General features: G+C 42.3%; 3 protein-coding genes across 3 annotated transcripts; all 3 read right to left on the bottom strand.

Moving 5' to 3' along the window:
* Positions 1-13351: 13351 nt before the first annotated feature.
* On the bottom strand, positions 13352-14909 carry LOC147899273 (uncharacterized). The gene is made up of 3 exons (XM_087377680.1): positions 14861-14909; positions 14679-14776; positions 13352-14371 (listed from the first exon to the last, which is right to left on the bottom strand). The coding sequence occupies exons 1-3, from the start codon at positions 14907-14909 to the stop codon at positions 13352-13354; spliced, it is 1167 nt and encodes a 388-aa protein (XP_087233806.1).
* Positions 14910-33752: 18843 nt separating this feature from the next.
* On the bottom strand, positions 33753-37783 carry LOC147899272 (pentatricopeptide repeat-containing protein At2g39620-like). Its single transcript, XM_087378338.1, has one exon. It carries the CDS (start codon positions 37715-37717, stop codon positions 34880-34882), a length of 2838 nt encoding a protein of 945 aa, XP_087234464.1. The 5' UTR covers positions 37718-37783; the 3' UTR covers positions 33753-34879.
* Positions 37784-48569: 10786 nt separating this feature from the next.
* On the bottom strand, positions 48570-59691 carry LOC147899271 (protein DEHYDRATION-INDUCED 19 homolog 4-like). Its single transcript, XM_087378270.1, has 4 exons — positions 59526-59691; positions 59273-59412; positions 58344-58976; positions 48570-49009 (listed from the first exon to the last, which is right to left on the bottom strand). The coding sequence occupies exons 1-3, from the start codon at positions 59596-59598 to the stop codon at positions 58851-58853; spliced, it is 339 nt and encodes a 112-aa protein (XP_087234396.1). The 5' UTR covers positions 59599-59691; the 3' UTR covers positions 48570-49009; positions 58344-58850.
* Positions 59692-72089: the final 12398 nt, after the last annotated feature.

Below are 72089 nucleotides of genomic sequence, written 5' to 3'. Positions count from 1 at the left end.
ACTGGCCACCCAATGGAAGCAAGTGCATTTGCAATCTTCTTCACCTTCATGTGGTAGTCATTGATGCTCATATTCTCTCTCTACACATTGTGTAACTCCTGCTTGAGCTGCATTTTCCTAGCTTGCGTATTTATGCTATACATTTTTTCAAAAGTATCCCATGCCTCCTTTGGCATACTTGCATCCTGAATATGCACAATCATAGAATCCGAAATACTGATAGACAGCCAGTACATAACTTTTCTGGCTCTCTCATGCCATCCTTTAAATGTCTGCATTTCTTGTTGATTGGGAACATTAGGAAGAACTGGTTCTTCTTCATTTCCTGTAATGAACTCCCAATAGCCTTTTTTCATAAGGAAATTTATCATTCTAAACTTCCATGCTTGGAAGTTAGTCTTGTCAAGCTTTTTAGTGACAATCTATGAAAGAGAATCAGACGCCATTGCAGAACACCGCAAAGTATTCTGTCACTACAAAAACACAGCTTCTGCCTCACAAGGGCAAATCTGCAAAACAAACGAAAGTGGTTTTTGACCACATAGTCACTTCCTAGTGATGATTTTGCATGAACAGGAAATAAGGATGATTCTGTATCTCCCAATATCTCTGCAAAGGCATCCGATGCAATTTGCGGCAACTTTCAACCGACCTGCAGAATAGTGGTTGCACAGCAAAAACGGGGATCAAGACTTTGTGGTAGTTTTCTTTGATAATATCAAGATTTATAGCAAGAGCCAAGAGGAACATGAGAAACACTTGGATCTTGTTTTCTCTCTCTTACGTGAGAACCAACTGTATGCCAACCCGGAGAAAAGTTCTTTTTTCTAGCCTGAAATTGAATATCTTGGACACATTGTTTCAGATAAAGCCATTTGAGTAGATCCCAAGGAGGTAGAAGTGATAGTAAACTAGCCACAACATAAAGATATCCATGAGTTACGATCTTTTCTAGGTCTATGTAGTTTCTATATTAGAAATTTTTCACACAAGGCACATCCATTGACCAAACTACTGCGTAAGACTCGTGCTTTCTCTTGGGGTGAGCAGCACACTTTAGCCTTTCAATGACTTAAGGGTGCAATGACACACACACCAGTTTTGACCATGTCGAACTTTACGAGACCCTTCTTTGTCATGGTTACTGATGCTAGTGGACAGGGTTTTTTTCTGAGTGCTTGTGGAGAGCTTTCGCCTCCAAAACGGTCCCCGAAATGGCCTCGAATCAAAAAAATAAAGTCACCGAGGCTTTGCCCTATCCCGTACCATATATTGCCCTCTCGCCACACCGCGAAGGGGGTCTCAATCTGAGACAGTGCACTCTTGCACTTCTGGCTATGCTACTTGCATAGATTTGCTCCCAAACTCGAAAAAGGAAAGCAACACTGGTCCTCTTACTAGGACACCGCAAACTTCGTTTGCTTTCTTGAGCTCCTTACCACGAACCAGGCTCTGATACCATGTAAAGATAGTGGGAGAGAAAAAGGAAGCTCACTTGCGGCTTTCTCACATACACTATGGGGGAATACACACAAAGGTGGAGGCTGAAAACTGTTTTCCTCTTCTTAGTTGTGAAAGCCAAAAGGACTCTAGTACAAAGAAATAGAAGAACCCTATATGTGGGTCTCAAACCAAACTCAGCTAACTAAGGTGGCATACTAACTGAGCCACGAGCTAGAGTACATAAGGATAGTTGTCATCTAGCTATTATTCGTGGGCGGTGTACCAACTACATCTGTAGCTAACAAGTCAGTGACATAAATGCACAACAGTCACCTTGGCATATCACGAGTGGAGCTCGATATCTTAATAACCATAGCATACATAAGACTCCCAACCACGGATGCATAAGGAACCTTGGCCATCATGGCCCTCCTCATCTGATTTGGGATATTTGTATGACTCGATTTCACATATGGAGGCAATGGAGTACTCACTGCCTTCCCCCCCTCCATATTGAAACGTTGCAATACTTTTGTAACATACTCCTTCTGTGAAAGCCAAAGGAGTTTCATACTCCGATCACGCGTGATGCACATACCAAGAATATGACCTGCAAGTCCCAAATCCTTCATATTAAAGGCCTCATACAACTTGGCCTTTAATGCATCTAGCTCATAAGTATTCTTGCTAGCCAATAGCATATCATCGACATATAGTGCCAGGATTATCAGGCTATTATCCTTAGCCCTTTTTGTGTAGAGGCAGTGATCAATCGCTCCTTCTAAAACCCTAGGACTGAATGAAAGCATCAAACTTATGATACCATTCTCTAGGCACTTACTTAAGACCATAGAGACTCTTCTTTAGCTTGCAAACTAAATGCTCTTTGCCCTTTTCTTCAAAGCCTTTCGGCTGCACCATGTAAATTTCCTCATGTGAATCCCCATGCAAGAAAGTTGTCTTGACATCCATCTGCATAAGCTCCATATCCTCTGCTGCCACTAGTCCAAGCATGCATCTAAGTGTGGTCATCTTCACAACCGGAGAGAATATCTCATCAATGTCCACACCCTTCTCTTGCTTGAACCCTTTAGTGACCAAACAGGCCTTGTACTTAGGCACATCATCACCTTCGATGTTCATCTTATAGACCCATTTACATGGCAATGCTTTCTTTTCATGTGGCAAAGAAACCAAGTCCCAAGTCTTATTCTTCATAAGTGAACTCATCTCTGATTGCATAGCATACTCCCACTTGCATTGATCCTCGCGCATCATAGCCTCTCTGTAGCAAGAAGGCTCCCCGCAATCAGTAAGCATCACATAGTCTACCCCTAGAACAAACCTACCAGGCAGTCTAGACACTCTAGATGATCTTCTCAAGGGCATTTCAACTTGCTGTCCCACCTGCATATCAGCCACATTTGGCTCATCATTTCCACCAATAGATGTTTCATCATCTACCCTTGATTGTATACCTGTGGCAGTATTTGGTGGTACCATTTCTTGCACATTTGGTGCATGGACAGCTTGCTATCTATCAACATATGCAGGTGGATTCACATCCTGGAAAGTGATTCTCCTCATTTCAACATCCCTCATGGGTGCCTTATGCATCTTCTTCTCATTGAAGACTACATCATGGCTGCATATGATCTTCTTTGCTTCTGGATCTAAGAGACAATAGCCCATCTCCCCACTTTCACCATAACCCAGAAAGATGCATTTCCTAGACTTAGGATCTAGCTTCTTTCGAAGCTCTTTTGGCACATGTGCATATGCCTCACACCCAAATATATGCAAATGAGAGTAAGAGGGCTTCTTGTCACTCCATGCCTCTTCAGGAATACCACCATCCAAACTCTTACTAGGTGATCTATTGATCACATGCACTGCACTCTTCATTGCCTTAGCCCAAAAACCACCAGAAAGAATTGCATTGGAAAGCATGCACTGCAACCTTTCTTGAATGGTATGATTCATCTTTTTTGGAACTGGATTTTGCTCTAGAATATGAGGGGATGTGAGCTCCCTCTTAATCTCACGTGTATCACAGAAATGCTAAAAGTCATGAGAGAGATACTCTCCACCATTGTCAGTCTGTAGGCATTTAAGTGTTTTACCTGACTGATTCTCAACCAAGGCCAGCCATTTCTGAAATACCTGGAACACATCACTCTTCCGAGCTATAGCATAAGTCCACACTTTCCTAGTTGCATCATCAATGAATGTCACATAGAATTCAGCCCCGCCTAATAACTGTGTAGGCATGGGACCACATACATCTGAATGCACCAAATCAAGCTTTTCAAACTCTTTCTTCCCCTTCTTTTATGGGCTGATTTAGTCTGCTTCCCATAGAGACAGTGCTCACAAAATTCAAAATCAGAGAAACTCAAATGTGGTACATAACCCAAACGGCATAAGAGTTTCATTCCATTCTGGCTCATGTGCCCCAACGTGCAATGCCACAAAGAAGTGCTTGGCTACTCAGTTATTGCAACAACATGATCAAATACCCCTGATACATGTAAGGGATACAAAGTCCCACACTTGGCACCCCTAGCCAAAAGCATAGAGCCCTTTTGAATTTTCCAACTCTGAAAGCCAAAAGTGGTGTGAAAACCAGCATCATCTAGCTGACCCACTGAAATAAGACTCTTGGTCAACTGAGGCACATGTCTCACAAATGCCGACCCATTTGCAAATTAAAACTGTCACCTAGTCCCACTATGTCACATGCATAGTCATTTCCAAGATGCACACAACCTGTCTTTCCACTGTCATAAGTGGAGAACCATTCCTTATGGGGAGTAACATGGAATGAAGCACCAGAATCCAAAATCCAATCCTGAGAATATGCATCATCTGAAGTGGTAAGCAACTTTGCAGATAAAGTAGACATGAAGAGAACGTCATTATCACTATCATGTGTGACTGCATTGATCTCCTCGATCTTCACTTTTTCTTTGTCCTCCCTTGAACTCTCTTCCTTTTGATTTGCACCCCAATTTGCATTCTTTTTCTTATCCTTTTGCTCTCTTTTTAGCTTGTAGCAATCCTTTTTCATATGGCCCTTCTTGCACAATGGAAACACTCAATGTTCCATGCCCTGGATTTGTTACGATTCTTCCCTCTTTCTTGGGACTTCCCCGTGAACTGTGATCTACCCCTTTGCACATTTAAGGCTGCATCCTGCTTGTTGCCGTCCATAGACTTCCATCTAACCTCCTCAGCCAACAAGCTACCCACAACATCATCAAACTTTAGTACTCCACCAGGTGCAGAGTTACCGACAGCTGTATGAAAGGTATCCCATGAGGATGGCAATGAACATAAGAGAAATATTGCCTTAGTCTCCGCATCAAAATTCATCTTCTAAGCCTGAAGCTGGCTGAAAATAATATTGAATTCATTCAAGTGAGAAGCAATGGAGACCCCTTCCTTCATCTGCAGCTCAAACAACCTCTTCATGAGGTAAACTTTATTAGAGGCAGTTTCCTTCTCATAAGTGGCACACAGTTTCTTCCACAAATCTTTCGTAGTCTGCTGATTTACTACTGTGAAATAAACTGACTCTGCAAGATGAAGTCTAATAGTAGACTTTGCTAATGCATCCAACTCATTCCAATCATCCTCAGACATATTTGCAGGCTTAGCTTCAATGCCTGCCAAGGGTTTAATCTGCTTCTTTTGAATAAGCACATCCCTTATCTGTTCTTTCCACAAAGAAAAGTTTGTCCCATCAAACTTTTTAGTGTTGAAAAACTCCTTTTCAGACATGGAAGAGGATGCCATGATGCAAATAAAGCAAAATCCCAAATGCTAGTGCCTATAAGAGAGAATCACACCAAATACCAGGTGCACCCCAATGTTATGCCACAATAGACTGAAATATCACCAAAACTCAAAGCTCAAAGCATCAAAAGATACAAGTGACTCATGTGCATGTACTATGCATCCATATGAGCAAATCTGTCCCAAAAGAAAATGCCAACTGCAATGGCAATCCAAAATGCCAATAAGTGCCAAATGGCTCAAGCATAAACACCATCCATGGGTATATGCATTACTAATATTTCATCCAAGAGAGCATAACACTATCAATGCATCACCTCCAATGTGTCAAAGCTATCCCTCTGCATAAAATAGCATCCATGTGCAAAGCGTCCATAAAAAATAGCATCCCACAAGGTAATCTGGGCCTATCAACGCATCCAATAAGGATCGCAATGCATCCAAATGGCTTATAAATCATCCACTGCAACCCAATGCACACCACGAATGAGCGCACGTGGCTCAAACTACAACCAAAGTGATCTGCATAAGGTATGCTCAAGAAATCATGGTCCTACAGAAAAGACCGCTACTGAAAATAGAACCTGAGATGCCTCAAAACATGGGCGCCATTGCATAATCGGACTCAGCAAGATCTGCAAATATCTCTCTTCTACTGGAACTCCCAAATCCTAACCAATGAGTGAGAAATGGGAGTCAACACTTATCCATTGCCATGTGGCATAAATCTAAGGTTTCAAAACCTTAGAATGAAAAATGCATAACAGAGAGACGAAATCGAATACACAGAGATCTATAACTCTAAAAATACTCCACCAAATCACGCAAGAATTGACAGGTAGGGGTTTTTGGGCATCCGAAATGCAATGGGACAGATAGTTTTGGAAATTGTGGTCTCAATCGTTGGGTCCAACACACGGACTGAAAAATGTGAGCTGTTTGTAAACTCCATCAGAGTGCGAATGGTGAGCAACATAGAAGTTTTAGGACCTCCTGAGTCCACCGGAACTTACAAATCTGCAAATGGTTGCTCCAAACTTGAGTTCTAACACCCGAGTAGAAAAACGCAGAAACTAACATAGTGAGTCAAAAATCCAATGAAATGATCCCAGATTCAAGAATGAAGGTGTTTCCAAGCTCCTGAAGTGAAGTGGATAGCAAAAGCAAGCAATAGTTGCCTTTACAAGTCAATACGGAGTCTCTGTCATCGATGAAACAAGGAAAAGCTCAAAAAGCGACTTTTTCTTTGAAAACACTTAACAGGCTCTCAAAACCACTTCACAAAGCCAAAGTGACTTTTCCAAAGGTTCCTCCAAGGTCTCTACACACTCAGATGCAAGTAAAGTCACCCACAAAGCTTCCCACAGAGCTTCTCCTTCCTCCCACAGAGCTGCTGAGCTTCCAAGCATTCACACATGCTCAACTAGATCACCCGAGCTCTGATACCACTTGAGATTGCTCTCAATGGAAGCAAGAACGGAAGAGGGAGAGAGAGAAACAGAGAGCCACACCAGTTTGGTGGGTACAAAACACCCTAATCTTCTTTTTCATTCATTTATATATGTGTTTGAGTATTGTACATAACCGGGGTAAAGGCACAGTGACCTTTAACCCCCACACCACTTCTTGTTGCCATCACTCCGTATGCTGTTGAAGCCCTCACCTCTCTTCTATTCTTTGATCCTTAGAGCCACTTGGGCTCTGATACCATGTTAAATTACACGGCGCAGTGGAACAAAAACTGAACAAAGAATAGAGAGAACATAGCAAACTGAAGATAAACAAAATTTTCCTTCAATACTAATGTAGTACAGATGATGGCTCCGTCCACCCGTGCACTCCCACAGTGGAGCTTAGATGGCGATCTAGACAAATACTAGGTGAAGAGCTACTAGCTGGAAGATCTCTGTTGGAAGATCTGATTTGGTACAAGGGACTGGGAAGGTTGCCTCTTTATAGCTATGAGGGCGGTAGTCAAATCAACCTAGTCGGTGGAGCCGACCAGTCAACCTAGTCAGTGGAACCGACTAGTCGTCCATGGAATATTTAGGGAATATTCTCTATACCATCGCAAGAGTAAGGGGCTCCCACACAATCACCTTTCGACCATCAACGGTCTCATTGATAGACCTTATCTAACATACAAGTCAGGATCCATCCAGTGTCCCGAGCTCACACACATGGCTTCTCCTCATATGGGGGCCTTACAACTTGAGCACCTTGGACCACTGGTGGTTACCAAGGGGTGGTGCATTGAGCATATCTAACATATTAGAGTTGAAGAAGAAGACAAACAGGGTATGAAGCCTCTTTGTAATACAATTTGGAATACAAACACCTATTTCTAATAATATTCTTCTATCTAAAGCAAAAAAAATTCATGTATCTATGGCCAAATGGTGAATCTTTTCTTATGTCTATTTTAATTATCTATTGTTTTTAATATTGCATCTTTTTTTATATCAGCTTGCACACAGAAGTTATATCACATTTTGATGTAAGTTACAAGTCAAAAAAATATTGTTTGCCAAGTTTGGCCATTCCAATTACATATGTAGAAGGGATTTGACCATGGCACCAGATTGATTAGATGGAGTATTTAAAAACCAAAATTTGAGATTTTCCTATATAACCTTGTAAAGGATTGATGCATTTCATGATTTTCTACGAAGAAATATAGATTTTGAAGGGGTAGAAGAAGAAATTTGACAACTTTGGCCATTTCAATGTCAATTTTTGGCAAATGTAGGAGGAATTTGACTACGACGGAGAAGAGAAGTTGGTCGGGACATCATGGGGTGTCCAAAAATGCAAAAACCCACCACGGCGTGACTTTGGCCATTTGGAGGGTGTCCAAATGGCCAAATTCATGCCGTGGTGGGTTTTTGCATTTTTGGACACCCCATGACATCCCAACTAGCTTTGTCTTCAGTGCCGCGGTCAAATTCCTTCAACATTTGCCAAAAATGGATATTGGAATGGCCCAAATTGTCAAATTGCTTCATCTAGCTGATTGAAATCCATGTGTCTTTATAGATGCATCAACTTCAACATAGATAAACATGAAAAAGAAAATATTTACAAAGTAACTTAGCAAATGAAGGTTGGTTAATATGACAACTTATGTGCCTTGTAGCACAGCTCTGGTAAGACCCTTAGGCAATATATTTTCTATATAATTTCTTGCGCTTTGGAGGAACCTTGTAGGTTGGCTATGTCGATGTAATTTCTTATTTAATCCAAAAGACTCTGATCTTCCACTACATCACCTTGTAAATTTTCATTTTCTTTATTTATTTTGCCTTTGGAGCCACCTTTTAGGTTGGCTACGTTAATGAAATATTTGATTTCATATCACTAAATCACCTTGAAATAATTTGATGCATTACATGAGAAAATATATATTTTAAAGAGGAATCTAAAATTTTCATTTTCTATGTTTTCTTGATGATGGAGGTTGGCTATGTCCATGTATCCTTTATTTTAATTTTTAGGTTGTCCACTATATCACCTTATAAAGGATTGATGCACTTCATGATTTTCTATGAAGAAATATAGATTTTGAAGGGGTAGATGAAGAAGTTTGACAACTTTGACAATTTCGATGTCCATTTTTGGCAAATGTAGGAGGAATTTAACCACGGCACAGAAGGCAAAGTTGGTCAAGACGTCATGGGGTGTCCAAAAATGCACAAACCCGCATTTAAATGGCCAAATTTGTATTGTGGTGGCTTTGTGCATTTTGGGACACCCCATGATGTCCTGACCAACTTTGCCTTCTGCACTGTGGTCAAATTCCTCCTTTATTTGCCAAAAATGGTCACCAAAATTACCAAACTTGGTCGAGAGTATTAAAATTTTGACTTGGAATATTCATAATATTTTCCTAAATTAATTTTACAAAAATATATATACAAGTAATAGAACTTAATTGCATGGAATATGAAGAGAATAGTAAAATAGCTATAACTTTTGTGCTATAACTCCGATTGCAAATTCTTTTAGTTCAAAATTGAGAGCATGAGTAGCTCTATGATATTTAACTAGAAATTTGGTCCCTCAATGTTCAAATTCAATGTAGAAGACCTTCAAAAATTAGTCACAAGTTGAGGGGGTCATAAATTTGTAATTACTTTGGACACAAATGAAGGAAAAGGGACAAGTTTGCATATAAAAGGTTCAGCTCTCTACACAACAAACTTGGAGGTGGTGTATTCAATACTCTACAATTCAAAGCGACATTACCTTATATTGAATTAACAACACATTCAAAATTTCAACCATGACTGAAATTATTGCTTATCACATGGTATCTTGCAAGGAAGAGAATGTGATAAAATGTACATTTTTGTATTATAATCTCTCCATTCAAATACAAAGAGTCTTCATAGCCTGTACCTCCTCTTTGCTGGCTCTAATGCATAGAAAAAAGAGCTTTTAAAATCCCCTAGTAAGATCCTAATACTAATAACATTAAGGCTCTCCTCTCAGGGTAGCCAAGCACAAAGTTTTTTACACCATTGCCAATGGGATACAATGCAATAGGGGAAGCCATGTGATGTGGATCACAATGATCAAGCTATCAATACTTTGATGCACTTTAGTAGTTAAGTAGGCCATTTTAAAAATTGGATGTGGAAGACTATAACGTATCCTCCTGCTCGACTAATATAGTGCACCAATGAGTAATCTCAAATGCCTCCTGCATCAATTCAACAACCATTACATTAGTAGACCTAACAAAGCACATCACATTATAAGACCATAAAATATAAATCAATACATAGGATGCTTACCATCATGGCATTGTCTCCTTTAATGATGTAAGCAAGGCAAATAGGTATAAACTGTAAACTTTAGACATGAAAACTTTAGGCATGAAAACTTTAGACGTATTACCTGAAAACTTTGAACACGAAACCACACAATAAAAGCATCAAAAGAAAATTCATCAATGTTTTTAATGTCCTCCAAGTCATGAAGAAAACCCATGCAAATTCCAAAATGCCCAACCTACAATTTATGGGCAGCTTGTACTAGTCAAACACATTGTTTGATGTTGCACGAGGGATAAAATAAACATTTTCATGCATTTCTATAGATTCTTTCCTCCTATTTCACCATTTCAAGTAAAGTTGAAGGACTATACATTTCGTTTTCCATGAAAGGTATTCCTGCACATAACTTATAAACAATCCATTGTCAGTTATATCAAAGATTCCACTACTTCCCACTCCTATGTTAAAATAGGATCTTGTAAAGAAGATAGGCAAGGAAAGTACATAGAAATACATCCTTCCTCTTGGGAAGCTTATATGGACCCTTAGCAAAACGTTCCATGACTATCTAGTTAGTCAAATTGTAAGTTTAAGTCATCCAATGCATTTTTCATGTTTTAGAACACACTAGAGCTCACAATATTGTCAACTTCTATCACTTTATTCTTGACCATGCCTTTAGAACACACTAGAGCTCACAATATTGCCAGCTTTGGTCACTTTGGTTACTTTATTCCTGACCATGCCTCTACAACACACTAGAGCTCACAATATTGCCAGCTTGTGTCACTTTCTTCCTGACCATGCCTCCAGAACACACTAGAGCTCACAGCATTGCCACCTTGTGTCACTGTGTTCTAGAGACCATGCCTATTGTGAAAACAATGGCTGTAGGAGAGGAAAGAGCAGTTGTGTCCTATATAAGAAGGAAAAGAGGGAAAAAGAGCCTGTAGGAGGGCAAAGAGTTGTTATAGCAGAAGGAAAAGTGCCTATAGGAGGGGGAAAAGCACCTGTACTAGAAGGAGAAGCGCCCACAGAAGGGAAAGAGAACCTGTAGGATATGGCGGCTAAGCAAAAGGCCATAGAGCAAGAGAGGGCAGATCAAGAGAGGAAAGAGAAGGCAGAGGTAGAGCATGAGGGGATAGAGCAAGAGGACACAAAAACAGTGAGAAGAGCAAGAGAGAGCCAGCTATAGGAGGTACTGCAACCCAAATTTTGAAAAATGGAGGGAGAGAGCAACTGGACTAGAGCAAAGGAGAAGAGAGAGAGAGGGCAGGCCTGCAGTAGGCTAGAGGACAAAAGAAATTCGTCCAAAAGGTCCCACAATGGAGGGAGAGGGCAATTAGGACCAGAGCAGAGGAGCAGAGAAAGGGTGCAGACTTGTAGTAGGCTAGAGGACAAAAGAAATTCATCGAAAAGCTCCCACAATGGAGGGAGAGGGCAGCTAGACCAGAGCAGAGGAGTAGAAAAAGAGGGGGCAGACCTGTGACACACCTAAGGAGAAGAGAAATTTGCCCACAAGGGCCCACAAAGACTTAAATCAGATTTGGGGATGATCTGGGGTGGGGCGCACATGGGAGGGTGGTCAAGCATGCGTAGGGGGGGAAGGATGGTTTGGGTTGTACCCAATGTAAGATAATTAGCCAATAGGGGATCTCTGCATGCCTGCCATCCCTCCACCTCAACATACCATTGCTCCAAACAAAGGAGCACTCTCATTGATACACCTCAAATCCCTTGAAATTAGGAAACACTAATGGTAGCCAAGAAGCCACTTCCATGGCTGAAGCTAGGTGACTTTTTGAAAAATTAGTGGCTAGTGTAGATCCATTATACCCTAAATTCATCTCATGGGACGTGGTTGTAGATAAGTACAAGAGAAACTTAGAAACCCCTCCACCTTGAGATGAAAAGTGCAAGGAAGGGTAGCATGTGAGCAAGCATCCTATTGAAGGTTAAGGTTAGGCTAGCATTAGTGAGGATGGAGTTTTCATCATGACAAGCATTAGCAAACTGATTTGAGATTAGCATGAAATTGGTTAGGGAGGACATAAAATTAGCCATTGGGCTTAGGAGCTTCTTGATTTCAAGAACCTATATTGATGTATTGTGGAAAAAAGTCAAAATGAAGCGAGAGAGAGTCCCAAAATGTTGAATACTGTGTTATTGGTAGTTTCACATGCTTACTAGCTTTAGCACTTGGGCACATAAAATTTGAATGATGGGAATCCAAGACTGAAGAAAGAGAAACCACCCATGTAGTTTTTTAAGTCCAAAAATGTTGAATAGTGTGTTAGTACACATGCTTACAAGCTTTAGAGTTAACACTTGCGCACATAGTATCGATTCATGTAGTTTTTAAAAAAAAGGGTTCGCTTCTATTGTGATTGCTTTTGGCAGTATCTGAAAATTTCCATTGTTACTCGTGCTTATCAAAATTCCGTTCTGAGTGCAAAATTGATCAGTAAAGTGGTTGCGCAAAGCAGCATCAGTTCCTAATAAAATTTATTCCCATGGATTGATAATTTCTGCTATTAAACAAAAACCAAGGTCTAATTTGACACACACCATTGTTCAATTAACTAAGATGTTGAGAAGCCAGGGAATTTCAATGCAAATGCACTACCGCGGTCATACTTAGCAAAACGTGATGTTTACATTTCAAAGTTTACAACTCACAGTTTGAAGACATGGTGCCGACGACCTCTTCATGAAATTAGAAGAAGAGATACCTGATAAGAAACAAATCAACAGAAGCGAGGCCGAGGCAGTGGCAATTGCCAATCATCACTGGTCGAGAACAAGAAAATTAATGAGTCATGTGTTGGCTTCTACAATGTCGAACTTTACAGAAACAAAACCAAGGCAATGATGCAGTGCCGAGGAAATGGCAATTGCCAATTATCATTTGGTCATGAACCAGAAAATTATGAGTTATATGTTTGGCCTCTGCAGCAGTGTAAGAATGAACTTGACAGAAACAAAACCTAGCCAACAATGCAGTGCCGAGGCAGTGGCAATTGCCGATAATCACTGGTAGTGAACAAGACAATTTAATGAGTTATGTGTTAGCTTCTACAGAAGTGTAAGAATGAACTTGAAACCTATACTAGGCAATGATGCAGTTTCTGCATTTGCCAACCGCCACAGACGCAGTCGTTCAAGACAATATTGTTACGAGTTTCTTGAAAATAGTTCTTGAGTTAAGAAATAACCTGGCGAAGGGAAAACCTAGTTTCTGCGATTACCAATCAGCACCAGAAAAGTGTTAAGCATCCGGAAAGCTGGGATACTTTACGACCGTAAACAGCAACTCGACACGCCTCTGCCAATCACCAAAGCCGTCGTCCAAAGACCAAAGAAGCAACAAGAACCTGTGGCAGAAGCGTCGCAACCTCACAACTAGCTGGTGTCCACGAAGCTTGTAATCCGCCGACCGTAGGAACAATTCCCCCGCTCTGATTGGGAATCGGGATATTTGAACAATTCGGCAGCGATCCTTCTGTATTTCTGAAGTCAAATTGAGCAGACATGGTCTGGCCAATCAATGTGCTATCCTGATCAGAATGCATGCCGAATGGCGGAGCGTCGCACCGTGCTCGACCTGGATCCGGCATTGTTACTTGAGGGACATGCGGAAGTATCGAGGGAGGCATGGTATCATAATCAGGACTCGCAGTCTCATCTGGTTTGCTCCCTGTCGTTGTTGGAGTTTCCCGCGGGTCGAGAAGAGCACTAGCTGGGACTGGAGGGGGAGGGGGTTTTCTGAAGGGACGTTGCAAGCCAAAGGCAGGGGCATCAAAGACATGATCAACTCCATGAACGATGACGTTTTCGTCGGTGTAGATGTCAGGATTTGCAATCGGGACATCATCGATTGAGAAGATGCTGGTGGCGTCCGGAGAACTGGTGACGAGCAGCCGGTTTGGGGGGAGAAGAGTCTCAAGAGTGGTGCCGGTAGGGAGGCGCTTGAGATCCTCGTACGACAATCTCACCGTTGCGGTGTGGTAACGAAGGATTGCTCCAGCGATGGGAGATGCAAGCTGCACAGAAGCGAGAGCAGCGTCGCTTGCAGCGAATATGGTAGCATTGCGAAGAAGAGGCAGCAATTGGACCTGCGAAAGCTCTAGCGTGGCTGCCAGAATGGTGTACCCTGAGAGCTGCAAGGCGAGCAGTACCTTCTTCCCCAATTCCTGCCGAAGAAGCTCATCTGCTTTAGCTATCTCGATCTGCATGATCGTGCAGCTCATGAGAGTCACTACCAATGCAATCGCGCGCGAAAAGGCAGCAGACTTCTTCATTCTGCTGATTCGACGTAATGCAAATTTTCCTCTCCTTCCAGCTGCACTCTCCTGCAAGAAATTAGTTCTGTGCATCAGCAATCACGGATTCGCAACGAGCTTTGGCGAAATTTTGTGGTCGGATTCGTGATTGCAGCCTCCTTTGCAAGCAATCTTTCATACATTCGGGCTCGTCGCTGTACTTACGTAAGAAAATTCCCTGAAAACTGACGACGGGAAGAGACATAATCTCGTTTGCAAGCAACTAATTTCATGCATTCGGGCTCGATGCTTCGTAAGAAGTTCTTGAAAACTTAGGGATAGGAAGAGACATACGGCTCGATTTTCCATAAGTATTTTCGAGGAGAAGCAGACTTACTTGAGCGATGGACAGAACTTGGAACCTGCTCAATTTATCACGATAGCTCCTAGTGGCATTCACATTCCAGAGATCTTGCAGAAAGAGATCAATCTTATCTTCTCAGCATCCAAATCAAACAGATGTCCGCTATTTTCTGCGAAATCTAGCAGTTCCTGGTTATTAACATATTTCACCCTCACTGGACAAGCTTATGCAATCGCTTCTGCGAAATCCTTCGCGTTCTTTCATAAGAGCATTACTTAATACCTTCAATCAAGCCACGAGTTAAGTCCTCACACAGCTGGATGATCAAAATGCTGATGATCGTCCTCCAAGAAGATAATTCTAGGCCCGGGAAACTTTCTCAGATCACTTCCTGTCGAGCAGAAGAAGAACGGCAGAGCGATAAGCGAATCAAAGCCAAGGATCGTCCGAAGAGAAAAATCACAGTACGCAAACGCTTTCAAACAGCAAGCAAACGGATTTTAGAAAGGTATGCACGTTTCGCCGCCAAATTGGCAAACCGTACGCCATTTTGGCAAAAACGCCACGCCAACTTTGATAGTTAAAAGAATGACGACTTAGTCGTTCGTTCCTATTCAGTAAAGCGTTCCCTACATCCTAACAATATTAGTGAGCACATTTTGTAAATGAGGCCACCACTGTTTTATACTAGCTTCTAGCCTTCTTTCTTCTACTTTCTGTTGATCTCACATGCCGAGAGATTGTAAAAGTGATCTAGCCATAAGGAAACATCTTCTTCAAGCATACTTGAGAACGGTTTAGGTCTGACACTAGAGTCATGTCCCAAACTCGATGCTTGTCTTGATGTCAGATGCACGGTCAAGTTTGCTACATGCATATTTGACTGAACAAGTTCTAAAAGCAGATTAGCCAAAACGGAGACGTCTTCTCTAAAGCTTCATACTCCATCTTGATCGGCGTCTCCACCAATTACATAACGTGTAGACAAAGCAATGACAAATGTAGAAAGTGAGATAGAGAGTACGGGACAAGAGAGCCAAGAAGATTTGAGAGCATCAAGCTTCAGCTAGAACTGCTCAGCATCCCTCATTGCATTGTATTTATCTTGCTCGTACAACAACTATGTCCAAAGCAATAACATTAGCCAAACGGCCTGTTCATGCCACTTTGTTTTCCCCGGCAAAAAGATAGTAAAGAGACCAAGACAAAAGTAAGATAGACTCCCTCCTCAGGCTTTAAGGCCTTGTGGCTTGTCGCGCCACTTGCCTGGTTTGCAAACTAGCCCGTCTCTGTCACTCGATACTCGAAAATCAATTTTGGGATTGGCCCCTACTCGAGAGCAGGGGCCCGAGGAGCAACCAGGTCTGCAAGCACCTGCTGTAGAGCAGGTGATTTTGACTCATACCTCAGCTTACATTCACACATGTGCCCAAACAAGGTGAATTATATTCATGAGGCCTGCCATGTTTGTGATGGAGTATCAAAGTTGTTGGAGTGGTGGAGCTTCGTCGAGTGTTGTGTGGCCAACGAGTGGTCACACCAGTAGATATAATTGGTTCCATGCTTGAAGTTTGGTTGGACGTTGTTGTTGACCCAGATGTGGTCCAACACGGACCCGTGTACTGTTGTAGGGCTTGTTATTAGATGATGCATGTTTTGCTGCAACAATTTGAGAGTCTTACTGGGTTTGTTGTTGTAGCAAATGTTGAAATCGCCAATGATGTATATGGTGCACTGAGGTTTTACTTGCCAAAGTACTTCTCGCAAACTAAGGAAGAGGTTTGCAACAGTGGATTTAGGTGATCGGTAGATGTTGATGATTGCTATTTCTGCGAGCATGGAGTTGTGAAAATGCATGAACAAACACTTGACACTATCATTGTAGTATCTTTTCTTATTGAGTAAAGTAATGTTGTCTTTGTAGTACATTGCAATGCCAAGCCCTTCTGTACTGATTAAAACCTAGTATGGATGTAGAATGTTTGTCTTTCGTGTGCATCTCTTGCAAGCATAAAATGGTTGCGGCTAGGATGCTATGAACTACTGTAATGTCTTCTTTGTGTCCAATGAGTGATCTTATGTTGAGAGATTGCAATGACGAAGTGTTTTCGCTGATGTTGTTGAAGTCTAGTTGCAGCGTTCGCCATGGGCTTGAGTTCCTTAGTCACTCAAGTTCTTGCAAGACAGTCTGGTCGATTTTGATATTCTTATCTTGTAGAGGTTGCAAAAGGTAGAAGTTGGCAGGATCACATGCACTTGTGATAGAGCTATGTAGGTCAGACCATGCATTTTAATTCCATAGGGATCGAATGCAACAATAGGCATGGAAAGACCTTGCAAACAATGAATCGTGCATGCTGTAGCTACCTGAACTGGAAACTAGTGTCTACAAACGCTGTTTAGGTGGTTTTTGCTAATTTGGAACTCGTGCGCTATTTGGAAGATTGGAGTCCATGATGTTGGTACTTCTTGATGGTACAAGTAGTGGTGTAACTTGCGGGCTTGTTTCCCCATGCTTGGATTGGAAAATTCCACCCAAACTATCAGTGGGTTTGCTTGACATAGAGACTCGTGTTTGAACATGGCATCTGCTCCATTAACAAGGCCGTCGCAAATGTCAAGATTTCTGGAACAAACTTCGACTATCATTTCATGCTTAAGGCATAGTATGGCATGCAAACCTCCTGTCACCTTGGCATCTGTTGGGATTGCAACTGTTTTGCTACATGTCCTATACTTGGTATCTATATCTTTGATATGGTGCATTGTTGTTTGCCACCTTTCAAAGATGGTGTTATTGTGGGCATCTTTTGATACATTTGTGTAGAAGAGGTGGGGTACCTCCTCGGGAGCTATTGGTTGTCGACAATATAGTGTGTTAAGCATGCTAATGTCACCAGTAGTGTGTGAATCTATTCGTAGCCGATTTTGTTGTGAAATGAACTCTTTGTTTTGTTGTTGCATTTGCATTTCAAGCTCGTGGTACACAACATTGTCTCTCCAAAGTCTTTGTACTCCCAATAAAAAAACCTCAAGTTTGAAACCTGAGTCTTTTACAAAGTCACATTAACTTTTACACTTTTAAAAGTGAATTTATGGAATGACAAGAAAAAATAATGCTTTGAAGAATGCAAACAATGTAGCATAAAAGTCTTTGTATTCATAATGATGGAAGTATACAACTATAACCTTGTTATCATTTGTTACACGTATGTACTCAAATGTACATTGTAGTATACAATTGTATCTCTACAAGTATATTCAATTCTTATCCTCTTTTTTTGCTTCTTCTAGCCTACGTTGAACTGAAGCTTGTCTTTGAGTTGGTAAGATAATTGGACTTGCAAAGCTTTGAGTGAGTAGTGGAGCATTAATAACATCAATTGCCACGCCAACTCTTGCAAGTGCCAAAATCCTTCCAGAGACCCTTTGCCCAAAACGTCCAAGCACTACCTTGACGCACCAAGATTGCTTTATTTACATGTGATAACAGTGCAAAGGATGTCAATTTTTATAGTACCCTATACTTTATTAGCTCCTCTTTTCTATGGGGTGTGTACTTCGCATGCATGCATACAATTGTGTGCCTTTGAAAAAGCCCCATGTATTGGGCAAGAGAGGCATCTTTTCCAAAGCGTTTCCTTGTGCCTTCCTTCCACAGTCCAACATCGTTGGCCTCAATTGCAGCTTGAGAAATCCAACAAAACATTTTGATTAGATTTTTTTATCTATGAATTGAAATTAAAAACTAAAATATACATAAAATTATAAGTACTAGCACTTGTGCATTTGCCTTCTCAAGACCTTTCCTATGTATGAAGTTTAATAGAGCTCTTCGTCCGATCAATTGTCGAAGGTCCAATAGACAAAGAAGCCTCTCTAGATGATTCGCCTTGATGCCATTTTGTAGCTTGGCTTCTCTCAACCACCACAGCTTGGGCTTGCTGATATTCTTCTTCTGTGACATAGCTTTGTTCAGCCAAGTTGCATTGAGTGCACCCTCCAAAGATTCCACCTTTGCTAGATTTATGCTGCTAGGTAGTCCTTCCTTCCTTGAAAAGGGGAAAAAGATTGCATGATGACTCACTATGCAAATTTCTCTTGTTTGTGTTGTTTTGAGTTTGTAGATTTTCCCATCGTTTTGTGGTTTTTTGTCGAATCTCATAGAGCTATGGAAATCGGGATATGAGGTTGCTACATCTGTGTTGAGGCTTCCTCTAAGTCATTTCATGCATCTTATCTCTTTCTTGACATTTCCTTCTAATTTGGCAAGAAACCTTTAAATTGTCAAGAATGAAACAATTGAACATTTTGATAATTTTAATAGAGGAAAACATATTATTATCTTGAATGGTTCCCTCTCAAGAAAAGTACTTCCCTCAGGGAAGATTAGAAAGGTGTGTTTTTGCAGTAATATATTCCATGACCACTTTCTATCTCTACTGAAGTCTGATTCTTTGTTTCAGCTATTGCATTCTGTTGAGGAGTATCTGCCAGGTGAATTGCCTTCAAATGTTATTATTTCTGCAAAAGTTCATATATGATAAAGACATCTATTCATCTCCTTTCTCTGATCTCATAACTTTGATCTTTCTTCTTGTCTGGTTCGCTACCATGGCTTTGAATTTTGAAATCTGGAAAGACTTCAAATTTCTCGTTCACAAAATTGACCCAAAAATGTATGCTATAGTCACAATGAAATTCAAGTAGTAGAGTGAACCATTGATGTTGTGAGTCTGTGCATAACCCCATACATGTGTATGTATCAAATCAAGAATACCTCTTTCTCGAGAGGTGCTTCTCCCAAACTTGGTTCTCTTTTGTTTACTAAAGCAACATGCTTCACAAACTTTTCCAAGAAACTATAGCATAGGAGTCAAGTGCCATATTTTGATTTCTCAATTGCATCAAGCCTTTGAAATTGACATGACCATATATCTTATACCGTACTACGAGAAGTGGCATCGGTTGTTGTTGAGCTAACATGGCATACAAGTCTGGTACTAAAGCTAGCATCCTGAACAAGTGTCCTTCCTTGACTGCTTTTCCCACTGGCTAATATCCTCTGATATATGTATCCTTGATTGTACATTCATCTCCATCGCAGATGACTCGATAGTTGTGTTCCATCATTTGCCCAACTGACAAGAGGTTCTTGCTAAGCTTTGGAACCTAGAGTACATCTTTCACCAATCCTTGTGTACCAGCAAAACTGTTCATAGCGACAATATCCCAATCCTTTTGTACTAGCAAAACTATTCATAGGAACAATGCCTTTCCCTTGTTGAAATAGATTCGGCACGTTATCTATAGTGTAGATAACTCTCTTGGGTCCCTTTAATGGTTTCATCTCTGTAAACCATTCTTCATTCTTTGTTATGTGAGATGATCAATACACCACTATCTATGTACCAAGGATCTTGATCTATATAGTCAACTCATTTCCCCTTAGATTCACAATCAATGTCAATTTAGTGATGTGCAACTTAAATTTGTTATATTTTATCGTAAGAAATAAATAATATATAATTATTTATTTAATTAGTTAGGAATATGGTGCAAAGAAGAAAGGAGAGTAGATGGTAGTGTGAGAGATGCTAGCTATTGCACTAGTGTGAGTATAAGGAGAGTAGATGGTGATCACACACACACACACATAAGTTTCACAACTTATAAGCCACATACTCTCTCTCTCTCTCTCTCTCTCTCTCTCTCTCTCACACACACACACACACACACACACACACAATGCACGTGCATGTGCATGCGCGTGCACACATGGACATGCACACGCATGCATGCACATGCATGCACGCGCACACACACACACACGCACACACATGCACATATGAGAGATCTCAACAATGGAAGTAGAATGGAAGAAGGTGAGAGAGAGGGAGAGACAGAATAGAGAGATTACAAGTTTTGGTGCATGCAAAACACCCTAATCTTTCATGTAATTCATATATATATGTGTTTGATTATTGTACATAACCGAGATTAAAGTATAGTGGCGTTTAACACCCACAACCTCCCACTTAAAGGCCAATGTGCCTTTAAGGGAGAACAGCTAGTGAGCATACTATCCAATGCCTATCAATACATGACAATACTCAAACCGCTAACTAGGTAGACTCTTCGTCAGCATATATGTAGGGTAATCCTCTGTATGAACCTTGACAAGCTCAAGCTCTATGCGCTTTTCCTCAAGTACCTCCCTAATAAAATGGTATTTGACCTCAATGTGTTTGGTCTTTGCATGAAAGACCGGATTCTATGCTAGATGAATAGCACTCATGGAATCATTATGCAATGTCCGGGGGGTACACATGTATTGAAATCCCAAGTCTCCCACTAGATGATCAAGCCATATAGCCTCCTTGCAACCCTCTGTGACTACAACATACTCGGCCTATGTGGTAGAAAAAGCAACACACTCTTGTGCGTGAGACATCCACGACACTATACCACCTGCAAAGGTAAACACATAACCAAAAGTGAATCTCCTACTATCCACATGCTCTACATAGTCTGAATCTGTGTACCCAAGTACACGTATCTCTCCTCTGCCAAAGCATATACACATCTCCTTGGTACCCTTCATGTACCTCATGATGCACTTAACTACCTCCCAATGCCTCTTTCCTGGATTACTCATATATCGGCTAACAAATCCCACTACAAATGCAATGTCCAGTCTAGTAGCTATACTCACAACCCCTGATGCATAAGGAACCTTGGCCACCATGGCCCATTGCTCATCTAATTTGGGGCTATTTGCTTGCTCTTTGCTTGACTCATCTTCACATATGGAGGCAATGGAGTACCCCTCCATATTGAAACATTGCAACACTTTTGTAACATACTCCTTCTATGAAAACTAAAGGAGGTCCGATCACACGTGATGCGCATACCAAGAATATGACCTTCAGGTCCCAAATCCTTCATGTTAAAGGCCTCATGAAACTTCACCTTCAATGCATCTACCTCATAAGTGTTCTTACTAGCCAATAGCATATCATCCACATAAAGTGATAGGAGTATCAGGCTATTATCCTTAGCCCTTTTAGTGTAGAGGCATTAACACCATAGAGACTCTTTTTCAGCTTGCAAACCAAATGCTCTTTCCCTTTTCTTCAAAGCCTTCCAGCTATACCATGTAAATTTCCTCATTCAGATCCCCATGCAAGAAAGTTGTCTTTACATCCATCTGCATAAGCTCCATAACCTCTACTGCCACAAGTCCAAGTACACATCTAAGTGTGGTCATCTTGACCACTGGAGAGAAGGTCTCATCAAAGTCCACACCCTTCTCTTGCTTGAACCCTTTAGCAACCAAATGGGCCTTGTACTTAGGCACATCATCACTTGCTATGACCTTCATCTTGTAGACCCATTTACATGGCAATGCTTTCTTTCCATGTGGCAAAGAAAACAACTTCCCAAGTCTTATTCTTTATGATTTAACTCATCTCTAATTGCATAGCATACTCCCACTTTTGCTGATCCTCGTGCATCATAGCCTCTCTATAGCAAGAAGGCTTTCCACAATCAGTAAGCAACACATAGGCTACCCTTGGAACAAATCTCTTAGGCAGTCTAGACACTCTAGATGATCTTTTCAAGGGCATTTTAGCTTGTTGTCCTGCCTACATATCAGCCACATTCGGCTGATCATTTCCACCAATAGATGATCCATCATCTGCCCTTAATTGTGTACTTGTGGGAGTACCTGGTGGCACCATTTCTTACACATTTGGTGCATGGACAGCTTGATGTCTATTAACATATTCAGGTGGACTAACATCCTAGAAAGTGATTCTCCTCATTTCCACATCCCACATGGGTGTCTTATGCATCTTCTTCTCATTAAAGACCACATCATGGCTTTGTATGATCTTCTTTGCTTCTGGATCCTAGAGACGATACCCCATTTCTCCACTTTCACCATAACTCAAAATCAAAAAGATGCATTTCCTAGACTTAGAATCTAGCTTCTTCCGAAGCTCTTTTGGCACATATGCATATGCCTCACACCCAAATATATGCAAATGAGAGTAAGAGGGCTTCTTTCCACTCCATGCCTCTTTAGGAATACCACCATCCAAACTCTTACTAGGTGATCTATTGATCACATGCACTGCAATCTTCATTGCCTCAGCCCAAAAACCACTAGAAAGACTTGCATTGGAAAGCATACATTGCAACCTTTCTTGAATGGTGTGGTTCATCTGTTCTGCAATTGAATTTTGTTCAGGAGTACGAGGGGACGTGAGCTCCCTCTTAGTCCCATGTGTATCACAAAAATGCTGAAAGTCATGAGAGAGATACTCTCCACCATTATCAGTCCGTAGGCATTTAAGCGTTCTACCTGACTGATTTTCAACCAAAGACCACCATTTCTGAAATACCTAAAACACATCGCTCTTTCGAGCTATAGCAATAAGTACACACTTTCCTAGTTGCATCATCAATGAATGTCACATAGTATTCAGCCTCGCCTATTGACCGTGTAGGCATGGGACCATGTACGTCTGAATGCACCAAATCAAGCCTTTCAAGCTCTTTCTTTCCCCTTCTTTTATGGGCTGATCTAGTATGCTTCCCATAGAGATAGTGCTCACAAAATTCAAAATCAAAAAACCTCAAATGTAGTACATAACCCAAACGGCATAAGAGTTTCATTCCATCCTGGCTCATGTGCCCCAACCTGCAATGCCACAAAGAAGTACTTGGCTGCTCGGTTATTGCAACAACATGACCAAACACCCCTGATAGATGTAAGAGATACAATGTCCCATAATTTTGGCACCCCTTGCCCAAACCATAGAGCCCTTCAAAAGTTTCCAAATCTGAAAGCCAAAAGTGGTCTAAAAACTAGTGTCATCTAGTTGACCCATTGAAATAAGACTCTTGGTCAGCTTAGGCACATGTATCACATTTTTCAAAACAAATGCAGACCGATTTGCAAAATAAAACTTTATATCTCACCTGCTCCCACTATGTCACATGCATAGTTATTTCCAAGATGCACACAACCTACCTTTCCACTATCATAAGTGGAGAACCATTCCCTATGGGGAGTAACATGGAATGAAGCACCAAAATCCAGAATCCAATCTTGGGAATATGCATTATCTGAAGTGGTAAGCAAGTTTGCAAGTAGACTAGACATGAAGAGAATGTCATTGTCATTATTATCAATGACTGCATTGATCTCCTCAATCTTCATTTTTCCTTTGTCCTCCCTTAGTCTCTCTTCCTTCTAATTTGCACTCCGATTTTTGTTCTTTTTCTTATCCTTTTTCTCTCTTTTCAACTTGTAGCAACCCTTTTTCAAGTGGCCCTTCTTGCCACAATGGTAACACTCAATGTTCTGTGCCCTGGATTTGCTACGAGACTTCCCTCTTTCTTGGGACTTCCCCCTGAACTATGATCTGCCCCTTTGCACATTTAAGGCTACATCCTTCTTTTTGCTTTCCATAGACTTTCATCTAATCTCCTTGGTCAACAAGCTACCCACAACATCATCAAACTTCAGTACTCCACTAGATGCAGAGTTACTGACAGCTGTAGGAAAGGTGTCCCATGAGGATGGCAATGAACACGAGAAATATTAACTCTATCTCTGCATCAAAATTTATCTTCTGAGCTTAAAGCTGGCTGAAAATAATATTGAATTCATTCAGGTGAGAAGCAATGGAGACCCCTTCCTTCATTTGCAACTCAAACAACCTCTACATGAGCTAATCTTTATTAGAGGCAGTTTCCATCTCATAAGTGGCACATAATTTCTTCCACAAATCTTCCGTAGTCTGGTCATTTACTACTGTAAAATAAATTGACTCTCCAAAATGAAGTCTAACAGTAGAATTTGATAATGTATCCAACTCATTCCAATCATCCCCAGACATATATGTAGGCTTAGCTCCAATCCTTGCCAAGGGTTTAATCTACTTCTTTTGAATAAGAACATCCCTTATCTATTCTTTCCACAAAGAAAATTTTGTCCCATCAAACTTTTTAATGCTGAAAAACTCCTTTTCAGACATGGAAGAGGATGCCATAATGCAAATGAAACAAAATTCCAAATGCTAGTACCTGCAAGAGAGAAATCACACCAAATACCAGGTGCACCCAAATGTGTATGCTAAAATGGACAATAGTATCACCAAACCTCAAAGGTTCAAAGCATCAAAATGCATGTGACTCATGTGCATATACTATGCATCCATATGAGCAAATGTGGTCCAAAAGAAAATCCCAATTGCAATGGCAAAACAATGGCAATCCCAATGCCAATAAGTGCCAAAATGCCTCAAGCATAAATGTTTTCCATGAGCATATGCATCAACAAAATCTCATCCAAGAGATCATAGCACAACATGTGCATCCACTGCAATATATCAAAGTTGTCCCTCAACATAAAATAGCATATGTGTGCTACACGTCCATCAATAAAGCATCCCACAAGGCAATCTAGGCCTATCAATGCATCCAACAAGGATCACAATGCATCCAAATGGCTTGTAAAGCATCCAATGCAACCCAATGCAAACAACAAATGAGCACACATGTCTCAGGCTACAACCAAAGTGATTTGCATAAGGCATATCCAAAAATCACGGCCCCACGGCAATGATTGCTAGTGAAAATAGAACCTAGGATGCCTCAAAACACAGGCATCACTGCATAATCACACTAAGCACAATTTGCAGACAACCCTTGCAATTGACCTATAATCCAAAAATCAAAGGTTTGAATCTTTGAATGGATTTTTGATAGAGAAACAGACGATTTGGCAACTCAAAGAGATGGAACTTCTCCAAATCTCCATGGAATCGTGTAAGAGCTGGCAGGTAGGGGTTTTTCAGCCTCCAAAATGCAATGGACCAGACAATTTAGAGAGGGAGAGCCAGAAGAGAGAGCCATACAAGTTTTGCTGGGTGCAGAACACCCTAATCTTCTATGTAATTCATATATATATGTGTTTGAGTATTGTACATAACCGGGGTTAAGGTATAGTGGCCTTTAACCCTCCCCCCCCACACACACACAATTTTCATAACTTGCAAGCCACGCACAAAGACAAAAATGCATTTCTTAATGCTCAATCACACACGGTGGCACAAACCCACACACACGCTACACACATAAAGAAAAATAAACACTTTCATAATACGTGCGTACACACACAACATAAATATTTGAATAAACACTTAAAATGTGAAGGACGAGCTTGATTTGAAGGATCCAATTGCATGTCATGAACCATGTATACGTGTTGGACTTGGTGTTCAAGAACCTAATGATATGACCTTTCCAATGCTTCTGTTTGTTGGCTATGTTCTTCCTAGGAACCTTGTGTGGACCTATTGCAGATGGTTGCATTGTAACCCAAGACATGATCTTGAACTCTTGAGGAGTCTAGGCACCATTAGCATCCTTCAAGGTGTGGCAAATACAATATTGAAGAGATATCGTTGGTTTAGGAGATGGGGAATGCTTCACCATGTTGGAGAGGATACCAAGAGGAGAAGAGACCGTTTAGACCTCACTTTGGAAGAAGAGGAAGAGCGTGGAATTGGTTTGGGAGAGCATTTGAGGAGTTTTGGTAATTTGGATAAGTTTCCCAAAAAGCCAAATTTTAGGAGGGGAAAAGTGACGTGGTTGGCCAAGAGAAGGGAGTAATTGACCAAGAGAGGGGGGTGGAAGTGGGGCACAAAAGGACAAATGAGATGGGGCACAAAAGGACAAGTGAGGCATGTGGGGGGGGGGGGGGGAGGGACAAGAGGGGGCCTAGTGGCAATGTGTGGCAGCCAAGGGAGGTCTCTCAACCGATGAGAGGCATTTTTGGTTTCTTACAACAAATATTAAATGTTGAGCCTCCTCATTGGTAGATTGCTATTTTTTTAATTAGAGCTCTCATTAGCTCCTTAAGTAAAAGGCCCTTTTTGACCCCAAATCTGCCCTAATGGTTAGGTATGTAGCAATACTCAAGTTGGCTTTGTTGGTGGGCTGGCAAGGAAACTTTCCTTGGGATACAATGGTTTATTGGCCTTAAATGGACAATAGGCCTGGCATGTTTGGTCATTGCACCTATTGTGTTGTGACTTGTGTTACAGTGTTGTAATGTGTTGTGACTTATGATGCACGAGTGTGCTTCAAGCTTGGCGGGATTTCCCATGTGCACACCCTTGAAGCTTGCAAACGATGTTGTTGAAAAAGGAACTGGATCTCAATGTAGACTTTGCATCCTTCTTCAATTGCTGAAAGTCTCGAAAGGACTCTGCTCCAACATGGGACTTTCTTGGCTTATATGTACCATGTGCAAGTTGAATTCCTACATCCACTACACCAGTGTTCTTTGGATGACTAGAGTGGAGCCTGGTGATCAACATAACATATAGATTTAATGAAATTATGATAAAACTTTTAAACACGGTAGACCACCCGAATGCTTCACGCTTGGCTGCATTGTAGTTTCATTGGCGATCAACATAAAATATGAACATATTCTCATGAAAATGATGACAAAAGTTTTAAACATTGTAGACCACCAAAATGCTTCATGCTTGGTTGTATTGTAGTAGTTGCATTCTAGGGGGGCCGTCATGTGGCTTGCATAGTAGATTGAATAATCCAATCGGCCATCATGTTGCACTCGAATAATGCCTATGGCATAGCTTGAGGCACTGACATGCATATGGAAAATTAGATCCCACCAAGATTGATGCAAGATGGGCGGTCCTTACTAATCACTTTTTGAGTGTTTGGAATGCCTATGATAGGTTTTCATTGCATTAATAGTTTATCTTCTTTTTGGTAAGTTTGTGTAGTAGTGTTCCAGTCTTAGAAAAGTATTTAATGGATCTCCGATAAAAATTAATCAGGGAATGCAACTAGGTTAGGTTCTTAGGTTATAGCATTCTCTCTATGGCATCTATCTTGGACTGCTTGGTTCTAATTACCCCCTTAGAAATAACATGGTTCCAAGAAAAATGTCATCCCTTACATAGAATATAGGCTTTGAACCTAGCTAGATTTAAGGATATACCTACTTCTTGTCATTTTTCAAGACCTTTTTCTAATCAAGAGAGGTGCCATATTTTTGTCGCACACACATAAGTCATCCAGAAAAATGGCAAGAAATTATGTCTGGTACTCCCTAAACATTTCTACCATGAATCATTGGAATGTTGTTGGAATGTTCCTCAGTCCAAATGTTTAGGTCCTCCCTGAACATTTCCATAATGAATAATTGCTATGTTAATGGTCCCAATGGCATCACCTTACATGCATAATCTTATTATTCAATGGACGAAGACTCTCTTCTTCTGGTCCTCCACTGTATCCATCAATGAATGAGTACAGCTCAAGGCAACTACTTGGTCCAAGATGCTATGATGGGATTTGGAAATAGACCTGGCATGGTTTGGGGTTTTGAACCACACATAACCGAAGCTTCCCATCCTATTTTAGGACCACCATGATTGGGAACATCTAATTACTTTTGTTAATGGAATAAATGAATCCTACCTTGATGAGTTGGTCCAACTCAGCCTTAACCTTCAGCATTTGGTCAAAGACTCTCTTCTTCTGGTCCTCCACTGCTATTGAGATATGATTGTAACCATTGTATCCATCAATGAATGAGTATAGCTCATGGCAACTACTTGGTCAACAATGCTGTGATGGGAATTGGAAATAGACCCGGCATTGTTTGGGGTTTTGGACCACACATAACCGAAGCTTCCCATCCTATTTTAGGACCACCATGATTTGGAACATCTAGTTACGTTTGTCAATGGAATAAATGAATCCCACCTGGATGAGTTGGTCCAACTTAGCCCTACCTTCAGCATAGTTTGGGTTCATTTTGTACCTTTGTTGGCATACTCAATTGGAAACAAACACCAAGGTAATCTTGTGTTGGTAGATCTCGAGGAGTACACCCCTCAAATTAGTGTAGCTCTAAGAAAAGATGTTGTTGAATACTATGAGCAAAGCATTTATTTCATAGATCTAGGCAGCCATCACCTTTTGATTTATCTTTATTTCATGTGGCAATTTCTCTATTCCTAAGTTCAAGTCTTAAGTGGCCTTGAGGAATAATTATTCCATGCTGAGTCACCTTATCATACTTGTTGAGGCTCGGCCAACTGTTTTTCATCTATTACATCTTCTAAGTAGCTCTTGAGATAGAGGTTCTTTGTGATTGCTATGTGCTTGGGAATCCTTCGTTTGGTTCTTCTTGCGCTTATTATGACTTTTCATATTCTTTAGCTCTTTGCATAGCACCTATGCTTCTCTTAGTTGCTTCATTGGACTCATGGAAGTCTACTACTTGCTCCTCTATTTCCTTTGCTATTTTGGCAGGATTTTGGCTTGCCACTCCTCTTTAAAGGACACTCATAATACTCCTAGAGTTTCATTTCCTCTTCTAATCACCTTGCCTTGTATTCAACAACCCCTAATGGCTAGAATTTCTCCAATGTATGGCACATGAGGATAATTTGATTGAAAAATCAGAATACCAAAGACATCAGAGTACTTTGTGAGCTCCCCTTGTGTGCAAGTGGTTACATCGATTCAAGATGCAGGGGGCATTAAGACTTCATGTAGTAGCCATTGCTCAACAAGGAACATCATTGATGGTCTTTCTTTTATGGCTCCGGCTACTGCTAGTCACTACTTGGCCTACTTCTACTTTGTGGCTTGGCCATTTTGGGCTCTGTTGGCCCTTTCCCTTTCTCATTGGGCTTTGATTGCTCAGGTGCCCCTTATACAGTTGGGACATCTTTTGTTCCTGGATACTTGTTACTTGGTTTGGTTGATGAGCTGGCTATTTGCTCATCTCATTTTGGTGACTTGGCAAATAGCTCCTTTAGGATATTTGTTGGTAGGTTTTGGTAGGTCGCTTTAGATTTTCTTCATTGCTACATCCCAAAAGATAAAGATGGAGCCCCCACTCCCATGCCACTTGCCTTTATCTTCAACTTTGTGTCTTGATTGTTTATTTGGTATTTCATCAACTTTGCTCAATTGAATTTGTCTCCCCTCGCCACCTTTAGGGCCTTTTGTACTAGTATTCATGGTGCATATGTGTCTAGTATTTTGCTCAGGCAAGAGTTGAAAAATTGTTTGGACAGTTGAGTCCAGTCGTGTAGCATTGCTCTTGCAACCACACATCTTTTTTGAATAGTGCATCATAGCTGGTTGCGTGGCATGTTTGGTAGAGTCATTGGGGAGCTTGAGTACTTTGTCCACCTTTTCGTGGATGATGGTCATTGTTTTTCCCTTTTCTAAAAAGGTCTTAATTTGGACATGAATGACCTTGATATCTAAGTCTTGGTTGGAGGCCTCATTCTATGGAAGTTCATAGAAGTCATTGAGTATGGTGAGATGTAGATAGCTGAGGGCAAATGATGGGAACTAGCCAAATGGTGGCATTTTGATTTGGGTTTTCTAACTTTTTTTCCTTAGGGTTATCCACTTAAATTTTTTGACATTTTGCTTTGGTGAATAATTAGATGCCGTCTGCTTGGTCTAATTGTTGGAGGATAGAGATTTTGAATGCGGTTTTGGAGGCTATGGAGGCAAGATAGTGTTATTTGCCCAAGCCTTTAATGCATTTTCCAAAGGGTTTATATATGTGAGCATTTAGGGTTCACCAACTACATCAACGTGGAGAGATTTTCTTATTCTTCCTCTCTTTGGTTCTAATACTACCCTACACATGTGCCTACACAAAGACTCGAGCAACTGTCGCTCGACCACACTTAGCCGCAACAAAAAAAAACTACTATATCAAAGCATGTTTAATGCTCATGTGATAGACAATAGTTGCAAATAATGCAACAACAAGACATCAAGGCACTCAACAGAAGCTAATAGCAGCCTCAGCAACAATGATGCTCAACAAACCTAGTAAAAGGCAGCACATAATGACATAGGGGCGAAGCAAACGCCAGGTGACAAAGCTTCAACTAAGCAAGACAATAGATAGCACCGCCAAACAACAAGTACACTATAGTAGCAAAGCACACAAAGACAACAAAACACGCAACTCGATGCAACACAGATAAAAGCAAACAAAGCAACCAATAGCTAACCTGCTGGACTTGACAAGCAAAAGCTTCACACAATGAAGTATATGAGTCTTACCATGACAGATCACACAAACACAATCGAGATGCAACCAAGACAACCTTCATCCTCTGTGGATGTTGTGCCATCGCAGTTTTTCAAGCTTCGAACCCACTTCAAAGTTCTTACCTTGGGCCATGTGGCATACTTATGTGGTAGTTAGGGTTATTCTACCCTAGGGTGAAGAAAGTGCCACATGGCACCCACATCATCCCAACAACTATGTCATCAATTGAGTCACCACGTTACCACATCAGAAGTGTAGTGGCCAATCGTGTACTTTTGTATGCCTCATCATCATGTTTTACCACTCCTTGGCCAAAGTTTGGCACATATTTTGATCCTTAAGGAATTTTCTAGTGGTGTAAAAAGAAAAAGTGATCAGTAGAGCATGCTATACATAGTGAGCATAATAGATTTTCATTAATAGTCAAAATCATTTAATCGTCGTCATCAAAACCACCTCTTGATTTGTTGCAACCTCCTAACACATAAAATGAAAGAAATAAAATTTATTTTGCCATATTTTACAATCAATGTGTAGTTTGGCTAAGACTAGCACATCCTTAGAGGAGATTCAACTCCACCAATCCAAGTAAGCTAGTGCCCATATTACCGTAGTTCCCACTGCTATCAGCCCCCTTGGATTTATCCTCCATGCATACATTTGGATTACCATTCGGGTCCTTGGCAATTGGAACTTCAGATTCTGACACTTGGTAGAGATCTTCTTTACATTTAGGCCAGTTGCATAATCTTGCACATATGCATGCCACCTATGTATAGTCATGTTTCTTGATTATTTTTGGCATTGGTTCTAGCACACACACATCAGCCTTATATAGTCTCTTGGATATCCGGACACATTGTTATCATCTTTTTGTAGGCTTGATATTTGGCATACACAATTGTTCATACATCTTCACATCATAGTCATGATATACTAGTCATGACTCCTTAATGAGATCCATGAGTGGAAAGAGAACTACTTTGACCATTCCGTGCTAAAGGGTATGTAGTTCAATTTACAAGGCGAATCAGACCTCATTGGTCTTGAGAGATCATATACAAATATCTTATATGCTGGCATGGATCAAACCACTATTTTTTTATCATGCACATTTGACTAAGTCCTCAGCACGAGGCACTCCCATCTACATCAGCACAGGTTGATTGTGATCTACATCCATCACATGTACACATGGATACAAATCCATCTCTTGCTACCTCAGATGACATAGATACTCAACAATAGTTCGCCAGTAATGATGCAAACTTTACACTAGTAAGTCCTCAATATAAGGCTTTACATGCCTCAGTGCATCCATCTCCTTAAGTGAAGTCATTTCAAGCATCCACCATTGATGCTTTCACCCTTGAGACGGAGCATATCATATCCGCGGACTCAATTCCTTGCCAATGCCAAACCCAATAGAGGAGGTTTATGAGGCAGTGTTGCTGCCAACCACCATTCCGCTCTTTGATAAGCACCTAATTGTCATCCCAAGGTAAGAGAGTTGGGAAGGCGAATACCGAACCCTATCAACTAAGGTAAGACCTTCCTCATCCACTCCCATGTACCCATAAGTGATCCAGTCTCATTCAATCTGAGTGCGTGTCGTTCTGCGAAGGACCAGTAGAGAAATGGAGGCCGCACACAAACAAGTGCAACTCAAGATCATGCACAAAGGCATCATCCACCTAGATGTGGTACATGTCATAGAGCAATGCAAAGAGGAATTGCAACTCTTCCCAAAAGTGCCAGTTGACGGTATACTCTTGTCTACCTCCGATGACGCTATAGTCGTTTGTCCAAAGCATGTCCTTTAAACCATGGTAATTGTATCTTTTGGATTATAGGCTCAAGCTCTTTTGATCCTCATGGTGTTTAGTTTTGTTTCCATTTTATGCCATTAAGGAAATTTTGGACTAAAAAAGAGCCTCATAAGGAGTGGATTAGCAAAATGGATTAAGTCTTGATTGTTTTCTTTCGACTCAAGTTGTGAGCATTGCCATTTCAATGTTAATGTGTTTGGACCCCATGATTTGATCCGCATGGTCGGTTAGATCAATGGGGATCTAATTCACGTTTTATCTGATGATAGGATCACTGATACCTTTATTGATGCCTCCCTTGTGTACAGACACTACATCGAATGATTCCCAATAGCCACCAATAGTGGTCAATCTTGCACATGGTACTTCAGAGACCTGGGGAAGAGATGGTCTCACATCTTTGTGTGACGATTTAGGAATAATCACAAGAGCTGTCATTCAACGTTATGAGATTGATGGGTTGACGATTTGTTAGGAATGGATTGATTCTATAGCAAGAGCTCTCGTCCAGATATTGATTTTTTGAATCACGTAATCACTTTCAATATAATGAAAAGCTTTATGCTCTTCATGCTGATAATGCTAAATTTATTGGGTATTATTTGGAGAGCTGTGTACATAAAATTGGACACTCAGCTGAGCATGAGTTCAGCTCATCATCAGAATGATAAACTGAGACGGTCGTCGCAGTCACCAACATGGCAACGCATGCTTGTACAAAACTCCTTGCTCACGAAGAGCTCAGTACCTTTGTCCTGGCCTCAAGCCAGTAGAGTCGTCGTCATGTAGGTCGATTGGTCTGACATGCGCAACTGCAGGTATCGTGGCGTAGTGTAGATGTCCACAGTCGGTTGATGGAGTTCATTGCAAACCTACAACAAGATTGATAGATATGAGCAGGTAGTCAGCATCTTGGTCTGTGTCATGTGCTTAGTTCTGGATAATGTAAAGAGATACTGGACATTCCAAAGTGTCGCAACAATTCCCTGCTATTTGTACTTTATTTGTGATTATTCGCATCTCTGGAATCCATATCATATGTGAGATTAATCATCTTAGTTTGAAATATTTCGAGTGAATCATCGAGTTGTATGAATAAGAATCTAACAAAAGTTGGCATGGTTCAAGATACTTTGCAGATTGCATAGGAAAGGCATAAAAAGTGCTCAGGATAGAACACAGTATATGCCAACCAGAAGCAATCACCTCAAGTTTTTTCAGAGGGCTAGTGGGCTTACTTGAAGATCCCTATAAATTCTCACACTTTTGTGATCCTTTCTTGACGCTTAGAGTTTTCAATGAAGCGGCTTACAAGTTGTGTTTACCTGATGGGGTTTAGTACACCCAGTCTTTCATGTCGGCGACTGATGGGTACAAAAGATTATCTTTGGAGATGAACACGTATGACTCGAGGATCCAACCACTTATGTGCCCCATGAACCGGAGTATCTTCTACATAATAGGGACCAACAGCTTAGAAACACGGTTCTTTCACAGCTGAAAGTTAAATGGAAAGATCGCTTGGAGTACTTGGGAAGGTATTGATTCTCTTCAACGTCAATTCCCAGAGTTTGCCTCAGTCCTTCTCTGACTGAAGGAAGGAGAATGTTATGTCCATGTGGGGCATTCTTGGGAGTGGGGTCTCTTGAGAATACCTGGAAAAGAAGAAGCCCGTCCAAGCCAATGATTCCCTAACAACATCTGTGCTCAGATGGGGCTGTGTGGTATGAGATGCTTAGTGTTAACAGTTACCTGGGAGATCACTAGTCCAAGGTTTGCCCAACCTCAAGCTCAAAGGTGATCCTTGTGAGGATCTACAGTCGGGTGATGACACACTAGCCTAAAACCACGTGTGTCCATGTCTGTATTCAAACCTCGGGTGGTGCTCGCAGGTAGCTCGTGGATAGAGGATTGCATAGAACCCATAGGTTAGTTGTGGCTAACCTGTAAGGGATGTTTGTATGATCTTCTTTCCTTGGTAAAGGCAGACAAATTACTTACAAGTATAAAGCAAGAGGCTCAGAGAAACCAGAGCACGTCCTGCGTATTGGTGGGCACATAAACAGGGAACGGTTCTCTGCTGCCTGCCAAAAGAGCAGTTAAAAGCCTCAAAGCCAAACACTCTTGTGTGAATGAAACACCCCCCCCAAAACTCCCCCTTTCACAAAAAGCTCCACTTCAAGTCAAGAGCCGACAGTCACCTTAGAAGGGCAATCGGGCAATCATCTAGAAAGCTTGGCTACTTTCCCTCAATCCTCCCCTCTTCCTGCAGAGCCATAAATCTTGAGCAGAACTAAGTACGGCATTGAACTCTCTGGATCTAGTTCAGCCATATGGCTTGCGGTACCTTCTGCTCGTTTCACATCAGCCTGAAATCTGCAGGCATCAAGCACTGCCATAAAGGATGCAACAGTTGGTTGAAAGGGCATGTGGTTAAGAAGGTAATCTGCCTCAAGCAACCGCCCTGCCCTGCCAAATAGGTCACTTATACAAATATAATGTTCCAAAAGTGGTGAGATGCCATGATCTTGGACCATAGAAATAAAGTAGCGGTGACCTTCTTCAACCAAACCAGCATGGCTACATGCAGTATATATGTTGACAAAAGTGACCTTGTCTGGCATCACCCTTTCTTGCTGCATTAAATGAAAGAGCTGGAATGCCTCCTTTGCCTCTCCATGATGTGAATATACTGCAATCATGGCATTCCACAGAATCAGAGTCTGTCCAGACAACTTATCAAATATACAGCGTGCGTTCTCCAAGCTGCCACACCTGCCATACATGTTCACAAGAGCAGTCCCAACAGTGTCATCTGTCTCAACTCCACAATTCACAATACAGGCATGCATCTGCTCACCCTGAGCTAGTGCAGCAGAGATAGAACAAGCATCCAAAATGCAGATGCAGGTAACCTTGTCTGGCTTGACTCCGTCAAATTTCATTCTCCCAAAAAGATGAAGGGCTTTATGACCCTGGCCATGCTGAGCATAGACTGCAATCAAGGCTGTCCATGAAACCACATTACGCTCTGGCATTCTGTCAAACACTATCTGTGCATCTTCCAAGCTCCCACACTTGCCATACATATTCACAAGCACATTTCCTACAATAAGATCTCGTTCAAACCCCCTGCTGATAATGGAGGCATGCATTTGCTTGCCCTCCACTAGTGCAAAACAGCCGGCACATGCATCCAACAGAGAGACAAATGTGACCGTATTTGGGTTTACACCTTCCCACTGCATTTGATCAAAAAGTTGAAGGGCCTCTTTGACCTGTTCATGCTGAGCATGCACAGCAACCAAGGCATTCCAAGATATGACATTTTTCTCGGGAATATTTTCAAACTCTCTCTGTGCCACTTTCAAGCTCCCACACTTACCGTACATGTGAACAAGAGCAGTCCCCACCACCACATCTGAAACAAATCCATTTCCCAAGAAGCGTGCGTACATCCGTTTACCTTCAGCTAGTGCTACACAGCTTGCACATGCATCAAAAATACTTATGAAGGTGACCTTATGAGGCTTTACGGCTTCCTGCAGCATCTGGTCAAAGAGTTGGAGAGCTTTTCTGCCATGCCCTTGCTGGGAATACGCTGCAATCATGGCTGTCCATAAAACCACATCCCGCAGGGACATGCTGTTGAACAATCTGTGAGCCTCCTTCAATCTACCACACTTGCCATACATATTTACAAGTGAAGTCCCTAGAATAATGTCTTCCTCAAAGCCACTGTGCAGGATACAAGCATGGACCCGTTTGCCTTCCGATAGTGTTGTGCAACGTGCAAAGGCATCAAAAATGCAGACTAAGGAAACCTTGTCCACGGTAACCCCTTCTTGATGCATTTGGTTGAAGATTTGAATTGCCTTCTTGACTTTTCCATTCTGAGCATAAGCAGCGATCATGGCATTCCATAATATCACATCTGGATAGTGAATCCTGTCAAACGTCCTCCTTGCACCCTCTGTGCTGCCACACTTCCCATACATCTTGACAAGTGCTGCCCCTATAAAAGCATCGGGTTCAAACCCACTGTCCAAAATGTAGGCATGAATCCGTTCACATTCAGCGAGTGTGGCAAAACTGCTAACAGCAACCAAAACGCAAACAAAGGTGACTCTGTTTGGTTTGACAGCTCCCTTCTGCATATCCTCGAAGAGTTGGAAGGCCTCTTTACCCTGTCCATGCTGAGCATATACACCAATCATGGCAGTCCAAGCAATCACATCAGGCTGAAGCAATTTGTCGAACACCCTTCGAGCATCCTCCACTTTGCCGCACTTCCCATACATATTGACAAGTGCAGTAGCCACAACAACGTCCAGGTCAAATCCTTTGTCCCGAGCACAGGCATGTATCCTCATGCCTTCACGTAGGGCTCCCTGGGAGGCACATGCAGTAAGTACACGCACAAACGTGGATTTATCTGGCATCACTTCTCCTATCTTCTGCATTTGATCGAACAATTTAACAGCTTCCTGGACTGGCTTTCGCTGAGCATATGCTCGGATGATAACATTCCATAAATACTTATTTTGCTGACGAATGCTCGTAAATAATGCCAATGCATCCTCCAAAGCTCCACACTTTAGATACATTTGTATCAGAAGACCTACAAAAAACGTACCCCTGTCCAGCCCACGTCTGAAAATGTTTTCATGGACACGTTTGCCTTCCAACAAGGCCTTTGTGTTGCCACACCACCTCAAAAGAATACTATAGGTGGCAGAATCCGCCTGAATGCTGTCTCGGTCGAGCTGGGCAAGAGTCTCGTCGCATGCCTCATGACTGCACTGGTTTAGAAACGTGCCTTCCAGCGAGGGGGACGGTTGGCCAGTAAGCTTTGAAGAGGAATGGTCCAATTCCTGCTCCGTCTGTCCTGCGACGAATGGCCAATCATTGAGACAGCCTGCGGTGTTGCATGAGTTCCGATCGTTGATAAGCTCGGTGGTCTGATCGCCCAGAATGAGCCACCGCCCTTGTTGATGCTGGGGGTTGGAGCCGGAGGTGAGATGATGAGAGGAAAGTGAGCGCAGGAGCTTGTGGCGAAGCTGACCAAAGAGAGGGCTAAGGACCATGAAGATGATGAGAAGGAGAAGATGTCCATTTGCTGCAGGCGTCAAGACAACAAAATAGGCCTTAACAACAAGATGGGTTTTAGATGCTTCAATGTTCAAAAAGAGGTAATGATTCAGTCCATGGAGAACGAAATAGAATCATCACCGAGTTATTGAGTATTTCACCACCTGGAGTAGAAGGTCACACACAAATCTTTCGTGCCCGTGTCCGAGCCCGTCCCTTCTCTTGGGCCAACTAGGAGAGCAGCCCTTCACACCACATTTTGGAGGATGGCAAGCGCGTGGTCTAAATCCCGTCTTAGGCCCTCCCCTAGATTAGCATACACACTACCCGTAGAGTCATCGAAGGAGCAGCATCTCAGGCATTTATCCACCTGATCCAGTTGCCCAAGTTCGATTCCCTTCTGGAAAGACCCTTGCTACACGGGCAATTGTGCCCCTCGTACATGGCCGTCTCTCTCTCTCTCTCTCTCTCTCTCTCTCTCTCTCTCTCTCTCTCTGGGTGCTAGTGCTGCTTTATAGTGAGCTTGCAAGCAATTTTATCATGCATAGGTGCATGAAAGTGTTTGCATATTTTTGAATAGGCCATTTTCCAACCCAATAGTGAAATGGGAGTTCTCATGCTTACGATGTACCAAATGGGAGGAGTCAAGGACATGCACGATCGGATATCAAGTGGTGGATGTGAAGGCTGAGTTTCTAGATTCTAGCTTATCTTGTAAAGGCTTTCGTTTTGTTCACTGATTTAGTGTTCCTCCCTTTTAGCCTTATCAAGGACTAATAAAACATGAAGATAGTTTTTGCTCATATGACTCCTATGATGTAGTTATGAATTTGATAAACTTGGATTCTTCATTGGACTTTGATGAAATTGGATTCTTCATTCTTTTATAGTTTGAAAGAAGGACAAAAGGAAGAATATGAATTATATCTTCATGTTTTAGGTCTTTGAGAGAAGGGAGGGTCAAAGGGTATGGATTTCCTATTCATACATGAGTTTTTTGAGAGAATTGGCATTTTGGAGAGGGTGGAAACGTGACTTTGATTGTCTCTTGGAGTTAAGGATTTGCAGGGTTAGTTTAGAATTAGAACTTTGTACTCAAGCTATGCTAGTAAGAAAGCTAAATGCAATGATGCATGGAGTCATGTTGCCATAAAGGCTAACGTGGTAGTGATTATTTGTTGAGTTATATGATTTACAAATGATAATTACATAAGCCCGTATTTAATGGAGGAAGAATACACTATATATTAATGTGTCTTTCTTCTTTCTTTGGTACATATTCAACATGGATAAAAAACCTACTACTTATGAAACAACCTTGAATGGATTGGAGGTCCCTTTTACAAAAGAGCGAGCATGGCTACTCATGTCATCATAATGGATCCTCCATCTAGGATTAGTAGGACTACATGGTTGCTTGTTAATAAGGATGTATTGCAAGAACGAAATCTAAAGTGACCACCCGGTAGTGATGAAGCCCTTGAGCCTTCATAAGCTTTTCTACAAATCCAATAGCATGTATCTATATCAAAAAGATTATTCAACATCATTCATGGAAGGCAAATGAGGGGAGCACATTACATGAGACAACTTCAACAACCTAGATGGAAATGGGTAGCTTTCAACTTCCCATTAAACCCAACAAGGGCAATCAGAGCCTATATGACATGGAAAATACATGCATCTCTATCACTCTAGTAAAATGTTCAATAGTTATTGCATATTATTTAAAGTTTATAGGTATGTGTTTTGATGTTGTTTTATGCATCCCCAGATCCTGTTGGACTTTTCCAGAGATGATTGGGTGGACAACATGCATAAATATGCCTTCAAGCACATAGGGATTTTAATTTGCACGATGTATATCAAAGGAAAACTCCCCAGCATCGCATAATTGGAGCCTCTTAGAGAAGGAGATCCAAAAAGAAAGAAGACAGAGACAATGTTTGAGAGAGAGGACTATGCAAAATTACCACAAGCTCCATGCACTGCAATCCTCACCGCAAGTATGTTTAAGTTCCTTGACGCACTCGATGAGGAGTTGCGAGACCTTCAGTGAGGCATATTATACAACAACATTTTGTTGAAGTCTATGAAGAAACTTATGCTCCAATAGCCAAAATGGATTCTATTAGATATTGCAACAACCTTATGGATATGTTTAAACCAAACAAGCAAATCAAGTATGCAACCTAAAGAAGAGTCTCTATGGTTTGGAACAAGCATTAAAACCTTTTAAGAGGAGTATTGACAAATATTTTGCTAATCGTAGATATACACAATCTTATGGAAATCATATATTCTACTACAGAGTTAAAGGGGAAGATACCACTATGGCACTATTATATGTGGATGACTCGATAGTCATTGGAAGTAATGAGAACTTCATCAAAAAGCTAATATAGGTACACATGTTGGAGTCGTTATATTTGACAGCATGATTTCGAGTGATCCATGGTCTTTAGAAGAGTTGACATGCTTCCTTAACCTTATCCTCTTTGTGAAAATCTATACTGAATTTGTTTTCATAAGAAACCCCACACACCTCACAAACACTCACATAAGTGGGGCATGCCATATTGAAAAAGACTTATAGAGCTATTTTGCCACATGGATCATGATTACATTGTGGATGTGTTTGATGGTCGCATTGTGATCAAGCAAACAAATCTTTCAAAGAGGTATTGCATTTTTCTTGTTGCCACGGATGAGAAGGTGGATATATTGGACCCAACATGCATGGAAATGATAGATAGAAATAAGTACTTGCAACAATGGGTAGGCTTGGACACAAGCCCATGTGGAAGGAGAAAACCCCCAATGGATGTTCCATTAACTAAGAGCCATCTAAATTCAGACACAAAATTAGATCCTCCGGAACCTATTATAGGATAAAACCTCTAGGCCGTGGTGGATGATTGGGAATGAAGAAAGCATCATCTTTAGCTAATCCATCAAGTACTATGATTTTGGAAATAGAGTTTGGAGATAGAAATTTGTTTTATATTGGGTACAACAGTAGAGAGAGCGATGACAAAACTAGAATTTGTGAGGCCAAAAGTAATAGATGAAGCACCATGTAGACATTCCAATTGATACGAGGATTGGAGAATTGGAACTTCAACCTCTCAATTGGTAGTTCACAATCGTTGAAATCCCTTGGTGGTGCATACAAGGGTCGAAAACAAGGTATTCATCTCCGAAAGTAACAGAGAAATATAGAAGGAATTGGGATATGTTTTGTTAAATGAGTATGAATCAAACCAATAAAACATCTAGTAATTGAGATTTGCATAGAGATATAGATCTATCTTTCTACTTGTGACTATGTGAGTACAAAGTGCCATTCTTATTTGTGACTCACTGATACAACATGCCATTCTTATTTTTCTTACCCATTGCAATCACTTACTTTGCATAACATTTATTTTTCCCCCAGTTTGCAATCACTTTCTCTAAAAGTTTTGACAAATTTTGTCACATTACAAAAGAGGATAGTCTATAGAAGCACATGGTCTACAAACAATTCGATACACAAAATATTCAAGGAAAAAAATGGTTCTAGATTTCAATGGGCGTCTCCAATGCAAATCAAGTGAAAAGAAATCTTCAAATGACATAGAGAATGATATTGGAAAGAAACAATTGTTCCATAGAAAGGATGCATTCAACTCTAAGAAATTGTGTGTACAGGCTTGAATGTGGGAATATGTTCATCGTAAAGAGAGTACAACATAATGCTAGAAATTGACTTGCTCTAACAAGTCTCCATCCTTATGTGTGGAAATATCCCTTGCGCTTTAGGCATGATACACTTGGCATCAAAGCAATGTTCAAACCATTAGAAAATGTTTGGAATGCATTGGAGGATCGTGCAATGATAGGAGTACAATCTTGATAGACAATAGCCTATATAAGGGATGTATGAACTATCCTACAAATTGTATATTTTTAAAGGCATTTTCATTTGGAGATTCAAATAATGATGACTTAAACCTTGAGCCAGTAGGAAATAGCCTATGGTATAGAAGGACACTCCCTATTTCAAGATATTATAAATATATTTCAAAACACTGCAAGAAATTATATATGCATTATAAGAGCCTTTTTTGAATCTATTTATTTCTCCATGCATGTAGCCAATGCCACAAAACCAAGGTGAAGATGAAGGTAAAGGTAGCAAGAGAAATGCAATGTCTCAAATGGAAGCAATTCTGTGTGGAAAGTGGTAATGTGGCAAGCTACATAAACAACTCAAAATATTGTGAAAACAAAACGAGTGTATTTTGGGAATATATTCGTGAGTTACCCCCATGAAAGGACGATGACCACCATGTAACCATAGATGACTATGATTTAAGCTACAAAGGACATCAATGTAGGAGATGATGTTTTCATGGATTATGACTTCTAGTAGACAAGTAATGTAGACAATCCATTTCTAATTCATATTTTTAATTCTCAAAACAATGAATTTTTCTATTAAGACACAAGGTCATTAATTTCTATTGTACAAATGCATAAACTTTGCAAAAAAGTTAATCAATGTTTTACTTTCATCTAATTATGTAGGTACATACTAGCTCTAATTTGTAAGATCCCCTTTATGGGTAGTATGGATGTCCAATAGGTCCCAGTTTAGACACTAGATGGAGGCCAAGCTTGGCCTAATGGTCACAGTTACAAGCATTAGCTGGGGTCCTAGGTAGTGCCCTGGCTGGGGGTCGTAGGGGGGCCAAAGGACCCCCTAGTGGAGGTCCAAATGTAAGATCCTTGACCCGATGGTATAGCTTCATGAGTAAGGGATGTTGATTTATGCAGTGATTGACCAAAGTTGGTCGACTCTACAGTTGACATGAGAGCCCATGCAAGCCATCATAATAATTCACTTTCTATTGCCCTTGTATTCACCCAGTATATAGACTCCATCCTTTACTATTTCAAGCATGCAGTCAAAGCTTCTTCACCAAAGCACATGATGGGAAGCGATGGCTACCATCTATTATAACGGTTTGCGTCAATACATTTTAATTCTCTCTCTCTCTCTCTCTCTCTCTCTCTCTCTCTCTCTCTCTCTCTCTCTCTCCATCTCCATCTCCACCTCTACCTCCACCTCCACCTCCACCTCCATCTCCATCTCCACCTCTCTCTCTCTCTCTCTCTCTCTCTCTCTCTCTCTCTCTCTCTCTCTCTCTCTCTCTCTCTCTCTCTCTCTCTCTTTGCCTCTGCCTCTATCTCTATCTCTCTCTATCTGTATCTATCTATCTATCTCTCTCATTTATAGAAAGTTTGTTGTTTGTGTTACATGTAGAAGTATTTTCTTACAAGGGAATGTAGCATAAGACACAAGGTCGTTAATTTCCATTGTACAAATGCATAAACTTTGCAAAAAGTTTAATCAATGTTTTACTTTCATCTAATTATGTAGGTACATACTAGCTCTAATTTGTAAGATCCCCTTTATGGGTAGTATGGATGTCCAATAGGTCCCAGTTTAGACACTAGATGGAGGCCAAGCTTGGCCTAATGGTCACAGTTACAAGCATTAGCTGGGGTCCTAGGTAGTGCCCTGGCTGGGGGTCGTAGGGGGGCCAAAGGACCCCCTAGTGGAGGTCCAACTGTAAGATCCTTGACCCGATGGTATGGCTTCATGAGTAAGGGATGTTGATTTACGCAGTGATTGACCAAAGTTGGTCGACTCTACAGTTGACTTGTAGTACCAATCAACTTGAGCACCAACCCTGACCTGACAATAGGTGCTATATAATGAGAGCCCATGCAAGCCATCATAATAATTCACTTTCTATTGCCCTTGTATTCATCCAGTATATAGACTCCATCCTTTACTATTTCAAGCATGCAATCAAAGCTTCTTCACCAAAGCACATGATGGGAAGCGATGGCTACCATCTATTATAACGGTTTGCGTCAATACATTTTAATTCTCTCTCTCTCTCTCTCTCTCTCTCTCTCTCTCTCTCTCTTTGCCTCTGCCTCTATCTCTCTCTCTCTCTCTCTCTCTCTCTCTCTCTCTCTCTCTCTCTCTCTCTCTCTCTCTCTCTCTCTCTTGCCTCTACCTCTATCTCTATCTCTCTCTCTATCTCTATCTCTCTCTATCTCTATCTATCTATCTATCTCTCTCATTTATAGAAACTTTGTTGTTTGTGTTACATGTAGAAGTATTTTCTTACAAGGGAATGTAGCACCAACAATATAATTGGAAGGAACAATGGATCAGTGCAACACTCAATCAAAACAAGACAATGGAAACAATCAAAATGTGTAGCACTCAATCATATCCACCTTGCAGCTTCTCCAATTGATGTGAACGTTGTTCATGAGGAGCTTGGCAATCGTTCAATCTTGCTCCCTGTGAGGTCTTAATTGCCTTTTGGACAATCTCTCTCAGGAACTGAAAATTATTGGCATGTCCATTTCCATTGCTAGCATTGGCCTTGCAACAAAGATACTCGAGGAAACGCTAGTCACACTTTGCTCCTGATGGCTTTAGCAAGTTATCGTTGGTCGGGAGCCGGACCATGGCCACTACCTGGGCTTTGTTCGACATAATTTTCTTGCTAGCCACTCTAAATGACTTTATGCATGCATCGTAGGTGCGGAAACTTCCTTGCTTCTAGGGCAATTCTTGGAATACCTTCAACCTTGTTTGCTCCAACAAGGCAAACGGATGTCACTCACTTGCTTTAGTCATGAGGAGGTTGTATGTCAAATCCCTGTGGCTTCTCTACTATATTCAATTTCTTTGAAGCATGTGATGAATCCATCTTCTTGTACTTTTTTCTTACTTATATGGCACAACCATGATGAATGGTAGCACTACCATGCATGGATCAAGCCTACATGTTAAGATCGTGCTTGAAGATATAAGATCACCAAAATCTCACCTATAGCACTTTCTTACTCATCAATAAGTGAAAACCCCAACAATCTCAAACTATCAGCAGGATGAGGCAACATGCATTGTCACAAGATTGAATCTCCAAACATTTTATGGAGCATACATCCTATCTAAGTATATGCTTCAATTACCAATCTCTTTTGTTGAGCCTTAGTGAGTGCAATTAGTATCTTTTCCATGGACAAATACTTTAAAATCACAAACTACCACTCACATAACATCTGCATACAAATAAGAATGGATTGCAAAATCATCAGGCACACTTTTTTCAAGGCCATCATCTTGGATGTAAGATAAGTGATCTATCAAGCGATGTACCTTCCCTTGCTTCAACACTATCCAAAACTGAAAGGCTTGAAAGAGAAATCGCCATCTCTAATATGTCTGGCAAAACAAGGGAAAATATTTTACCCATAGCCTCTTGCTTGATGGTGGTTGAATAATTCTTTTTTGCAAAAATCAATTTACGTACTCACATAATTGATTGGGTAATCTTTACCATCAATATTCGCTCCACTTGCATAGGCATTAGGTAAACACATGTACTTGCTGGCAAAGGAAGCTCTAGAGCTCAAAAAAGATACTACTATCCTAGGGGAATTTATTTAGTAACAGGTATTCAGTTAGAAGCTATCTAGAATGCTATTGTCAATTTATATTAGTAACAGGTATTTAGAATGCTATTGTCAATCTCAAGGGATAGTACCCAAAGCTAAATACATTGACCAAACAATTAGTGGCCCTCCAAAAAGAATTATGTCCTATTACATATATTATGTAGATATATATATGTATTTCATACATATATATATATATATATATATACATACATATTTAAAAATAATGCATATATACGTATTATATAATATATATATAATATACATATTTAAAAATTATATATATATATATATATATATGTGTGTGTGTGTTTTTGTGTGTATGCGTACAACACATCCGTGCGCATGTGTGCGCACATGTGCGCATGTGTGTGTGTGTGAGTGGAGTTAGTAAATGTGGCTTTACACACTATGAGAGAGAGAGAGAGAGAGAGAGAGAGATCCATTGGAGCGCATCTCTAACTCGTCGTAGTCAGGTCCTGGTACTCATCTTTCTTCCCATGAATCATGCAAGGGTGTATTTCTAACCTATGTATGTATCTTTGATGGACATGATGCTTTGCAACTTTAAGAAGGATCAAGTACAAAGCAACAAACCGATTGAGAATTCAAAAACAAGCTCAAGCAGAAAGAAGGCTCAAGTAATTCAAAAATCACTTATCTCACACCCCCCCCCCCCCCCAAAAAAAAAATCCGAGACAAAGAAGGCTCAAAAACAATTGAGAATTCAAACTCATCCATCTTGACAATGTTGAGGATAGTGTAGATTATGCTCGTCCAAAGAGAAGTACAAACAATTCATGGGACAAACCATAACCTAACCCTAAGGAGTTTATGCGTGAATCTTATTTGTCCTCCCTAGTAGTTAGAGTTAGCTATCTCTTGGTGCTCTCTCTCTCTCTCTCTCTCTCTCTCTCTCTCTCTCTCAACCAACATGGTTTAAGAGCCTATAGCATTGAGCCTACCTCAAGGCATGTTTGATTGATCTAATGGGTGTGCTCCCTTTTATTAAATGTTTAACATCTCAAAATTCTAAGTCCATCATTGCCTTGCCTTTGGAGAGTGGGAATCAAAATTGATGTTCCCAACATGAGGAATTAGTGGGTTGATAGCCGAGCATGATAGCTTGACTTGCGAAAATGTACAATCAATGAGAGTTTGCAAAAACCACCTCAATGTCTTAGCTCCCATTTGTGAAATCATGCGTTCCACCAAAGCCAATTAGCAAAGCTTAGACTTTAGTAGAAACACATGTACAATCAATCCCCACAAGCAAAAATCGATCATGAAAACAAACCAACCATGTGTTAGAAGAATTAAGGAGAGACATCGAAAGAGAAGTGCACACAAGGTAGCTAACTATGTACATTACTTTAGATACTTTAGAGGAGAACTGCACACAATGTAGCTCTTCTATGTACTCTAAATTTATATTATGAACAAAAGAATGAACATAACATGCCACACATGCACATAAAAGAATGTACTCTCTCTCTCTCTCTCTCTCTCTCTCTCTCTCTCACACACACACACACACACTCACGCACGCACGCACGCACGCACAGAAGTGTAAATAAACAATTAAAGGCTTGTGCAACTAGTCAAGAGTTAAACAATATATTGGTGGCAATAGTTAAAGTGTGGGGATGATTGCGAGGAGTTGACAAGGAGTGGTAGGATGCATAGAGCTTGACACTATTCCATGGTTACAATCCATGCAATAAAATGTAAAAAGTTATCGATATCCATTAAGCCATGCAAACATGCATATAATATAAGAACACCCATCATGAAAAAAGGTCCATCCACCAAATACACAATGTGGCACTCATAAATATGAAACCTACATGCCATAAACCATGAACTTTGATTGAGACAATAGATATCATCAAAATTCATAAAAGCATATGCATACCATGAAAGATGACATTCAAATTATAACACCCAATCTACATAAGCAAATCGTAATACGCTAGTCTCTTGAGACCACTCTAATGGTAGATGGCCCATTGAAACATGTGAGGGTGACTACCCCTGCTCATATCATTTACAAACGAGAATTGCTTTGCATTGGTAATAGATAAACAACTCTTCACATGCAGCCATTTAGATGCAACAATGATTAAATATCAACCTACATGATGAGATACACAATCTACTTGGTGGTAGTATCGATACTCCAATTCTCAACTTGCCATGGGTCTACCGTCTATAATAGACATGCTTGGAGTGATTCCTGATCCGTGACACCCATACTTTTCCTTGTATGTGTACTACATATATAACTAGCAATCTCCTTGGTGGTGGTATCGATACTCCAATTCTCAACTCGCCATGGATCTTCCATCTATATACGTGTGCTTGGATCGATTCATGGTCCATGACACCCCTATTTTTCCTGTATGTAGACATACTACAAATATAACTAGCAAGTTTATGCCACTCACCCCGTATGCATGTCTAACCGAAAAAACATAAGAGTCACTACATGACACAAGCATCCTGCAACATATACAAAACATCACGTATATAAAACGCAGGGTGTTATCATGCATACACCCAATGACTAAAGTAATCCCTCTCCATAAGAAAATAGCCATGCGTTCCGTCTTCACAGTTTTCTACCTTAGTTAAATAGAGGGTAGTCTATAAGAGTCTTTGCAAAAGCTGGAGTATTAATCACACGATATAATTGTAGTCCACTGTAAACATGTCTATGAGACTGCAATAAAATGTATCCACTGCAAAAATATCTCTATGAGACTGCAATAGCATGCCTCCAAAGAGACACACAGCCTTCATTTCGGCCTTGGTTGTGTCCTCGTAAGGATTTGAACCATGATCCCTAGGGTAGTGATCAGCATATTTTCAAACGAATGCCCCGGGAATGCCATACTCTTTTTCCAAAGCATTAAAAAATCAACAATACAAAAAGTAAATGTCGATACCATGGGAGGTCAACTACAATTGCCTCTAGGAGCACATGGGCATATACCTATATGTATTCATGCTTCGCAAAGGCAAAATAACTGGGTAAATATTACTCCCCCCCACCCACCCACACACACAAAAAAAGGAAGCCACCAACCTAGGTCCAAAGAGCCCTAGTTGTGCAGAGAGGAACAGAAATGGCAACACATGAGTCGAGTACAATAAGTTCTGTAATAAGCATGTGATTTAAAACAGGTAATTTTTACATGGGCCTTGCTAAGTTGCTATCTGCTTGCAGCTATTGCCACTACCCATAGCAAGGTGGATTAACGCTAGGAACTGGCTCATTTGTTGTTCTTATCAGAAACCTAATGCAGCATCCACTTTTTCCAAAGCATGTGGAGCCTGTACGGCTGTTTCATCTGTTTCTGAAACTATTTGCCCAGAAGAAGGTTTGAATTCCGGCTCTTAAATACATCCAGTCACTCAGACCGTTCCTGTTTGAACTTAAAATAGGGTTTTTCCAAAAGCCAGACAACTGGCAGATCATTACAAGATTTAAAGAAAGTCCATCCCAAGTACCCAATGCGACTGACAATATTCCCCTGAACTTGAATGTAGCAAAATGTTGGACTGCATCTTGAAATGTGAAATATTATGCGTGACTTCACAGCAACCCTTATCGCCAGCATATGTACACCAAATTGATCTAGCTATCCTCCAAAAGAGTGGAGAGCACCAGCTGTTGAACAAACTTTGCACGCAAAGCTGCTTGCTCCACTTTTTCCTCACGCTCTCCAGCTGAGAGAGGGAGGTCATAGCTGCAAGAAACCCACATTATATAAGCGAGCTCACAAATAGAAAATGTTTTAATTTAGCAAAGGAAATGTCCCGGGGAAACCCAAAGAAATTTTGAGAGAAAGCATACAATCAATCACTTGCTACAGTTCTAATTAGCCATAAGCACACATGATATGATAAGAACCAAGCTTTTCTCCAACAAGATCAGGAAAGCAGCGGAACCATAAACATACATACAATCACTCACATCAGCTCTAACTAGCGTGTCATGTACATTTCTTTGCTGTAACATCAACACAAACGATTTATATCTCTAAAAACTAGCCTTAAGCTCGTTTACCTTCATACCTTCTGCAATCTAAAATTTCTTCTAAGAAGCTACCATCACTTTCAAGGGCCTATTAAAAGACTGGAAATGCAGAGAGAAATCAAATAGAATGAAATGCCTTTATTACCATCTAGCAGAAGCTTTGGGACAGTCAAACTTCCTAGGTTCAAAAATTCAGAGGTAGTTCATTAGTCCCCAAAAAAGATAAACTGTAATGCCTTACCTTGACCACACAAAACAAGTGTAAGTCTCATCCACGTCGAATATTTCCACTTCTTAATACTTAGAATTTTGGAAGATGGACAAACCTAGCACTATGAGCTTGTCTCATAGGCTGTTTACCCTTTGCTAAGTAAGGGGCCTTACCACCCTCAAGCTGATTAGGGTAATCTGTGAGAGTGAAAGCGCGGAAGCATGCAGCACAGAGAGAGAAAGAGAGAGAGAGAGAGAGAGAGAGAGAGAGAGAGAGAGAGAGAGTGAGAATCTACACTGACAAAGGCAATGAAAACTGTGTATATAGCAGGGGGAGAACACCCAAAAGAGAGGCAAACTGCTCACAGGAGATTATCAAATGAGGGGAGAGGCTGGCCCTATAAATAGGGCAGCAGGCCAGCCAACCAGTAGGGACCGACTCACAGCCAGCCCTAGAGCCGACCCAGGGCCAGCCCAGCCCTATAAAAGTGCTGCTAGGCGCCTGGGTAGCCAGCAAAAGGTTGGCCCACCAGCCCATAAACATGGGCCTATGGGGCCATGGAGATGCCCCAAACTCTTAACACCCTCTCTGCAGCTCATGGTGTACAAATGACCTGAAGCAGCTGGCCAATGAAGATTCCACCATGAACACTCCCGGATGAAAGTGTCCCCATCGTGTGATGCTCCACCGCTAAAGACCACCACAGGTACTGTCGAAGAAGCCCCCTTGTGCCACGAACCGCCTCAGCATGATCACTGGAAACTTGGAACTGTTGCTCCTAGGCCACAGGGGCTAGGTACACTCCGGTCTGGTAATGGTACATTGGGTCAACTGGAACAACAATCCAACTGTTGGTACTGGTACATGACTCCAATAGAGGATCCTGGAACAATAATCCAGCTGATATTGCCTGCGGTACAAGGAGGTTTGCTTCCCTGGATGAGCACCCGTATCATAGAGCTAGATAGCCCCCTCTCAAATCCAAACTCATACACTGTTGCCAGATCGATAAACTTTAGTGCTCCAATGGCAACCGGCATAGAACACCTCACAAGGATCAATCAACTGTGTCTAAGTTCCCGCACTGGCAATCAACTGACCCATCCGGATCTCCAACAGACAATAGCTGCAACAGAACACTAGGAGACCCCCTCTGAATCTGCCAAGTCATTACGTCAAACAAAATAGAAATTGGTAACAAACTGCCACCTGAGTCAGCAAGAACTACTCCTCGTGGCTCGAGGTCCACCTGAAAAGCTTGCCTCGATAAATGAATCCCTGCTCGGTGCACCTGATCAACAAGTCCTACTGCCACAAACAAGCAAGCAATCCTCCATCTTGATCCGAAAAGCTTGCTGGCAGCACTTGCCTCGTGCTACTAGAAGGCTAGAGTATACGTAGTCGCAATAGTAACACTATTGGCCATTTGGTTACTGGACCCCTCTACTTTCCGTTGGGGACACTAACAGCAATAATGACCTTTCTGGCCACATAGGTTACACGTATGGGATGCCTTGAGAGCTTCTCGTTCCTCAGCTGTCAACTGCTTTCTGCATTTCTAATCAATTGTCAAAGCCTCAGGCTGACTGTCATAGGTACGGTCGACGAAGCGCTCCTCCTAGTCAAGCACCATGGGGACTAATTCCTCCCAAGTCAACGCATTCACCCTACACTGGTGATCAAGGATGAATAGAAGGCCCCATACAGAGAGGATGACTGGGATAGTAGAGTAATAGACATGTCCTCTGATTAGGTCTGCTTCTGTGCCTGGAGGATCTCCTGTTGAAATTCTTGTAACTTGTTGATATGGTCCTGCATCGATGAAGACTTCATGGGATCCAACAACCTCATCTGGACCTCCAGTGAGACCCTCTTCATGGGAGAGGTTCGGTTATACATGGACACCAAATGCTCCCATATACTTTTGGCCGCTGTCATGTGCTTCACGTGATTAATCACTTGAGGAGTATAATTAAGAAATATAAATGATCTTACCCTAGCATTAATAAGGTCCCAAAGCTGAGACACGATCTCGACCTCCTTTTCTCTGCAGAATACCAAGGTCTTCCACCAAGGGGTTTGGTCAGGCAACACCTATCAAGATGAAATTTGGCAGGTCGTATGACTGTAACACAGACTCCATCATTACTCGCCAGACACCGTAATTGAGCCCATCCAACTGCCGGTCAACCGGGAACCTGGTCAACACTGGAATTCTAGTCTTGTTCTCTGCCATCTCGGACAAAGTCGCCATGTCGGAGTGAAGAGGATCATGAACTGAAAGAGAAGATGTCCATATATTCTGTCTCAACAACCTTTGGCATTTTAGCTCTTAGATCCTTTGTTGGTGACTAAGGGTGGAAGAAAGAAGAAGGCAGAAGAAAAGGATGAAGGGGCTGACAGCCCAATGTACCTTCACACCTCACTTTCCGTCCCTTGGAAACTCCTCCTCTCCGATCTGAAAACACCCTTCAAAGTCACCACTTTGCTGGTCACCCGACCAGTCCACTCCTTGAACACGCTCCTCCTCAAAGACACCTCCGAACAGCACCCTAATCCTCCTCTCTCTCTGTTGGCTCAACACTCCCTCCGCTCCTCAGGTCTCAAGCCAACCGTGGCTCCGATACCATGTGAGAAATGCAGCGGAAATGAACGGAAGAGAGAGACAGAGAGAGAGAGAGAGCATGCCTCACGCGCACACACACACTGAGAAGGAGAGAGAGGAGAGAGGCACAAGAGAACTGCAAGTGATCTCTGGAGAAAGCCCCGCTACAACTGGGGGAAAACCTGGGAAACAACGGGCTGCTCGAGAGCTCGGAACACACAGCTCAACAGCCAAGTGAACTAGGAGCACGAGGGAGTGGATGAACTACTCCGAACAGCACCCTAATCCTCCTCTCTGTGTGTTGGCTCAACACTCCCTCCACTCCTCAGGTCTCAAGCCAACCGTGGCTCTGATACCATGTGAGAAGTGCAGCGGAAATGAACGGAAGAGAGAGAGAGAGAGAGAGAGAGAGAGAGAGAGACTCACGCGCGCGCACACACACACACACTGAGAAGGAGAGAGAGGAGAGAGGCACAAGAGAACTGCAAGTGATCTCTGGAGAAAACCCCGCTACAACTGGGGGAAAACCTGGGAAACAACGGGCTGCTCGAGAGCTCGGAACACACAGCTCGACAGCCAAGTGAACTAGGAGCACGAGGGAGTCGATGAACTACTCCACTACCCTGCTCCTCAAGTGATGCTGTGGACTGGCTCTGCACCTCTGCCAGGCTCCACTAGATAGTGGACTGAACTGCTCCACTGGCTGCTCTGCTGGAAGAACTGCTCCAGCTCCAGAAGACGCTCTAACAAGGAGTGAGGGGGGGCCTATATAAAGCCCCTCACCCTGCTCCAGTCGGCTGCAGCATGTAGGCCGACTGACTCAAGCTCATAGGGCTCGGCACACAGCCCTATAAAAGGGCACATAGGGGGCCGACCAGGCCAGGTGGGCCGACCCACCTAAAGGGCTGCCTGCTGCCCTGTAAGGAGGGCTCAAGCCCCACAGCTAATGGCCAGCAAGGTGGCCGAACCCAACCTCTGCTCCACAGCCCAGACAAGAGGCCCATAAGAGGCGCCTAAGAGCAGCAAACTGAGGCACAACTGCCCACACAGCCCTGCACCCGTCGTGGGAACCTCAGTGGCCTACGTGGCAACACATGTGGCGCTGGAAAGCCAGACTAACCTACAATCACGGGGTGGGCACACCCAAAAAAGAGGCCCTCACTCTCTACCCTAGCCTCACTCACTGGGCACGCACACCCACAATCAAGGCCCTCTCTCTCTAGGTGACATCAGGAGATGCTGACCTCCAACAGGAACACCCATAAGAGAGGAAAACTGCTCACAGGAGATGATCAAATAAGGGGAGAGGCTGGCCCTATAAATAGGGCTGCAGGCCAGCCCTGAGTCAACCCCAGCCAGTAGGAACCAACCCCCAGCCAGCCCTAGAGCCGACTAGAAGGTTGGCTGACCCAGGGCCAGCCCCAGCCCTATAAAAGGGTTGCTAGGTGCCTGGGTAGCCAGCCAAAAGGCTGGCCCACCTGCCCACAAACCTGGGCCTATCCGGCCCTGCCTCTAGCCTATAAGGAGGCCTCGACCCTCTCCCTAACCTAGCCTGAAAGGGGGCAGGCACACCCACAGAAAAGCCCTCTATCTACATGAGATGCCTCAAACTCCAACATAATCTGCATACACAAAACGTTTGTTAAGTCTCATCCACATCGAATATTTCCTCATCTTTATACTTGGAATTTTGGAAGATGGGCAAACCTAGCACTATGAGCTTGTCCCATAGGCTGTTTACCCTTTGCTAAGGGACCTTACCAACCTGATTAGGGTAATCTGCAAATATATAATCCCTACAGACCATTTAAAACACAGCCGCTCTTTCATTGCCTTTGAAGCTGTCTGAAGACAGAGGAGACCGTTTACCTCCAATGTCCTGTACTTTTAAAGGAACTGCTCAGTTTTCTTTTCCTTTTCCAAAGTGACCACGATGAACGGTTGGGTTTTCAAAAAAAGATTAAGATCTTGCCACAGAATCACATATCTTGGCAGGTCTGATAATAGTCTTCCAACGTTTTGTGAGCATTTCTAGAATCTATGAAACTCGACCTTAAAATCTGTGTTAAGGCCTCGTACAAACCCCCCAATCTTATTGAAACTCATTGAGGTTCTCCAACCTCAAGCCAATGTTTGTAATTATGTGACGTTGCCTGTATCAGAATTCCCCTAAACCTCACCATGGAGAACAAAAGGACCCAAAATATCACCAATCTCAAGAACGAGATCCTCAACACAATGACGAAAAAGTTTATGAAACATGTGGACAAGATCAAAATCAGAAGTTGAAGAGGAGGTGACACCTGAGAACAGCCAAAAGAAGAAATATACGCAAAGGATGAAGATCCAATGCATTTGACTCATTCAAAGATGATATTCAAGAAGATTCTCTAGGATTGGCACAACTCTTCAAAACCATTACGAGAAGTTAGTTTGAAACAAGTCCAAGGAGGAGCAATCTTGAAAAGTAAATTCAGCCAAGAACCAGGAGCACAAGCAAAAGACTTACTAGAAGGACGGATGAGACAACCCAGTCTTGTTGGATTTAGACGTGTTGAAAAAATATTGAAAGAGGAGTCAAAGGAAGAAAAAGGAGAGGAGTTCGAAGAAAGAGAGGCACCCAAGGGAGGAAAAGGGAAACAGCGCAGAAGAAGGTAAAGATCAAAGTCTCCTACTTCAACATTGTCTTGGGAATCTTATGCACATAACCGATGTCATAAATGAGGCAAAAAGATTAAAATGTCTTAATCACAAAGTATAATGGAGACCACAAGCAAGAGGTTTTAGTTACTTGGATCTGGAACCTAGATAGTCACAACAAGAGCCATTTTTATTTTATTTTTAAACAAATCTGAAATGTACAACTTACTGGAGGGTTCAACCACCTTAACTTCTCTGCATTCAGAAAACCCCGTACTGTAATAGAACAAAAATCATTCAAGTACTTTTTCAACGGGGATATCCTTGATGAACTCCACACAACTACCTCAGGTACTGAATGGTAAAGCTCTATGTGCCACTTGTGCCAACAAGTGACAACTTCACTTGTCAAGTGAATAGAAGCTAAGACGCATCCTGGGTATGCATAATGCAAAAATAACTATCAAATTGGTTGAGCCAAGACAAGAGAACTAGCAGCTCTATCTTTCCAGAATCCATCGTATTTGCTTAAGTCCACCTTCCCTATAAAAGAAGAGGTGGAACTAGTCTACTCTACTAGTTTGGCCTAGAGCAGTGGCAATAGCAATGCTAGATCCCATTCGTCCCTTGCTTCTCGAGCTGCTCGGAACGTTCTTCTCTACATTTTCGCATTTTGCATTGGTATGGATGCTCGTTTAGCAGCTCCACTACAACAGCTTGTTGTATCAGGATTTTCAGAGTCTCACAGACCCATCAGTCTCCCGAAGACTTTAATAAACTTTCTTTCTTTCTTCCTTTCTGGCTTCTAGGCAGCTTCCTTGGCTTCTTCGGCATCCGCAAAGCGTTCTTCTCTAACCTCCTGGGCTGTCTGATCACGGTTATCCCTCAGCTCTTGAAGTTGTAACAAGGAGCGAGGAGGTTTTCTGATTGCTAAGCCTGCATCGCGTCAACCATGGCTGATGGGGATACGTGTGCCTCTAGTGGTGAAGATATTGCTGGCGAGGTTATAGAGGCAGGGCTTCCTCCTGAGTTGAAGCCTCCTTTTCCTCCATGCCGGGGGTTGGACTGTTAGTCCGAGACTCGTCATCATCTTGCTAGTGTTGTCACTGTGCACTAACTGTGCTACATGGATCTTGTGGATCTCCAGCTAAGACTGAAGGATGGAGCAAAGTCATGGAGAGGCTACGAGAGGTGGAAGACACCTTGGATGTTCTACTTCCACTCCCTACTCCCCGGGAAAAGCTCTGCTACCGATGTAACAGGCAAGGTCGTTGGTCCATCTTAACTACTGAGTGAGGAAGCATCAAATGCTATCTAGAGAGAGAGAGAGAGAGAGAGAGAGAGAGAGAGATGATATGATATGGTTGTAAGTCGACTGACGATCACTATCAAGTAGTAGTGATCCCTTATATCCAGTGATAAAGAAAATATTCCTTTACGTATTGAGTACATGTTTGGGCTAGCTGGTGTCTAGTCCCAGTACCTCGTTACGATGTTCCAAGACCTCCTTCAAGTAGCTCCCTAACTTTATGGCTAGTTGCTCCAACAGATTCTTCAAACTGTCTCTGCTGCCTTCATACCCTTCTCTGATGTGAGCATAGAGGAGTGAGCGTAGAGGAGTACATGCTGCTCATCTTCTACCTCCCCTGTTGAACAGATTTTGCCAGGTCTGTTTCTCTCTAACCTCCCACAGAGAGAAAGAGAGAGAGAGAGAGAGAGGTCATGCAAAGACATCATGGATATGCTGACTACTATCTCTACTCTTTGTGTTGGTGTCAAGCAATCACTAGAACTACCCCTTGTACAACTGTTGACAGTTGTGTTGGCAATAAAGATCAATTCTAGTGCATGCAGTCTCTTATATATTGTTTGAAATGCAAGTGAATTCTACATGCAGTAGGAAATACATAAAATGTCGTGAATGATAATTCAGAGCTTTACAACAACATATGTTCACTGCTTGCAACATTCACATGTGCTAGGAAAGTTGACGCAATGTAAGAAAACCTTGTTCTATTACACTATTAACTCGACAATAAGTATAAGACAGACTGCCTCAAACCTACGGGGCTTGTTGCCTTATAAAACGGATAAAGACTCTAGCAAGCTGTGCTTGCTCCTACATAAGCATCTTCCCCGCATGAAGATACTAGAAGCAGGGCGACCTGAGCACGACCCTCATCGAACCTGTCATGGACAAAAAGACCAACTTCCTCTACTCTCTTGCACTTTGTAGAAGCATCTCGCCGCCTTATTTCCCACCGCCAAGCGTCGCCTCTGCTCAGCACGCATTGGAGCACTCGTTTCCTCGTTGCATGGACCAATCAGAAGCAACCCACAAGATTTGCCACCCAACCACGTCAACTAACCAATGGTTCCATCATCAAGGCTCCCCAAGAGGCTTAACGCTAACATGTTGGTCCCTCAATGAAGAAGGTGTACATATTGGTCCTCACTAAAGGCTAGGCTGAGACTAGCTGTCTATGACAGGCTATGTTGGCTGCTCTGGGTCAGGGAACTGTGCCCATAAGAGGATAGTGCATGGAAAGCTAGGACCGCTGTAACGGCTGCTGGCTGTCCGGGCTGCTGCTGCGGCAGTACTGGCTGGGACAGGAGATGGTCCTGAATGAGGGGAAAGGCCTCCTTTTATAGCCTTGAAGGCTCCTGTAACTTTCATCTCACAGACTGGTTCATACCTGCTATTCACAGACTGTTCTGTAACTGCCATTTCCACCGACTGGTTTGTGCCTGCCATTTTCACAGACTGGTCTGTAAGTTTACAAACTGGATCTGAGCCCATAGAAGGCTGCTGCAGGTCCCATGTTGGTTCTGGGCCTACAGGAGACTGCCCCGGCCTAACTGTCTTCACACTGACCTGCCACATCCACATCTGCACCTCCTTGTGCCTGCTCTGCCTGTCTGCGGATGATTTCAGCAAGCCATACAGTCTGTGCAGTTGCTGTCCTTGACCTGTACTGCTACTCTACCACTCTGGGGGCTGCAGTGTGCTGCAGAACTGCCAGCAAGGTAGCCGTGCTATGGGCTGCAGATTCCACGACACTATATGACTTCCTCTAGTAAGTTTATGCTATGCGAAACAGTTTTTTTGCATTAAGTTTTGAAAAGCTACTTTCATGGGCGATAGACTTCCAGGTTGTTAAGAGGCCTTGGATTATGATGGCATCTCCAAGATGAAGAATAACATATGCTTTCATAAGACTAGAATATATCCAATCTTACAAATAGACAAATAGAACAAGCGGACAAACAAAGAAAAGAAGGGAGTTTGCAAGCAAATTTAGAATCCATCGTACACTTAAAACGAAAGCAGTATACTAGACAACAAGCCGGACAACCCCATGATCGCAGATTCTCTCTACAATAGAAAAAATCAACCCACAAGGGATAACACCCTCCTGCTTTTAACTCAGCGACCAAAAGAATACTATAATAAGTCGGTTAAAAAAAACTGGCTCGACAAATAGCGTTCGCTCAATATATTCCATAAACAGTGTCCAGATCATGTAGCTGAAATTGTGACAACCAGTACACCACCAAACACTTTTCAAACCAAAATAGAGGTACTACCTGATTTTGCGTTGAGGAACAGGGCAGTTGCTCTTCGCAGATGCTTTATCGGCCGGGACGCTCTGCTTAGGGGAATCCTCTGATCCTGGGATGGGCAGACTATCTACAAGACTAGAAAGTAAAGAGTCCGCAGGATTGCTTGATGAATTGCCGCTGCTTCTGAAAGCACCACTCCCTAGAAGAACCTGCAGTTGTGCCTCTCGAAGCTCCTTACCAAGAAAAGATAAAGAGCCATTGGACGCACCAGAACCCCTCCTGAACCTCCGCCTCCGCTGAAAGTGAGAATGTCAAGGGAACATCCCGTGCAATGATACTAGAAAACTTTTATCAATATTTGCGTTGCTAGGCGGCATAGACAAGCAAAGACCCCACAGGTTGAGAGCGCACAAGCAACATCGGAACACAGCTAAACAAAAGAAGGGTAGAACTGATGAAAGAAAACTGCGCATGAAATCTGAAATTCACTTAAACGGTACAGCGTTAATGCGCAAATTTGACATAGACTCACTACAAGCGTACAGTGTTAAAGACATTAGACGAAGCATTGATGGATATCCGGAAGAGATGGCCGTGTTGAAACGTGATATGACCAACGATGTCCTTCACCACCTTTGAAGCACAAACTGGGCAAACCTGCGCGAGCCTCAAAACAACGTTAAAAAAGGTAAAGAAAGGTAGACAGTATGCTATGTCTGCTCAACGTTGCCAAAGAGAAATAAATCTTTCGGATGCAGCACGCCCCTAAGAGTGTCTCATTTGGGGATTTCCAGAATGATAACACTGATATGTACACATACAATGTTGAGCTACGCATGTCTTCATACAGACCATGACCAGCAGGCTGGATGCAAAAACTACAGGTTTAAGACCCCAATTCTGACGGATTCAAGAAGAGAACCATTAAACACGATCTTTTAGATTATACTCACCACGCCCTTGGATTCGAAGGGGTGTTCCTCCTCAACATGAGAGCAAAGGGTTGAAATGTCGAATTCCTCGAAACAATAGGGGCAAGGAAACTCGGGGCACAAATCTTCGTCAACGTCGAGGTCATCAATGCTGTGGCGATCTGCAAGGAATCAAAGAAGGCATATAAGGAAGAGGTTAAAGGGCAAAGCGATGGGGGAAAGGGAGAAAGGGAAATGGAGAGAGAAGAGAAGCTGAGGTCGAATGCGGGAGTACCGAAGTGGGGGTGGAGATGAGATTGGTGGCGTTTGATGGCGCAGATGCGAGAGGCCCAGAAATCCTTGTCCATGAAGGCTAGGGTTTCGAAGAGGATTTCAAAGCTTTGGCTATGGCGGACGATGAAGCTCAACTGCACAGAGCAAAAAATGAAGAGGGGAACGATGGCCTCTCAAAAAAAACGAACTAGTTCCCACTTTATATAACAACCCCTTGAAGACGATGACTCCCCAAGCCTCCAGGCTCGGTATCTCCGAGCCTCCCCCGAGCCTCAGCCTCGGCCGCCCAAACCGCAGGTGCGTTTGCCCTCGCGCCAATCCATTCTTGCCACGTTCTTGCACAGCCCTGTCTCCCTGCCACGTCGCCCTCTCCTTCCGGCTCGGCATCCCCGAGCCTCAGCCCCCCGGTGTCCTCTCTCTTTTTGCACGCGCGTCTGCCGTCGTGGCACATCCTTGCCTTGGACCCATCCTTGCCACATCGGTGCACCGCCCTGCCTCTCTCTCCCAGCCCTGCCACATGGCCCTCTATCCGAACCCTTTTTCCCACGTGGCACCCACCTATTCGAGCCTTGCCACACGCCCTCGTGCTGGGCACTCGACCATCCAATCGATTTCTTGCCACGTGGTTGCCATCCGGCGTTGGATCCTTTAAGCCCCGCATCTATTTAATGCATTTTGCATGTTCCTTTTTGCCCTGTCGTAGGTAGCCTTAGTGAAGGCTTCAGTTTTGAGATGGGCAAATTTCAGAATTTTTTTAAGTTTTTATTGTGAATTGTCGATTGGTCCACTTGTGTGTTTTTACTCTAGGCAGCCTAGAAGGAAGTTTTCCTTTTCTAAGCCCTCGTTAAGCCATGTGTCGTGATTATAAGCGTTGATCTTTATGAAGATCCAAGGGTTTGAAACGTGCTTTTTAGAAAAGCAAAACTTTTGTGAGCTCTCCTTAAGCCACTTGTACAATTTTAGGCCCTTGATTTTAGATTGATCTAAAAGACTAAAACACTCCTTCCAAATTTGACCCAAAAGCATATTCATTCTTCACACAAATCTATTATATAAGGAGGGAGATAATTGATTTCTTGCCATAACTTTGGACAAAGCTCATGACCTTGCCATTGAAACTCCAATTCGATAATAGTGAGGATTAAGGTTCAATTTGGAGTTAGAGGCATGACGGAAAGGCTGCCTACCGCAACCTAGTTTGTTTTTAATGATTGATTATCTCCACTTATTCCTCCCTCTTTCTCTCTCTTTCTATTTGAAGGCAACCCCACCCCCCTCCCCGTCTCTCTCTCTCTCTCTCTCCCCATCTTCTCCTTCATGCACATTGAAGAGCTCTCTCTCTCTCTCTCTCTCTCTCTCTCTCTCTCTCTTTTCCAAGCTACGCATTTAAGGTAGGCCTTTTGAATGCTTTATGAACATTCATCTTGGTATAACTTTCGAGTTTGAGACCTTTTCTAGCACTCGTTTCTAAAACAAGTTGAATTCAGGAGTAAGGTGCGTGGAATTTAGGAAATAATTTAATAATTAGCGAATTTCACTTCTCCAACCTAGCCTGGCGTCAATAAGGCTTCCACATTCCACGTGTAGGCCAAAAACCTACAAATGCCACGTCTCTCGTAATTCTCAAATAGTCATTCATGTTACATGTATATGTACATGTACAAAAACACTCCTTCCAAATTTGACCCAAAAGCATATTCATTCTTCACACAAATCTATTATATAAGGAGGGAGATAATTGATTTCTTGCCATAACTTTGGACAAAGCTCATGACCTTGCCATTGAAACTCCAATTCGATAATAGTGAGGATTAAGGTTCAATTTGGAGTTAGAGGCATGACGGAAAGGCTGCCTACCGCAACCTAGTTTGTTTTTAATGATTGATTATCTCCACTTATTCCTCCCTCTTTCTCTCTCTTTCTATTTGAAGGCAACCCCACCCCCCTCCCCGTCTCTCTCTCTCTCTCTCTCCCCATCTTCTCCTTCATGCACATTGAAGAGCTCTCTCTCTCTCTCTCTCTCTCTCTCTCTCTCTCTCTTTTCCAAGCTACGCATTTAAGGTAGGCCTTTTGAATGCTTTATGAACATTCATCTTGGTATAACTTTCGAGTTTGAGACCTTTTCTAGCACTCGTTTCTAAAACAAGTTGAATTCAGGAGTAAGGTGCGTGGAATTTAGGAAATAATTTAATAATTAGCGAATTTCACTTCTCCAACCTAGCCTGGCGTCAATAAGGCTTCCACATTCCACGTGTAGGCCAAAAACCTACAAATGCCACGTCTCTCGTAATTCTCAAATAGTCATTCATGTTACATGTATATGTACATGTACAATGTACATGCGCTTGTATCTGTACATGTCTAGTGTAACATGTTCTGGTGAAATATACAAACTTTTAACAAGTGCCTCAATCTCTAATAATTAATCTACCTTTTAAAATCCATAAAGACAGACATTAAGGCTCTCCCAATGTGAAAACTATTGCACAATTCTCAATCAACACGCATTCCATTCCCATACTTCTTCAAATGTCTTATAGACCCTCCTTTTTTGGGGGTAGCTTATGTCGCCCATACGTAACAAAACATACTCAAGTGCTTCAACAAGAGTGGTCTCCACCTCTCATGCCTAGCAATGGGGCTGGTTCTATTTGATGTAGATTCTAATAGCTACCTGCTTCGAAGAATGCATCACAGCGTTTGACGTCTGCCAACTTCTTAGGATTGGAACGCCGCTTCAGCTGAAAGGCCTTCTTCAAGAGATCGGAAATTATCCGAACATGCGTTTCATTGATGACAAGGCTATGGTCATCCTCGTCATGGGAGTTTAGGACCTCTTCCAGCAACTCTTCATCATAGACATCCTTCCACGGTAGCTGAGCGAGCTTCAGGAGCCAGTTCAACGCTGGATGCTAGTAAGGACGTCATTGAAGAAATATTTGATTGGGTGTGAAGGGAGATGCGAGAGCTACGTTTCCTATTCTGTTGAGCTTGGTGCTCTACCCTTTCCATCATAACAAAGACGACGAAGCTAGATACGACAAAAGAAGGTGACTAGGGGGTCTTTGTCCATCAGTCTCATAGCCAGTCTTTTGGCTTCATACCTTTTTGGACGTACTCCTTCGGGAATGATAGCCAAGTATCGCTGAAGACGTTCTCATCTCTCTCTGAGTTGGTCTTTGTGTTCAGTCTTTTGTTCTATCAAGGAGATGGCCCGTTCAAAATCCAAACTCTTTGTAGATGAGTGCTCAAATTCCATTTGCCACAATGGGCCTTCACATGCCAATCTTATCGGATGCCTCGGCCTAACACCATCATTATGACCTTTTGGCTTTGCATAATAGTCAACTTCCACCCTTGGGGTAGCATAGCTATGTCTCTCTCTCATGCTCATCACTCCTATTGGATAGATGCTTCTACTAGCCTCCTTCAAGCATTGAACTCTCTGAGACGACTACACCTCGCATAGTCGGATGTAGCCACTGCCTTTGGCTCAAATACTCTTCACGTCTGGTTACATATCCTCTTCGTCTCTCTGAGCATGTGTCAGCCATTGCTTAAGTCAGAAATAATCAAAGAGCAATCCGAGCACTTTCTGTGTTCCACACCCCGGTCTTCAAGCACTCTACCAAAGTCAATGCCACTCGTATGGAGTTACTTGAATAAATTTTCTATAATACCCCATGATTCTCAGCAGCTGTTTTACTTCATCGTGAGTTATCATGAACTCTCTCCTTTTTCCCATTAAGCTTACCAACTCGTTTCTCTAAATCTCCTACCCTAATAGCTTGTTAATTCGGAATTTACTTGACCTATCCCGAGCATGATCATCCAAAAGTTGACGGTGGTCTCTCACTCGACTAACTCAGAAGTGCTCGATTTAATTCCCAACCCCATGCGTGCTTCATGAAGATGCTTGCTCTTGCAGTCCTAAAATAAGCATGCTCGGGTGTAGAGTAGGTGCCAAAAAATAAACACTTGAAGGTTGAGGCTAGCTATCAGGGAAGAACCATGTGATGATGGGAGAATATCGAGTTACAATGCACTCCACACTTAGACAATGAAGCATAATAATAGAGTTGTACAGGAGAGAGTCAATTTCCTGTTCATTATCATTGGATCAAATCAACTTGATACACCAATCCGCCTCGGCTTGCAATGGACACTCCCTAACCTAGCAATTCAAGTCAGAGGAAGAGAACTCGGCACACTTCTCTCTTGTTCTCTTCCTCTCCTAGATTTCTACCTAAAGAACCACCTTCTATTTGAGTGTGCACTTGGTGTGCCAAACACTACTCGCCTATTGGTCGACTTGCCATGATCGGTTGTACCTCTTGCTGCAAAATGGTTGCTCGACTGTCTCCACCGCTCCTTGCTCCTAATTGAGGTCGATGCTCGGTGACCACATACCAGTTAGCCTAACCCAAGGCTAATAATCCCTCCTCCTCTATAGTCTCTATGATGTGGTCCACTGTCTAACAAGTGCTATTGTCACTCTATTGGTCTCTCTCCCCATGTCGAAGAGAGAGGATATGTCTATTGCCCTCATGTGAGTGTCCACTCCAGATCAGATCTGGTGAGTTATGCCCTTTAGCTCTCTCCTGCTCCTGATTCTCTACTGTCATGCTTTGAGTGGGCTCAACTTGATCCCTCATGAACTTTCCTCTATGCTTGTATGCACTGTTCTTTGTGTCTCTGAGCCTTCAGAAGGAAAATGGCCACCCATTGCTATAGCTTGTGTGAAGATACTTGAAAATAACCCATCAAGATGATCCTCAATGCATATGGTAGATGAATCTAGGTGTAGCTTGCTAGTTCAATGAGCCCCTCCTCTGAGATTTGTAGTAATAATATATGTAGAATATAAGTTCCATTGAAAGCTCAATAGCTACTAACTAGGTCCTAAAAAGTAGAGCTACGAGAGATCCTCTCTGATGACTTGGTTCACCTCTTCATAGGCAAGCAGAATGGATGGAGCCTCAGGGATATACTAAAATGATGGTAATATGTCCATATGTAACCCAAGCTTGGAAACCATCTCCTTGTTTGAGCATACCAACTCCTTTGATCCCCCCTTTGCCTCAAATGCCGTACATGAAGTCAGGGCCATCCTATTGAAGTACCGACTCTACCTAATACCTGCTCATAAAGGGTCCAGGCTGCCCAATAATATCCTGAGTGTATCCAAGATCAAGTAAGCATCTGAATAGAATGTTCAATAGCTCTTTCTCATTTTGATGGATAAAATCTATCTGCTTGTGATGTATTAGGCTACAATATTCTTGTCTCATCTCTATCACAATCAGAAGATGATGCTTGGTCTTGAACTCGACCTAAAGGTGCAAGGCTTTACACTCATCATCATATGAGCTATTGCAGGGGATCGTCGATCCAATGGGTGGTGGTGGGTGGGTCTAGTGGTATGCGAGAAAAATTGGATGGCAACGTCATGTAAGGAAGGTGATAAGTGCGGATTTGTCCTCTAGAAGAGGGATATTGCTAAGATGCTCAAGCATAGTAGGCACGACTAGTGTATGGTCAAAATGAATCTCCTAGAAAGTAGTGTAAGTGGTACATGATGGGCTCTATGGTGGTATAGGCATAGGTAGGGCTAGTGTATGGTCAAAATGAATCTCCTAGAAAGTAGTGTAAGTGGTACATGATGTGCTCTATGGTGGTAGGCAGCTGGATAACATAAAGAATAGGGATATTGTGAGAGCTAGAAAGGGAGTTGATTTAATAGACTACAACAAGCTAGGTGTGTGGCAATTGTGTAGTTTTAAGAGTGTAGTAGTGGTTGTGGATGATGTGGAGAAGACAAAGGGATGGGTGCGTTGAGTGTGGTAGAGTCATCTCTATTACAACTTGTAGATGAAAGTGTAATTAAAGAAGAAATTTCCTTCTCCATTGGCAACATATGCACTGTGCATGCATGTATGAATTCACATCCATCCATTGTTCTATGTTCTAGATGAACAAGCAATCTTCACAAGTGTTTGTGAGCATGGTGAACCCATCCTATGATGATCTATTACTAATATCATGCCACCTAGAACTACATATATTTTCTATACGGAGTCCATAGTGTGGGCATCCTAAATGTACATCTGAGTAAAATGAATTGTAGTGTCAAGTGCAATTTGTAGCCAACACGATCTTACTAGGGAATGTATGCATTGGATGTGCCAAAGAAGGAAGGTGGAGGGATGGGCCTTGATACTAATGAAGGAGCAAGATGGGAGCAAGCCCAAATCCATTCCAATATAAAGAAGTGATAAAGCTACTGTGGAAGTATCATAAGCAATTGGCCACTATGATGTTGGTGTAGATCAAGTTTCTTGTCAACTAGAGAAGCTATTGTTGCTGTTGCTCTACTACAATCTATAGCCTAGGAAGATTATGGCATATATCAAATTTAGGGAAGGATGTTACTTACATTATAATGAATTTAGTGATTTGGCATTGATTCAATTGCTAAGGGATGATCTACGTGTCAAGTACATGAAGTAAAAAGCTTGGTGCCATATGTGCTAAAGATGAAGACTAGAAAAGGTTAGATGTGAATCAATATGAAATCAATGCTAGGTGCAATAGATGATGCAAGAGCTCACCAGTAGCAAAGATATAATAAGAGAAGAGAAGAGAAGAGTAGATGGAAGAGTGAATGAGAAAACTCTAAGAAGCTTATTGTTCATGAGCCATTAGGAAATCCAAGTTGGGAAAGAGAGTGAGAAACTTTAGCAATTCAAAACTAGATACAACATCTAAGACAACAAGGAGAGAGCAATGAAAGAAACCCAATAGGCTCAAGGACCCACCTCTAAAGGAAAGCTGCCTTTATCACATCATAAGGAACTAAGAAACATTACTATACGAGCTCCACCAAGGCAAAGAGCGATCTAAGTTTAGCAAAGTCCTTGGTGAGGATGGAAGATTTAATAGGGAGTTCACCAATAACTCTATAGGCGAATCCATGCCCAACAATGGGGAAAGACCAAATGTGAAGATCAAATTTCATAAAACATAGAATGAGAGGGTGAAGATCCCATTGTAGATCTTCTTGTGAATGGGAGAGATATTGCAATGCAATACAAAGGGGACAAGTATCAATGCTTGATGTTGTGTAGTCCGGTGGTGACTCCACATGTTCAGGGGATCTTGGAGGGATGCCGAGGGAACTCTCCACCTCCTACCACTCCTTGTGGGAGCAATGCAAGCACATGCGGTCTAGAAGTGTCACTCTAATGACTTTTGGAGTTGTAGTAACATGAATCCTCGAGAAAAAAGGGGGGAAAGAGGAGGGGAAGAGGGATGATAGAGGAGGAAAGGAGAGTGAGGAGGGGAGAGGATGCATGAAGCAAGAAGAGGGAAAGGGTGTGCAAGAACACGAGAAACATAGACAACACTTCTTGGGGAAGAAGGAAATCTTCAATTTCTCAAACTTGCATACATACAACTGAAGACCAAAAGTCAAGATTTTGAGCTTTTATACATAACACCTTGTGAAGGGAGGGCCAACCCTACTCCTCCTCATTGCTCTCCCTATTTCTCATTTTACAAGCACTTGGACCGTGTTCAAAGGCAAAATTCCATTCTCATCCTAGCCTTTTCTCCACTCTATCTCATGGGGATAACATGCCCCTTTTCCTGAAGTTGATCCATCCTTGGATCAATTGGTGTGAAGTAGCCTGGTGGTCAGCATAGATTGGATGAGGGAGTGGTAGTCAAAAAGTCGTTACAAGATTCGACAGAAAAGAAATGAAATGATTAATTACCAAATGTGACCCATGCCCTGATGCTAAGTACCTCACAGCCTGGTTCATTGCAGGCCTAAGGAAGAAAATCCACAAAGACATGAAAAAGATTAGCAGTTACAAACATTCAGTACTGCTCATGCGGCAGCCATTGACATTGAGGATGGCATGAGTGACTTTGACACTAGTAGTGATGATGGAAGAGCCAGTGCATGAGATAACCGCTCTAAAAAAGGAAAATCCAAGTCCACTATTGAAACGTTTAATGAAGATCGCCTAGAGGCCGCCATGACCATGAAGCTAAAAGAAGAAATGATGCATGCCATGGAACAGAAGCTTCACATTTCTCAGCCGCCACCTCAGACTTATCCACGGTGAGAAAATGTATGATGGTGCCCACACTGCAAGGCCAATCATACAGTAAATGAATGCCCAGTCCTAAGAGCTAGGATCACTGCATAAGCAAATCCACTGCCAAGGTTGTGGTGCCATATTTGCGTAGTCGGTGGCCATGATGAAAACAATTGCATCTTCAACATGCGCAACAACTTGTCTCGACCTCAACAATACCAATCGGCACCCAAACCAGTGTACAGGCAAGTGGCACTTGCACAAGCACCCCTAGCTCCAAGGCTTAATCCTTTTCCTGTTCAGACACAAGTTTCACAATTAATCAGGAATCCAAATCCACGACTATATCCAAGAGCGCCAAATCTAGCTCCTTTGGCAGTTCCAATACAACTTCAAGCTGAGGAAGTGGATTCACCATTCGAGTATGAAGCTGAGTACCCAGTGTACTATGTAGAAGGCGCATAAGATTAAATACTAGTCTATGCAAATCAAGTTTGGCCCAACACATATTGAGCGCCAATCAAGTGCTACGATTGTGGAGAGAATCACCGGATCGCAATGTCCCCTCATCGTCGTAGCCCTGCTACTTTCCAACCACTCTACAGAGATTGTGGTGTTGAGAGTTGTGGTGCCATGAGCACATATAGAGCAAAGGTATGAGCAAAGGGCAAGCTGCCACATGGCATGGAGGAGATATCCCACATGTGAGCAAGCATATGGATGTAAGTACCCTCACCTATAAAAGGGAGGTTCATTTGAAGTAATATCAATGAAGCACTTTGCACTATCTCAAGATTCTCTTTATGAGTCCAAGCTAATCTATCTTGGAACCTAATTGACTTGAGGTACATGTCATGAGCACTCTCTTCATCATGTTTCCACATAGGTTCCATCCACCTTAGAGCGCTCCATAGATCCTGAGGCACACATGTTTTGTCATGGTATCAGAGCATAGGTTTAGCTCTCCTAGTTTAGCTCATTAGTAGTTCACTAGGATTGCTCCCATTCCTAGATTAGTTTCAGAATGTTAGATTAGTTTTAGATCTAGAGAGTTCTTTAGAGTGTTTCTTGAGTTGTGAGAGAGATCTAGATTCATTCTTCTTGTGAAAGAATTCCGTCCATTGGGTGTTTGAGAGAGAGAGAGAGATTATCCTTGTTTAATTTTGGTGGAGTATGAGAGAATGTGAGTGGTTCATGAGCATTCTGTTGTGAGTATTGTGAGTTATCAGAGAGCTTGGCTCTCCCTTCTCTGAGTGTGGCTGCCGACTCTATCAACAAGCCTCTACAACGAATGAGCTCCAAGGCAACACCAGCTCCTGCACCTCCAAAAGCTAGCACAACCCTTGTCTTCCATTTGGCCTCAACAACCCCGATTCAAGTTGCTGCTCCCAATAGCTTGTGGAGTTTTGCATTTTGCAGAGCCGAGGTCATCGTGGAGGGCATCAACATGTAGAAGCGCCATTGCGATCAGCCCGTATCTATCAGCATGCAACAACTCCTCCTATATCTTCAACCGACCTCCTGCTCCTCCTCTGTAGAACAGCAACACAAGCCTAGCTCTGTGGTTGCATAACAAAGTAGTTGCCTTCGCCAAGCAAGATGCATAGAGTGAGCCTCCAAGCTCGAGTCTTTGTTGCAAGACAGGATGGGAGGTGACGTTCCACCGCTCATGGCGGCTCTCTCCAACAGTAGCAAGCGGCTGCTCTACACCTGCATCTTCAGCAGCACAACTACAGCCTCTAGCACACAGGTAGTTCCTTCTTCTTCTGCCTCCATCGACGACAAACCTCCTCCAGTGCAACTACATCGAGTGACGACCACAGCAGCCCAAGGCCAGCAAAAGCAGCAGACGATGAGCAAAGCATCTCCAACGGCTCCCGTGACAGAGGCGAAACGTGCCATTGCGCCATAGCTTATAGCTCCTGAGCTCCTCCATCTCTCGTAGCTCCCAAGCTTCTCAAGCCCATACTCGGCTTCTCTATAGTGACTCACTCCGTCAGCACAGCTCGCAGCTCCTCGAGCTCTCTCCGTCGCTCGTTCGTCGTTGACGTTCCTGCACAGCAAACCTTCAATTTCTCCTAAGGTTCTAGCATTAGGCCACGTGGCAAATAGGCTCTAACCAAGGTTAGGTGATGTTAACCCATGGTTCATAGGCTTGGTCAGTTTCTTGCCATGTGGAAGATAGATTCTAACCTTGGTTAACACAATGGTTGAGTTTAGCTAACCTTGAGTTATAGACTTTGGTTAGGTTACATAGGGTTTGGTTCAGTTACAGGTTGGTTAAGTTTCAGTTTGGTCAAAGTTGTGCCACATCACCCAAGTGCCTTCTAAGCACACAGCCTCTTGTTAAGCACAGTGTGGAATTCAGCATGTGAATCCCTGTGCCACATCATCAAAGGCCCTCTTCTTCACAAAACCTTCAACAAGGCATAACTTGCAATCCAGAAAGAATTCGGACACGCTCCAAAAAGGAAAAGTGATCGTTTTTCCAAGCTCTACGCGCTTGTCAAATCAAAAATTATTGTATGCAATTAGACACTACCAATATTGAAAGAAATCAATTGGTAAGACCTTTGCAACAAATGACAAATCAATGCATGAATGCAAAAAGCATGCCAAAAGCACAAGTGCATGAGATGACCACAGCAAAAAGCATGGCATCCACACACAAAGCATCAAGGCACATGGAAGAACAATGCATCATGCATGAAGCTACGTCAAGCGAAGAAGCAAATGCCATCGACATGAAGCATTGAAAAGCAAAACCCTTGCCAACCTTGCCTATATTTTGTAAATCAAACCTGACCACCTGAGAGTAGCTATGTAAGCACCTAGGGGAGGATTTGATCTTGTAACTCACATCTGACCACCTTGCAGTAGCCAAAGGATCATGGCACCAAGGGGAGGTGTTGAGAGTTGTGGTGCCATGAGCACATATAGAGCAAAGGTATGAGCAAAGGGCAAGCTGCCACATGGCATGGAGGAGATATCCCACATGTGAGCAAGCATATGGATGTAAGTACCCTCACCTATAAAAGGGAGGTTCATTTGAAGTAATATCAATGAAGCACTTTGCACTATCTCAAGATTCTCTTTATGAGTCCAAGCTAATCTATCTTGGAACCTAATTGACTTGAGGTACATGTCATGAGCACTCTCTTCATCATGTTTCCACATAGGTTCCATCCACCTTAGAGCGCTCCATAGGTCCTGAGGCACACATGTTTTGTCATGTGGCATAGGCCATGCATGTATGGATTGTCCCATAAAAAATAAGGTCCCACAATAAACTGAGCCTAAGCTTGACATCCAATCGGCATTATTGGGGTGGACCATCAATGCCTAGGGCCGACAAGCGTAATATCACAACCTGTGAATGTAATTACATGCCAATAAAAAGAGGCCACCAAGGACCCTAATATTCCATTTCAATCAAGAAACTTCTTTCAAAGAAATCACAATTGCCTCTACCTCTGCCAAGCAATGAGCAGCCAAGCTCATCCACATCATCTCCTGAGCCTCAAATAAAAGAAGCTCCATACCCGAATGCAGAAGTGGAGAAGGCTTGATTTCAGGCCCTTCAACAATGGGTATAAAAGGAACAAGCTCAATTTGAGGCTGAGAAGCAAGCACAAGATCCAATCCCTAACTTGGCCTCACTAAGTATTGATATTGTACTTGAGCCTCTGTTCCAACAACAGGACTTGCAACATAATGTACCGCCATGCCAACTTGAAGGAGCCACACTCTAGCATTCTAAGTTGCCCTGTGTCAATTCCCATTGGAATCCTATTACAAAATTGTTCCAATCTCTAGGAGAGTTTCAAAGGTTGGATTGAACTCGCAAATCCCCGTCCACCTATCGAAGACATAGAAGATATCCCTGTGTAGATGGGTGAGAGAGATGACGTATGCAACGTCGCTGTGCCTTTGATCCACGAGGCATATGATGAAGTCCAAGCCATAGTGGTGAAGTAGGTGTAAATGTCCTATCCAAGGAACTCTATGATGAATGGGGTCTCTCACCAATGCGAAAGGCTAATTTTAACATATGCCTTGCCGATGATTCATGGGCAAAGCCCTTGGGAATAGTGAATGGCATGTCAACAAAAGTCGCAGGAGTTTGCTTTTCCCTTCATTTCACAGTCTTGGATCTCCCCAAGAAATCCTATCAAATCTGGGGACGTCCTTGGTTGCATGAAGCATCAGTCCTCCATTATTGGGGAACTGATAGACTGACAATCCAAAATCAAGACACCATAGTTAGTCTCAATGTGGGGACGGGAGCAATAAAACCAATTGTGCCTAGAGCATTGGATGAAACCTCTTCAACGACGATCTCAAGCAAATCAGCTCCCCTGCAACAGCATGCCATAGCAAGCGATACACAAAGCAATATCAATAATTGGTTACAAGCATTGGCAACCATTGACAACTACCATTCACTAGACCCCATCTTC

This window comes from Dipteris shenzhenensis, chromosome 8 (genome assembly GCF_047967505.1).
Source record: "Dipteris shenzhenensis isolate YYH24624 ecotype China chromosome 8, Dip_SZ_1.0, whole genome shotgun sequence".
Taxonomy (NCBI): Eukaryota; Viridiplantae; Streptophyta; class Polypodiopsida; order Gleicheniales; family Dipteridaceae; genus Dipteris; species Dipteris shenzhenensis.
Note: the sequence above shows the minus strand (reverse complement) of the source record. Positions and strands in the feature narration are given on the sequence as shown.

Excerpts from the sequence above, each read along its gene's own strand:
- LOC147899273 (XM_087377680.1), bottom strand. The coding sequence starts at position 14,909 with ATGAAAGAACGCGAAGGATTTCGCAGAAGCGATTGCATAAGCTTGTCC. Across the intron at positions 14,777-14,860 it reads CGATTGCATAAGCTTGTCCA|ATAAGATTGATCTCTTTCTG; the intron begins GTGAGGGTGAAA and ends GATGCTGAGAAG. Across the intron at positions 14,372-14,678 it reads AAGTTCTGTCCATCGCTCAA|GAGAGTGCAGCTGGAAGGAG; the intron begins GTAAGTCTGCTT and ends AATTTCTTGCAG.
- LOC147899272 (XM_087378338.1), bottom strand. The coding sequence starts at position 37,717 with ATGGTCCTTAGCCCTCTCTTTGGTCAGCTTCGCCACAAGCTCCTGCGC.
- LOC147899271 (XM_087378270.1), bottom strand. The coding sequence starts at position 59,598 with ATGGACAAGGATTTCTGGGCCTCTCGCATCTGCGCCATCAAACGCCAC. Across the intron at positions 59,413-59,525 it reads TCATCTCCACCCCCACTTCG|ATCGCCACAGCATTGATGAC; the intron begins GTACTCCCGCAT and ends GATTCCTTGCAG. Across the intron at positions 58,977-59,272 it reads CCTTCGAATCCAAGGGCGTG|GTTTGCCCAGTTTGTGCTTC; the intron begins GTGAGTATAATC and ends AGGCTCGCGCAG.